Consider the following 72,089-nt stretch of genomic DNA (forward strand, 5'->3'; position numbering starts at 1 on the left):
GATCGAATCCCATGTCGGGCTCCCGGTGCATGGAGACTGCTTCTGCCTCTGCCTGTGTCTCTGCCTCTCTCTCATCTCTCTCTGTGTGACTATCATAAATAAATAAATAAAAATAAATTTTAAAAAAAAAACAAGGAAAAGATAATCGCTATTATTCTCCTTATTTAATTTATTGTACTAGAGGTATAAGCCAACACAATTAGACAAGGAGAGAGAGAGAGAGAGAGAGAGAGAGAAATTAAAAATTGTAAAAGAGGAGGCAAAACTATCATTATTCTAGAGACCACAAGTATTCACCCAGGAGACTCAACTAAAAACTAAGATTGCAGTGCAGAAAGTATATAGAAATCAGCTTTACTCATGATACAACAACCATTTAGAAGATGCATAGGAGTAAAAGATCCAATTTATGATAGGACAAAAAGAATACAAAATAATTACATGTAATCTATTTAATAAATGTGTAAGGCATCTATGACTATACCTGCAAACACTTCTGTAGATTGCAAAATAACACCTAAACATATGGAAAAGCCTATCTTGTTCTCGGGAAGAAAAAAATACATAAAGACATCATGTTTTCAAATAAATTTATAAGTTAAATCCCATCCTAGAAGAAAAAAATACATTTTTATTCAGAACTAGTAAGGGTGATTCTAAATTTAATTTGGAAAGTAAACAAAGAAGAACCAAGAAAATGCTTTGTCCAGTTGGAAAATGAAATTAAATAATTTGCAGAGAAAAAACTCCTATTTAAACTCTCAACTACATGGGATCCCTGGGTGGCTCAGTGGTTTAGCGCCTGCCTTTGGCCCAGGGCATGATCCTGGAGTCCCGGGATCAAGTCCCATATTAGGCTCCCAGCGTGGAATCTGCTGCTTCTCCCTCTGCCTGTGTCTCTGCCTCTCTCTCTCTCTCTCTCTCTCTCTCTCTCTCTCTCTCTCTCTCTCCCTTTCTGTGTGTGTGTGTGTGTGTGTCTCATGAACAAATAAATAAAATCTTTAAATAAATAAACTCTCAACTACATGCAACACGAAGAGACAGTCCACTGGAACAGAGTAGAAAGTTCTGAATTAATCCTTAGTTCCTAATGGGATTTTAGACTATGATAAAGACAGCATCTCATACAAAAGGAAGAAAAAGAACATTTAATAAATTAGAACATTTTTTTCAAAGGGAAACAAAGTTGCACCCACAAGGGATAGAATAACTTCATCTATATGTAATACAGATGTATCAATGCACAGATATAAAAAAGTGAAACCACAAAAACACTAAGAAAAATGTAAACATTATTTTATAATCTTAAAACTTTCCAAAGTAGTATAAAACCTTGAAATCATTTTAAAAAATAGCATAAAACTAAACACGTGTGGAAGAAAAACCACTGCAAACAAATGCAAAAGACACAATAAGCTGGAATAAATATTGCAACATTTCAAATCTGCTGGGCAGCCCAGGTGGCTCAGCGGTTTAGCGCCACCTTCAGCCCAGGGCGTGATCCTGGAGACCTGGGATTGAGTCCCACATTGGGCTCCCTGCATGGAGCCTGCTTCTCCCTCTGCCTGTGTCTCTGCCTCTCTCTCTCTCTCTCTCATGAATAAATAAATAAAATCTTTTTAAAAATTCCAAATCTGCTTTCCCTAGTTTATAAAGAACCATTACCAACTGATAAGAAAAAGATCAGTTACCTGATAGAAAAATGGGCAAAGAATGTGAACAGGAAATTCAGAGAAAGTGAAATACAAATGGCTCAGACATGTACATGATGTTTAAATGAACTCATCTGGGAAATGTTTGTCAAAGTACAATGAGATACCATTTTTCAGCTGGCAGACTAGAAACTAATCCAAAAGTGCTAATCCAATATGCTTGGTTCTTTGAGAATGGTTCAACAGACTGTCTCAAAGATGGTTGGTGGGAGTATATATTAGCTTCATTGCTGTGAAGAAAAACTCTGAACTCTCACAATTAAAAATGTGAATATCTTTCCACCTATAGATTTCTGTGGTTGAAATATACATCTCTGTGTACCGCCTGCCTTGGAAATGACTCACAGATGTTTTTAATTTCAGCAGTGTTTCTGAGGACAAAGGATTGGAAACTATTTAAATGAGTGGGGAAAATATATAATGGTGCGCCAGTATGTTCACTTGTATTAATATTAATTGGATAAAAAATGAGAAAAATCCTTATATAGTGATAAAGGGTTCTAAAATAAATTATTAAGTGGAGAGAAGGCAAGTGCCAAAATAATGAAAGCAGTAGCTCATCATCTGTGCAAAAGTAAACTGAAAAAATACGTGTATCAACTTAATACACATGCAACTTTTCTGAAAGGACAAACAAAACAAATAACAATGACCTGCTATGGAGTAATGAAGAATGGAGGGCGGGGGAAGATGGCATCTTTCCATGGCTTTTGATGTTTGCACCACATAAATTACTCATAACAAAATTGAAAAGCTAACTTTTAAAAAGTATTTAGCCTCTTGGGATGTAAATTAGCATCACAGAAAAAGGAGCTGGAGATTTTTATTTTTTACACGTAACCATTCTGTTTTTTACATTTTTGTAATATGCATGGATAATCTAAATGCACATCTATAATTAAAAAAGAACAAGCACAAAAGACAGAGTATTCTGAAAAGAAATTTTCTTATTTGGTGTCTCATTAAAGAGAAAGGGTTTTTTTTATATATTAAAACACAGATTTGCTTTGTAAGGTGTGGAGTTTCTTGACTGGTTAAGACACCTTATGGATAAGATAAATGCTTTCTTTTGTATGTAGAATGACTGGTGGGAACACCAGAAAAAAATTCATAAACAAATAATCAAAATAAGGGGATAGAAATAGCAAGAGAGTAACCACTTCTGAAAAGAAAAAAAGGTTATGTTTCTAGCTTGTTTCCACTTGCCCTTTGCCTATACTTAGGCCTCAATTTAGGTGAAATATTTAGATCTGGGTTTAGGAAGTTGTCACGTGAAGAGGCATGTGATGCACATTTGACAAATAAGCAGGATCACTATGTCTTTAGGGAAGAGGCACACACAGTGGTAGGTGTTGAAGTGATGGAGGGAAGTGTCTACCATGGAAAAGTGACAGGTGGCTAGGAGGGGTGGCCCATGGCCTGCCCTGCAACCCTGACTTTGCATTGCTGCCATGCACACTTACCATTCAGGTTGGCCAAGGTGAGAAAAACCCTCGGGTACACCCTGTTGCCATAGCACAATTTAAGCAGAATCACTTAGGGTTGTTTTCCACACTTTTTATTTATTTATTTTAACCCTTTACCCCCTTCACTTATTTCTCCCACCCACCACTACCTACCAGTTCCCTGTATCTATGATCTTGTTTTCTTTTAATCCCATGTATAAGAGAGATCACATGGTATTTATCTTTCTCTGACTTATTTCATTTAGCATAATGCCCTTTTGGTCTATTCATGTTGTCACAAATGGCAGGATTTCCTTCTTTTTTTTAAGATTTAATTTATTTATGAGAGAGAGAGAGGCACAGACACAGCAGAGGGAGAAGCAGGCTCCATTTCATGCAGGGAGCCTGACGTGGGACTCGATCCCAGGTCTTCAGGACCACACCCTGGGCTGAAAGTAGCACTAAACCGCTGACCACCCAGGCTGCCCTCCTTTTTTTTTTATGGCTGAATTATACACATACACACATAAACACACACACACACACACACACACACACACACACACACCACAATTTCTTGATCTATTCATCCAACAGATGTTTTCTGTGTTTTATTAAGAAATTTGGGCAATAGCTACATGGTGAATGGAAACAATAGTGATAGTAAAAAAACAGAGTAATAGTAATAAAAATAGTTTGCCTACTGGTGCAGAGCACGAGAAGTACCAAGTTGGGAGACCACATGAATACCTTTCAAATAGAATACTCAGAACGGTGATCACATTGGCTGGGCTCAGTGATCTTCAGGTGTGGGTTGGGTTTACGTCTTTGTCATGTCCATTTCCTGTTTAAGAGTTTTTTTTTTTTTCAAATAAAAAGCCTTGACACCATTGGGTTGAAAGAGAAGGGGATTGAGTTCATAAACCAGTGATATTGTTCAAGAAAGTAAATCCTGGTGCACCCAGGTGATAGCAAGTGGAGAGATCTGGGAGCAGTCGCACGAGCTACAGTCACAGGACAGGTGGCAGCAGCAGACCACGGGGACACTGCAGCAGCCCCCACAGAGCCACAGCAGCAGGGGCAACAGGACGAACAGCAGCCCACCCAGTAGTACCTGCAGGTGTTACAGCTGCTACAGCTGCCACAGCCACTGCAGCCACTGCTGCAGCCACCGCAACTTCCACAACCACAGCATCCCATGGTGTCAGTAGAGAGGACTCAGGACAGGTGAGCAGGGAGACTCAAGGGGTGGGAGCTCCTTATGTGGCATCTTGAAATGGATGGTGATAGAACAACCCAAGACACATGACAAATGGTTCCTTCCTTATTATTTATTCCAACATCCAGAAAAGAATCTAGAATTCTTTCTCATTTATATTCTTACTGGGAAACATTCAGAGTTTTTACCACATGGAAGAAAGATGGTCCCTCTACTGGACAGAATTCACTTGCATGGCTTTCCATAGAATTATCTCATGTCAGGCAGCCTGGGTGGCTCAGCGGTTTAGCACCGCCTTCAGCCCAGGGTGTGATCCTGGAGACCCGGGATCGAGTCCCATATCAGGCTCCCTGAATGGAACCTGCCTCTCCCTCTGCCTGTGTCTGTGCCCCTCTCTCTGTGTGTGTCTCTCATGAATAAATAAATAAAATCTTAAAAATAAAAAGAATTATCTCATGTTGCTTTTAGAGATCTACAATGTACATATCTGGAAAATAGCTCACCTGGCAATGAAAAGCCAGAACCAGGTAACCAGGGAAAAGGTGCTCTAGAGTCTAGACAGCATCTAGTCCTTTCCTGATGCATAGATTCTTCCTTACGTACCAAAACTTTTCATATGGAGTTTAAAAAGCAAGATGAAAACAACAGCATTCTGACCTGACCATTGGATGTCTCTTTACTCTTTCAGAGGCTAAAAAACATCACTTGTGGAGGCTGAGGGGGGAAAGGTGGTGAGAGGCTGCCCTGGGAGTCTTCCAAAAACCTGTGGATCTAGGGCTTCAAGCCACTGAGCACAACATTCTAAAGAAATTCTGAATTAAGTTCTTTCAATCAGGGACACCTGGGTGGCTCAGCAGTTGAGCATCTGCCTTCGACTCAGAGTGTGATCCTGGGGTGCTGGGATCAAGCCCCATGTCAGGCTCCCCACAAGAAGCCTGCTTCTCTCTCTGCCCATGTCTCTGCCTCTTTCTGTGTGTCTCTCATGAATAAATAAATATTTTTTAAATTCCTTTAATCATAGCCATCTGGGGAAGATATTGGCTTGGATTTCCCCCCCGTTCAGGCACCTATAATCCCCAAGAGATCAAGATCCAAAGATCAAGTCTCTGTTTGACTTTACAGAGGAATTTGGCTTTGGCAGTGTGTAGACCTCAGTGTCTGGACTCTGCCCTGACAGTTTGGCCAGGAGGGAGGTGGGTTAGAGGACTCCGAGCTGGGCAATCTCAGATACTGGCAGCAGGAGAGGCAGAGAGCAGGACTCTCATCCAGAAAGGACTAAAAACAAACCAAACTGAGAAAAAAATAGATTGTTGAATTTGCCAACCTCCTATCATCCCAACAACGGAAGAAGGAATGAGACTGTCTGATGTGGTATTTGATGGAGCTTCCAGGGGATTTGTTTTCTTCTGCTTTGTTGGTGCTGTCAACTTGTCCTGCTGAAAATATTCCTGCATGCTGCATGACTTGAGGAAGTTTCTTCATGTTTTTGTACCTGTTTTCTCATCTATAAAATGGGGACAAGAACAGTCTTACTTCATAGGATTTTTTTTGAGGATTAAATGATCTAGGACATGCACGTCAAGTACCCAGGAGTACTCATCACACAGTAAAGGCTTGGTAAGTCTTGGATGATATTACTATTAATAATCATTTTTCTAAATGTGAGATGTCCAGGCATACACAGTTTCTTGGGCTGCCTGAGTTTTTATTGAGAGACCATATTAGTAGCATCTTTCTAGGACACTCGCAATTCAAATATCTTATGGAACTGCCTAATTATAATGCAGAGCAGACGTATAAGTTTTGGAAACTACAACCATTGCTCTAATGGGAAAAAGAGAACAGACTGTCTGCATGAGGCTGAAAACTGAATTGCCCTAGTGGAAATTCCATCTAAAGTAGTAACACCTCTTATTAATAATTAATTCAGTGCTTGATGTGAACCAGGCATTGTTCTAGTTCCTGCAGTTTGCTTATTTTTAATCAAAAGTCTTCAAAAAAAAAAAAAAAAACCACACTACTTCATTTTCTATTTGCAGTGGAGAAATAGAAATTAAACAACTCTTCTGACTTCCTCTAGCGTCAGCTTCTGCTCCATCCGATCCTGGCCCAGATTAGAACAACATATGCTGGCTTTATCTAAATTTACCACAGTTTTCCTGCTTTAACATTAAAGAGTAAGTTACAATGTTATTGTATTTGAAGGTATGTGAAATTTAAGTGCTCATATTTCCATTTTAAGGTATCCAATTTTGATAGTCTGTAACTTTCTAGTCAGAGTTTATACTGGGGTCACTGTAGGAACTGGTGGGTTATCAAGAAGAGTGTAAAACATAGTTGCTAAAATAATTTAGGCATCTTGGGTAATGGGAAGCAAATTTTGCAAATTTATGTTCACCAGTTTAGCTCTTCCAGACCTTCAAAATTAAAAAAAAAAAAAAGTCTGGAATTAGGGGCAGAGCAATATTATGGAACTTAGCTGTGTCCACTCCACCGACCACTAGTAGAGATACCACATTTGAGTTTCTCCTCCACAGGCAAGGTGACTCAGAAAGCTGAGGGTATCTTAGAGGGTAGAGGGATCTACAATACCCACAGCAAATTCCTATTCAGGTCCCACACTCTGTTCCCTTCTAGTAAACACAAAATGTGGGGCTCCCTGGGTGGCTCAGCGGTTTAGCGCCTGCCTTTGTCCCAGGGTGTGATCCTGGAGTCCATGAATCAAATCCCAGATCGGGGTCCCTGTGTGGAGTCTGCTTCTCCCTCTGCCTGTGTCTCTGCCTCTCTCTGTGTGTTTCTCATAAATAAATAAAATCTTTAAAAAAATTAATAAACACAAATTTTGTAAACCTTGTCATTTCTTTTTATTTCTTTTCCTATCTTTTGAAATGATTATAAGGACAATTGACCTAATCTAAGAATGTACATGAGCTTCAAGGTTATTATATAAAATCCACAGTGCTGTCGGGCTAATGAATGCCAGCCCTGTGAGCTACACCCACACAGAGGGAGAAAAATGCTGTCCGGAAGCCAGCTGCAAACGTCTGGAAGGAGGTAGCTCAAAACCAGGTGTAAGTGATATGACAGGGAAAAGGAGGCAGCTCCATAACAATGGCCACAAAGGGATGCAGATGCCTCAATCTTCAACCCGAGAGACCAAGTTGCTTTGGGGATCCTAGAATGGGAGAATTTCTCAAAGGAAATGGAAGAGGGGGAGCAAAACGCATCCAGCTTTGGAGATAGGAATTAAACTAAAATGTCATGGAAATAAAAGGCAAGTGTGTGCACTCAAAAATTCAACCCGACTAGATGTTCCAGGGGAAAAAAAATGTGACTTTGATAAACCCCAGGGAGTGAGATTAAAACAGGAAGCTAGCAAAGTAATAGCAGGAATGTGTCTGACCGGGCTCCTGGCCACTCACAAAATGCGATGCTGAGAAAATCCAAAGACTTAGCTTCTCCAAGTAGTTGTTAATATGATAGCAGTGATTTATTTTTAACACAGGGAACGATCAATGCTCTGCCGATACAAAGGTGGAGGTGTCCTCACTCTGTGCTAATGAACTCTGGTCCTTCCTGTCTGCTGAGGATTGCAGTATGCCACGGCGTGCCACGGCATGCTTCATTGTTCAATCAAGATTTTCTGCAGCTGTTACAGATCTGCCCCACAAACCAGAACTTTGAGTTCGCAGCTGATGGCGGCTGGCCTTGTGTCCCCGTGGAGCAGAGGACAGAGCACCCCGCTCACCTTGTGAATCCTGTTTCCTCCTGTGTAAAGCCTCCTCTCCTCTCACTTTTCAGACCATAAAGGTAAGCCCAGACCAGCTTTATTTATCTGCTGGAGGAAGCAGCTGATCAAAGACACCTTTCTACTTTTTTGCTTCAGACACTGGTTTCACCAAATACAGGACCACTCTCGTTTCATCTTATAGGGCCAAAGTATGGAAAATGAGTCATTCCTGGAGGAGGGGAGGTTGTATCAGAACAGAGAGGGCAAGAGCAAAATAGTAATTTGTACAGCATTCTTACTTGCATTCCTTGCTATGGAGAAGATACATGAGTCAAATAATAACTACAATGTCACTGCTTCTTATAATTTGCCCAAGGCTAGAGGGGGGCTGCAACATTTAATCCAGATTGTATACTCTTAGGTGTAATAATAAAGGCAAGGCATCCTTGAAGCAACCTCCAAAGCTCTGCTAGTGGTGCCAGCAGCTGGAACGGGAAGTTCTGGAAGCAAGGACAAGAAGGGGTCTACACCTCCTCACATTCATGGGATAAAGGTGGCTTTCAGTGTGAATGCTCTTTCCCTCTGCTTCAGTTCCCCTGAACTTTCAATTCAGGAACCTTTACAGATGGGAATTAAGCACCATGTCACTGAAAGCCTGACACTGGAGATGTCACTAGCACCAAATAGTACAGGATCCCTTTCACCCAAGGAACAGCTTGTAGGGGCTTAAACTGTCCAAAGAAAACTTCTGTAAAAGTCCACTGAACTGATTTCAAGAGTGCATGCTGCATTATTCAGCCATGAAAAGAATGAAATCTTGCCATTTGTGACAACATGGATGGACCTTGATGGCATTATACTGAGGGAAATAAAACAAACACAGAAAAACAAATACTGTATGATTTCACTTATATATGCGGAATCTAAAAAACAAAATAAATAAAACAAAACAGAAACAGATCACTGATACCTAAGAGAAATAGAGGAGGAGGGGAAGGGGATGGGCAAAATAGGCAAAGGGATGAAGAGGCACAAACTTCCAGTTTTAAAATAAATAAGCCATGGAAATGTATTATACAGCATAGGAAATATAATTAATAATACTGCAATAAATTTGTATGGTGACAGATGGTAAGTACTCTTATTTTGAGGATCATTTCATGTATAAAAATATTAAATTGTTATAATGGACATCTGAAACTAATAGAATATTGAATGTCAATTATCCTTCAATAAGAAAAAGGGAATGCATGCTACATTTATTGTCAGTTGGAGTAATACATGGTATTTAATATGCTCATCATTTTTTTAAGATTTATTTATTTGTGTGAGAGAGAGAGTGTGCGGGCACAGGGGGCAGAGGGAGAAAGAGAGAATCTCAAGCAGACTCCCCACTAAGTGGGGAGCTCAACACGGAGCTCAACCTCACAACCCTGAGACCATGATTTGAGCTTAAATCAAGAGTCAAGACATGTAGCCAACTGTACCACCCATGCTCCCCAGTGTTCATCATTTTAGATGGTAACCATAAGTTCTACACCACACAATTCTGATTTGGGAAGTAGCCGGCAAAGACAGAGGAGAAAGTAAACAAGACCTGGGAACAACTCAAAAGGAATGAGAGATGGAAACAAGACTAGCATGCCCCACCCAACGGGTACAAGAAGAGTTCAAGCCTCGCATCCTTACAGAATTGGATTCTAAATGGCAAGACCATGGGCCAGCCGCGTTCTCTCTCCCAGAATGTCTGCTTTCTCATCTCCAAGTGGAGATAATATCTAATTTGTGAACTTTTCAGAGGATTAAAAATAAGACATAGAAAGCATGTCATATAAATGCCTGCCCAAGCAGGTGTCAGGGTAAATGGCACCTACCAGAGGTATTATTTTTACATGCTTGTTGACAGTACGGGTTAGGAAGAATTGATTTGGTTTTGATAGAGAATTGCATGCTTGGAGTACAGGCTGAGCACTCAGAACCTCAGGAAATGAGGATAGATAGGCATCGCCGGATTCAAGTAGGTCACTAGAAGTAATATTTATAGGTGGTTATCCAACCTAAGGAGGTATCACAAGAAGACAGGTGGTATTTCACTACCCAAGTCCAAGTGCTTCCAGAGGGTATGAAGGGGATGAGAGTCTTTGGTGGGCTGAAGAATTTCAGAGATCTATGTGCATATGTCTTTTAAACTGGGTAGCCCTGCCACACACACCCTTGTGCAACGCTAACCAGGCAGGGTGCACACCTGATACTCAAGTGGTCCCTTTTGGAGAAAGCAGTCTGAGCAGAGGTATCAGAGAAGTCCTCAGCTTGGAAGTGGGGTGCATCAGAATCCAGAGGATCCCTGAGTAACTGCTGAAAATTGCATACAGGAGATTTCAGTACCCCTTCTTTGAAGGGCGTTCCAGGAACTCCATGGAAGATGGGGAAAGCCTTACTGGAGAACTCAGCTTTTAGTCCAACAGACAAGATCAGGAATGCAAAATAACCAACTAAGAAATGTACTCTGAAGAGACCTTAGGATGAGGCTTTTTCCACAGAGAAGTGATCAAAACATGGAAAAGCAATAGAGTTTAGGGCATTGGCATGATTACTGTAGAAATTATAAAGGAGAGAAGGCTGGGATATTGGAAGCAAAACAGAGATATTCCAATGGCACAATCAAAGTTGATGACATAAGCAAGAAGAGGTCATTGTAGACAGAGCCCTTGACTGGATCCCTTTTTTAGAGGGAGAATAGGATGCGGCCATGAGAATGGGGAACTGAGGTAGAATGGGAAAAGGGATCCCTGGAAATGAGAAGACTGAGGAACTGGGAAGATAAGACACATTTCAGGTGGATATTGAATAACTGTAAGATAATATCGGGACTTGGGATGAAGAATTGATGCCAAGGATTTGGAAGATGGAGGAAAAGAGAAGAGGCAATCAGTGTCAGCAACTAGACCATGACAAAGTGGTCAAGTTAAGTGAATTCCAAAGAAATGAACATTTTTATTTTCTGCCACAAGATTGAGAATAATTGTCTGGAGGCAGCATGGAGGATCAAGGACAGCATCAACTACCACATGTAAACACCCAAAATCACAGCTAGAAAATGATGGGGTTGACATTTGAACTCAAGAACCTGGAAAATAATAGGAGCAGCCTTGCTCTGCTTAGTTGCGGGGTATAACTTCCATCTCCTTCTCCCTCAAAATCACCCCCTCCATGTCTATATATTCTTGCCCAATCCTGGCACTTTTGCCTAGTCTACTCCTCCTCTGTCCAAGGAGGCAGTGGTCTTCTCCCACCCCCATCAAGTGGAAGATTGTGTTTCTTCTATTAGGTTTATCTCTGATTTTCTCAACCCAAAATTCAGAGGGAAGAGGAATTTCAACCTCTCCAGGACAGTAGAAATAGCTGTAAGTCTGTGAAGGTCATGAAGAAAAAAGACCAGAATTTTAGGTCCAAGTCAATTATGGAGTTGTGCAAACAACCCATGGTCGGGCTAGACAGAAGCATAATGAATGAAAGAAGAGAGTGGGCTTCTTGGAGCACAGAAAACAGATGACTCCCAGTCAGGCTCATTGAGGGCTCCGCACATAGTCATTTCATCAGCTTCTTACACAAGAAAGACCTAGAAAACCCCAGAAGCACTCCATATGGAAGAGCAAATCCTTACTGTCTGTAAAGTAAATGGAAAGCAGTTAACTACTGGCAAATATTTTTCATTGTCATCATTCCTGCTTATTGATGTAATTCAGCTTCTGGTTTTTATTGCCACCTACTCTGTTTATGTAAGAGCTTTATTGATAGAAACTTGATACGTATTGGGATCCCTGGGTGGCGCAGCGGTTTGGCGCCTGCCTTTGGCCCAGGGCGCGATCCTGGAGACCCGGGATCAAATCCCATGTCGGGCTCCCTGCATGGAGCCTGCTTCTCCCTCTGCCTGTGTCTCTGCCTCTCTCTCTCTCTCTGTGACTATCATAAATAAATAAATTAATTAATTAAAAAAAAAAAGAAACTTGATACGTATTTACTTTACCTCGAGGAATAGGACTCCAAATAAGTCAATCTTCATGGGGACCCGTGTTGTGAAGGGACAGAGTGGTAAATAATATGACCTCATCTGGAAGGTCATCCCTCCCAAAGTTCTTCCACCAGGGAAGTCTGAGATTCTATCCAAGGTTGCTTACTCTTTTCCAGGGAGCATCATCTTCCATGGTGAACATTATCTCTAACCTCCTTTCAAAGTGAAATTACCAGAGGACTCATTGATTGTCACTAATAGTAAATGTGAATGTACTTGTGGAAATTTGTATCTCTTACTGTAGACAGCACCACTCCAGCTAAGCCAGGTGTTTAACACACGAATTCCTTAACACATCATATCTAGTGTCAGGCTTTCTTTTTTTTAATAAATTTATTTTTTATTGGTGTTCAATTTGTCAACATACAGAATAACACCCAGTGCTCATCCCGTCAAGTGCCCACCTCAGTGCCCACCACCCAGTCACCCCCACCCCCGTCCACCTCCCCTTCCACTGCCCCTAATTGGTTTCCCAGAGGTAGGAGTCTCTCATGTTCTGTCTCCCTTTCTGATATTTCCCACTTATTTTTTTTCCTTTCCCCTTTATTCCCTTTCACTATCTTTTATATTCCCCAAATGAATGAGACCATATAATGTCTGTCCTTCTCCGATTGACTCATTTCACTCAGCATAATACCCTCCAGTTCCATCCACATCGAAGCAAATGGTGGGTATTTGTCGTTTCTAATGGCTGAGGAATATTCCATCGTATACATAAACCACATCTTCTTTATCCATTCATCCTTTGATTGACACCGAGGCTCCTTCCACAGTTTGGCTATTGTGGACATTGCTGCTAGAAACATCGGGGTGCAGGTGTCCCGGCGTTTCATTGCATCTGTATCTTTGGGGTAAATCCCCAGCAGTGCAATTGCTGGGTCGTAGGGCAGGTCTATTTTTAACTCTTTGAGGAACCTCCACACAGTTTTCCAGAGTGGCTGCACCAGTTCACATTCCCACCAACAGTGTAAGAGGGTTCCCTTTTCTCCGCATCCTCTCCAACATTTGTGGTTTCCTGCCTTGTTAATTTTCCCCATTCTCACTGCTGTGAGGTGGTATCTCATTGTGGTTTTGATTTGTATTTCGCTGATGGCAAGTGATGCGGAGCATTTTCTCATGTGCATGTTGGCCATGTCCATGTCTTCCTCTGTGAGATTTCTCTTCATGTCTTTTGCCCATTTCATGATTGGATTGTTTGTTTCTTTGCTGTTGAGTTGAATAAGTTCTTTATAGATCTTGGAAACTAGCCCTTTATCTGATAGGTCATTTGCAAATATCTTCTCCCATTCTGTAGGTTGTCTTTTAGTTTTGTTGACTGTATCCTTCGCTGTGGAAAAGCTTCTTATCTTGATGAAGTCCCAATAGTTCATTTTTGCTTTTGTTTCTTTTGCCTTCGTGGATGTATCTTGCAAGAAGTTACTGTGGCTGAGTTCAAAAAGGGTGTTGCCTGTGTTCTCCTCTAGGATTTTGATGGAATCTTGTCTCACATTTAGATCTTTCATCCATTTTCTTTTCAGGCTTTCTTTTATATCTAAGACTATATGCATGCACGCACACACATGAGCGCACACACACACACACACACACACACACACACACACATAAGCACGCATGCACTCCCCACTGCCTTCTCCTTTTTCCTCAATGGTCCACAGGGCAGGACAGACCATGTGATTAGAGGAGAGAAGGTAAGCTCTGTGTGGCTCAGCAGGAGAGGTCTTCTCAGAGGGTGGATTTTATCTTAAGTTAGTTAATCTCCCAAATATCTGTGCTCCTCTGTCTGTTGGCAACTGCATATCACCACCAGCACCCCACCACCACCTTTCAGGGTCTCTTACTTTGTGCATCAAAGAAGCCTGAAACCATATCTACCTGACTCTGCCTCCTTGTATGGTTGCACCTCAGTCTGCACATGAGAAGCACTCCTGTGAGAATCAGAAGATGGAAAATAAAGAAGTGGCCAGTATTTTCCAAGGCAGTAACCTTAATTGCAGTAAAACCCAGTGTAGATGTCCTTCTCAGAGAGGCTTTTGAATAAATAAAAATCCCTATCACCTTAATGACATTTAAATCCAAACTTCCCAAAGCCTGTAAGAATGTTCTCTAACATACCGGGATATATACAAATAAATTACTGCTAAATTTAAATGATTATTGGAAATTATCAGATATTGTACTTTTAACCCCAGAAATGCAAGTGGAAATTTGTCTACACATTCATATTGTGCTTAGATTATCTGAGTCTTATTGGAGCCATTTTAGAAAACACACTAGTTTTTGGCATTTTAGCACATAACATATGCAACTCCTATTGGTCCTATTTCTCTGGAGAACTCTGATACAATAATCAATCTTAGCTTATATACTTTGCTGGCACTAGGTAATGTATCCAAAAAATGTTCATTGAGCACCTACTAAATATTAAGAATATAGTAGACACCAAGATGGCTCTGGCTCTTCTATTTCAAAGGGAACAAACGCACAAAAGCCATTAAGCATATTAATATTAGCAAGTAGTGACAAAGCAATAAGGATTGAGGGAAAAAAAACATTTTGGACAAGGTGTCCTGAGAAGTCCTGTCTGGACAGCAGCATTGGAGCACCATCTGTATAAAGGTATGGGGTGCAGCAGGCAGGCACCTGGAGGAAGAGGAGCCCAACAGGTAGACTATGAAGACTCCAGGCCCCAAACAGGAAGCACGTTTGACTCCGTGGGCATTGTCACTGCATGCAGGCCCACACATACTTCCCATGGAAATTACATTGAGCTGCACTCAGGAGACAGGCCCTGTCACTACCCAGCAGCCATGTTATCTTCCAGTCTCTATTTCCTTCTAGAAAAATGAAACATTAGGACCAGATTGGCATTCATTTCCAAAATACTCAGAGGCCCTGCGTTGGACATCCTCCTCACAAGGGTTTCCAATGTACAAGTAAACACTCTAAGGAAAAGTCCAGCAAAGAACTCATAGAACTATTTAATTGAATTCTTTTGAATTTATTTGGTCTCAAACTCTAGTTCTGTTACTAATAGAATTTGAGTTCCTTGAAAACACTTTAAGAAACACCAGACTCTAAGGAGCCAATTTATCTATGTACTGAAGCTGTCTGAATAATGGGATATAAAATCATATGTACCCCCTCCCCTCCATCGCTCCTGCTGTCCAGCTAGCAGGCCCTAGGATTTCTTTTTTTTTTAAGGGACTGGAGAGAGAGCAGCTTTTAAATTTATTTTTGGAATCTTTCTTACATATAAATTCCTATGTGAAAAAAAAATAATAAAAATAAATAAGTTCCTATGTGAACTGTCAATAAACAAAGCAAATAAAAATCAGCGATTCCTAGGCTGAAGCGAGGTCTGGATTTGAGGTGACCATCTGCTCTCTGTCCCCGTGTGCTGGGATCACACCGCCCTCTAGTGTCTCATCTTCAAAGAGAGCTACAGAAATCTTTCAAACTTCGAGCCTCAGAGTTGCTCCCAATTGCTGTTTGCTAAGCTGTGACTCTCAGAGTGAGGTCCCCAGCCAATAGACAGCGTCAGCACAGGAATTTGTTAGAAATGAATATTCAGTTTCAACCCTTCCCTGCAAAGACCTGCTGAATCAGTAAGTGGGGAAGAGACTCAAGGGTCGGTGTTTAGACATTTTCTCCGAATGAGGAACAAAACCACTCAGCCCATCACCCACAGGTGGGAGTAGCACTTTTTTTTGTATCCCGTTTCTTTCAATTAAGAAAACAAAGTTGAACTTGGAACAGCCTCCTGAAAACCAAAAATTCACAGAGGAGTTTCTATACCTAGGATTTGTTCAGCAATTTCCACTCTATGCTATCCTTTCACACTCAATATGTATTACATCCATTCCAATGGTACCACTGGACCCAATTTATCTGTAGCACTGTGATGAATAACCAAAGAAAGTTCTAGAATGGACCTGGCCATCCTTTCTTTAAAAGAAAATTTCTGTAGTGATAATGCCCATCATAAAACATAGGGTTTGGGGACAACTGGGTAGCTGAGTGGTTGAGCGTCTGCCTTTGGATCAGAGTGTGATCCTGGGGTCCTGGGATCGAGTCCCACATCGGGCTTCCTGCGTGGAGCCTGCTTCTCCCTCTGCCAATGTCTCTGCCTCTCTATCTCTCACTGTGTGTATGTGTCTCGTGAATAAATAAATAAAATCTTTACAAAAAATAGGGTTTGCATTGTGAAGTAGGGGTGAAAAGCTTGTAACTCTAGCTTATGTTTAATAGATACACAGGATGATATTCTATCATAAGTCTTTTTTCTGCCCAGCAATGCTTAATTTATGTTCTTTTCAGACCAGGCATAACAAATACGGGTGTACAAATGAATTACAGCAATTTTACTACAACTACAGGAAAACTGGCTTTCTTCTTCCTTTCTTTCCTTCCTTCCCCAGAGGCTTCCTGAGTACTTGAGGCGGATGAGGGCTCTCTTAGCTGAAAGCGCAAACTCTACCAAAGATGCCCTGAGAACATCAGCCTCCTGTACAAAAGACACCTTTATTGCTATCATGGCACACTTGTACTAAAATTTGATAACTTGATAAAGAAGAGAGACCCAGTAAAAAGGAGTGCAATCATTACAAACATCAGTATCTCAGTGGGAAAGTCAATATAAAATAAATTTATGAGTAATTGACTAAGCTCTAAGGAAATTTATAAATTTTTATTTAAAAATTGCAGTTTGCTTAGGCAGGTGACCTAAAAGGGTGGGGCAGTCCTCTACCATTTCTGCAATTCATGTAATGAGAACACTTCAGTTTTTTTGAACCACCACCATATGGGGTATAACCAATGTTTATTGCTTAGCTGTAGATATTTATAGGTAGCTACCAGAACAAACTGGCAAATTTTACCCAATATATAAATAAAGACTCATTTGTCCTATTTATAGTCAAATATAATGAAAGTATGGATGTAAGGAAATCCAGGATAGAATATATTTAATGAAAGGGTTTTAATGTGTAATACATTGTACGTTGTGTCCAAATTATCAAAAATTCAAATTAGGTGTTTCAGAATCGATATCAGCTTCCTCGGGTGGCTATAACAAAGTACAACGAAACGAGGTAGGTTTAAGACATCAGAAATGTATTGCCTCTCTCATAGTTCTGGAGATTAAAAGTCTAGAACTAAGGTGTCAATATTCCTAAAAGGATTATTTCTCCCCCTGAAAACTGTAGGGGAAGAGCTTTCTTTGCTTCTGCCAACCTACGGTGTTTACTGGCAATTCTTACTGTTACTTGGTTTGTAGATGCATCATTCCAATCTTCCTTTGTGGTCACATGGCCACCTTCTCCCTGTGGGTCTTTGTATCTGTGTCTCTCCTTATAAGCATCTCAGTCATATTAAAATAAAGGCCCGGGGATCCCTGAGTGGCTCAGCGGTTTGGCGCCTGCCTTTGGCCCAGGGCGCGATCCTGGAGTCCTGGGATCGAGTCCCATGTCGGGCTCCTGGCATGGAGCCTGCTTCTCCCTCCTCCTGTGTCTCTGCCTCTCTCTCTATGTCTATCATAAATAAATAAATAAATATTTTAAAAGTAAAATAAAATAAAATAAAATAAAATAAAATAAAATAAAATAAAATAAAGGCCCACTCTACTCTAGAATGACCTCATCTTAGCTAATTACATCTGTAACAAACTTGTTTCCAAGTAAATTCCATTTTGAGGTATAAGGGGTTAGGACTTCAATATATTTTTGAGCAGGGACACAATTCAACCCATAAGAGTCCACCTTCTGGCCTCCCAAAATTCACATCCTTCCCACATGCAAAATTATATTCACCCCATTCCCAACATTCTGAAATGTCTTAACCATCCCAGTGTCCACTCTAAATCCAGACTCTCATCGAAATATCATCAATTCAGAGTCCAGAAATTTCATCTTCTGAATTGTATAAATCACTAATGGGTGAGACCTAGGGTATGATTCATCCTTTGGTAAAATTCCCCTCCATCTGTGGAACCAGAAAAGAAGGCATCTGTTTACAAAATACAATATCACAGCATAGGGTAGAAAAATCTCATTCCAAATAGGAGACATTGGAAGTCAAAAAGGGAGTAATGAGGGGCAGCCTGGGTGGCTCAGTAGTTTAGTGCCACCTTCAGGCCAGGGCGTGATCCTGGAGACCCGGGATTGAGTCCCACATTGGGCTCCCTGCATGGAGCCTGCTTCTCCTTCTACCTGTGTCTCTGCCTCTCTCTCTGTGTGTGTCTCTATAAATAAATAAAATCTTTTTTAAAAAGCGGGGGGAGGAGTAATGAGTCCTAAAGAAGTCTTAAAAACTAGCAGGGCAAGTTCCATTAGATGTCAAGACCTGAGAATAATCCCCTGTGGCTCGATGCTCTGTCCTCTGGGCCTGCAGGATGGCAGCCTCACCCTGTTGGCCTGAGGGGGCCTCACCAGCCCAAACTTCTGCATCTGTGCCTCTGCCCTCAGAATCATCTTTTTTTTTTTTCTTTTCATTTCATGCCGCCTCTACCCCTGTTAGTCCAGGGTGGTAGTGATTATGCTGATATAAAATTCTCAAAGACCTGTCTTTGAGATTCCCATGCAATTCACCGAGGTCCAAATCATCAGACAAGTGGGTCTTCCACATAGCTTTCCAGGATAACCCCATCTCCATTTCTGGCTTCCACTAAGATGGTTGATTGGATCCATCAGCCACACACCTGAGTTCTTGAGCAAATGATTGTCCAGCCACACTGTTGGCGCTGTGGATCAAGTATGCTGTCTAGATGGGCTGAGAATCTTCCCAGTCATTGAGTGCTGGCTCCTTTTTGCTTTGGCATTCCTTCCTTGATTTCTTTCTTTTCTCTCACATTTTTTATAAACAGCAAGGAGAAGCCAGGCTGCATCTTCTAACACTGCTTGGAATTCTCCCCTCATAATGTCCAGATTCATTGCTTACAAGTTCTACTCTCCTTCCAACAATAGAACATAATTCAAGCATGTTCTCTGTGATTTTATAACAAAAAGCACCTTTCTTCCAGGGTTGAATAACGTGTTTTTCCTTCCCCTCTAGGACATCACCAGAAGCACCTTCAGCATTCATATTTCTAGCAACATTCTATTTCTGGTGATATATGTCTTCTCTAAGACAATAGACACCTTCTCTATAGCACTTCTCTCTTCTTTCTGAGCCCTCAACAGAATTGCCTTTAAAGGCAATATTTCTACCAACAATCTCTTCACGGCATTCTAAATTTTTTCTATCAAGTATCTCAAAATTCTTCCAGCCTCTACCCATCCCATTATTCAGTTCCAAAGCCACTTCCATATTTTTGCATGTTTGTTACAGCACCACATCACTTCCTAGTACCAACATTGGTATCAACAATCCATTAATCTTGTGATTTCCTGGGTGCAAGAGAAACACCCCATTGAAATGAGTCCCCAGTCATACCTGATAGCATCCAAATAGCAAGATGAGTGATGTGACCACTGAAAGTCAATAGAAAGAAAGCTATCTAATCGCCATTAAAAATGATGGAGCCATGTGGTCTGTGTGTGTATTAGCCAACACAGCTCGTTAGAATGGGAAGAGCTATGGATGCCTGGGTGGCTCAGCAGTTAAGCGTCTGCTTTCCGCTCAGGGCATGATCCTGGAGTCCTGGGATTAAGTCCCACATCGGGCTCCCTGCATGGAGTCTGCTTCTCTCTCTGCCTGTGTCTATGCCTCTCTGTGTGTGTGTCTCTCATGAATAAATAAACAGAATCTTTAAAAAAAAAGAAAGAAAAAGAAAAAGAAAAAAAGAAAGGAAGGAAGGAAGGAAGGAAGGAAGGAAGGAAGGAAGGAAGGAAGAAAGGAAGGAAGGGCAGAGCTAGGTCCGGATGGAAAATGTTGACCTGGAAAGCTGATTTAAATCATCTAGATTAAAAAATATATATATATATATATACTTTTGGTACAGAGTAATGGTGAGCTGGAATATAGAGATCACTTTCTCTTAATTATTTAAAAATTATAGTAAGTTTACATAAAATCTTTACATACAGTAAGTGTTCACTAATTTAGAGAAGACTCCAAATGAGTTTAGTAAAACATCTAGATGGAGAAGTATAGGTGTGGACAGCACGTATTATGAGCAGAACATAACTAAACTGATTAAGAGTTCCCTTTATGGCAGACCGTAAAGGTCTGATTAAAAGGCAAGTGAGTATGACTCATGATCTCTCCTATGTAAGTTAGTATTTATAAAGGGCTTTCAGACAATTTAATTCCTTAAAGAAACAGTTTTCCTTGCAATCTTAAACTGTGGATTGACTCTTTAAGTGTCTTCTTATTCTTTTAAATTCATTCTGAAGTCATTTCTACTTTGTGTACTGATGATCAGTGATTCTACTTAGCTGGGTCTATTATGAGCTGTTCCTCTATCAGTGATTTATTGGTGGTGTGATTTCCTGGGTCACTGGAACTAAACCAGATTCTCAAAGAAAGGCCAGGGAAAGACACTGGTGTTTACTATGCTGGGCAGTGCCCCGAGTCCTCTCCTGTTGACCTCATTTACTCCTCACAAATACTAAAGTAGATCACTGTTACCTTCTCTTAATTAGTGAGACTCAGAGAGGCAAAGGAATTTGAGTAAGTTCAGTCATCTATGTTAAGTACAACAGAAAAAAAAAATCTATCAGAAGGTCCACATCACAGCAATAGCTGGGATACTTATTCAATGCCCACCCACTCGTGGCAGTGCACCAGCCCCTCAAGCAGCGAGAGCCCTGACACTACAGACACCCCCCACCTGAAGCAGCTGGGATAGATCTGTGTCCTGAAACAGAAGACCCCTGCGTCAGTGCACCCAACAGCCTCAGGAAGACCAGAAGTTTGCATTTTGACATAACTAAGTGCAAATCGGATCGTTTGTTTGGTAACATTTTAACTGCTTTGCAATGACCTTTGAAGCAACAGGTTAAAAATCAACTAAGAATTATCACCTGCTTGAACTATTAGCAATCATACCACTAGGGTAACTGAGATTGTAAATTCGGTATTTGTCTCTTTTTAAAGCTATCACTCCACCACTCATTCCAAAAAGGGAAAAGATGGCTTGGAATTAGAAAAAGGGGTCTAAGGAAGGAAAGTTTGCATCTTTCACACTGGGTTCTTCACTCCCTTCGATCTCAGCGGAGAGCACATATCAGGGAACAGTGTACACCCGGGGTCTTCAAAGATCTTCCTAGGGAGCCACAAGTTGTCCGCAGGCCAAAAGGAATGCCAGTGGCTTCAGAGGGGCTATGCAGTCAGAGCACCCCTGAGAAAATAAACACACTGTCCTTTTGCAGTAAGTGAGGATACCAGCAGGGGGCAAACTTGGAGCCCATCCTGGCAGCCATAGTCCTGATTTCACAATCAAGAGGATTCTGTATGTTGGTAAATTGAACACCAATAAAAAATAAATTTATTATTAAAAACAAAAATAAGAGGATTCCTTGTAGCTATCTCTCCACATGATCCCTTGTGACGTGAATCTTCCCGCTGTGGTGGTAATGGCTTCCAGACCAACCAGTCCACCCATTTTGAATTCAACCTCCTTTAACAAACTGGCTGCCAACATCTGGTGGGGAATGAGAAGTTACCCACCTGCACAGGTGAAGACAACTGAGCCCTTGGCCCATTGAGAAACTTGTCCAGGGCTCACACAACTCAAAAGGTGCATTCAAGATTTGAATTTGCTCAACTACGAAGGCCTCGTGCTTTTCACCAGGGAATCCTCGTTTCATTATTCCAAAACTATTTTCAGAGCAACCTCCAGGGGCACCTGGATAGGGCTCACTTGGTTAAATGGCTGACTCTTGGTTTCAGCTCAGGTCATGGTCTCAGGGTCCTGGGATCGAGCCCCACATCAGGCTCCGCGTTCAGCAGGGTTGGGGTGGAAGTCTTCCTTGGGATTCTCTCCCTATCCCTTCCCCCCTCCCCTTCTCTCTCTCTCTCTCTCTCTGTCTCTCTCAAATAAATAAATCTTTAGGGGGAAAAAAAGAGTAACCTCCATATTCTTGAGAATCAAACAGTGGCTTGCTGTTCCCACTCCACAGAACAAATTTACGTAACCAGAACACTTAGAAAATATCTCCTCGCTATTGTTTGAATTGTTCTGGTCAATTAGAAAACCCCACTGGGGTACAGTCCAATGGCTATACTTTCAACAAACATTTCCAGGAGATCTTTGATGTGCAAGGTTGTATGCCAGACTCCATGATGACGATGAATCCCTGCCCCCACGGAGCTGCCAGGCTAACGAGCCGATGTGCATGTCCATACCTTAGTGCTTTCCAAAGCCATCCATTCTACAGAATGCATAGGGTATGCTTACTGACTGGCATCGTTCTAACGTGTGCTAATGCATGTAATCTTCAAAACAACATGAGGTAGGTAGTATCATTCCCATTTTACAGATGAGAAGTCTGAGGTATCAAAACGGTCCAGTAACTGGCCAAAGTTGACATGCTTGTAAGTAGCAGAGAAGAATTGGGACCCTATTGTCTCCAGAGCCCTGCCTCTGACTGTCACACCATACTGCCTCACCTGGGCGGTAACTGAAAGGAACCAGAGATTAAGGCGGGAGAGAAGATGGAGAGGGTCTGGAAGCTTCAGGGAAGAAATGGTCAATGACTGAGTGACTGAGTGGCTGAGCGATTGTGGTCCTCTCAGAGCAGGGGATTGCCTTTCTAAAGGCTGCCCATGTCTTCCCTCAGTCAGCTGACGGTAAGGCTTATCCTCCCAAAAAAATCTTCTCAGGTTTCAGTATTAGCAACAGGGGTGGGGAAAAGTAGGAACAGAGCAAGAGCTAAATATCAACTGAGAAAAGTACTTCTGAGTAGTGTTAAATTTCATCCATGACACCATATTGTCTAGATGTCATGTAATTCCTCTGAAGAGAGGTATTAAAAACAAATGAAACCGCTTGGGAAGATGACAATTCAAATCACTAGAAGCTTCTCATGTTAAACCAAGGTTCACTCTGAGTTTGGTTCTCAGAAAGAGCAAGGGGTCTATCTGCTTTATAAGTCTTCACTAACCAAAGGCTATTTTATTCACCAGTTAAAAGCACTCATTAAAATGGATTTCCAGTTCATCAACCACGACAAGGCTCATGATGGGGGGCATGAAGCAGATGTTTGCTTAGCAACTATGTTTATCAAAATTCCACCAATCTTATCTAATGCCCAAGATTTCTGCCTGAGGAGAAATTCTCTGACTTCTTTCTACTGTAAAAGATTACGGGAGGGCATGACCGACAGGCTTGCCGTACTGGGGAGTACTTTTTTCCTCAGTGACCCCGCCATTCCAGCTGGCATGAAACTTAACCTCCTTGCTTCAGTGTTTCTAAGTGACCATTACCATTCTCTTGAAACCAAGAAACCCAAAGACAAGACTCAAGTCCCTGTGTTTTGACCTGTGATATATATTTACTGTCCCCACGATTTTCCTGTTTTCATTTTTAAGACCAAAGGACAAATGGAGCATGGGGACATTTGATGAAAAGAAACCATCAATCTTCTGACTTGCTTTTTTCTTTTTCCTCCAGCAGGTTAACCATCCATGAATTGTTGCCGGACATCACCAAGCCATTCCTGGGTTTTTCCCACAGTAAACCTCTGCTGCTTTGGATTCTTCTCAATGATGAAACCATCAGAGCCATTTGTCATACCTTATTTAGCAGGACCAGATAAAAATATAAGCCTCAGCACAGTAAGTTTAGTAACATGCTTATCTTAGATTTATATCTTGTTAGAACAATGTCTAAAGCCTTGGGTAAGAGCAAAGTATCAGCACTCCTTACGGTCTCAAATGTGAAAAATAGGCCTTAATGATTTCTGTCTATTTGTCATGTAAAAATATAAAACTTCGCCACCACAGAAATGTGGTGGCTTCAAAACAATCTGTCAGCTGTACAAAAGCAATACTCCAGGATGTCATTGCTAATTATCATGAACCTAAAATAAAGCCATGCCTACTCATAACTACAAACCTTAGAGGATAGTATAAGATCGGGGGGGCGGGGGAGTTAGGAAAAAGTATATGCAAAAAATCCTCTGAAGCTTTTTTTTTCTCTTTATGTACTGATATTAAGGCTGTTGTTAGCTTTCAGTTAGGTCATAGGATCTAATCCTAAGGAGACTATGAGTCAGTGGTTCTCAAAGTGGGGTCCTCAGACCAGTGCAAGAGCATCATTTGGGAACTTGTTAGAAATGTTCATATATAGGCCCTGCCCTGGAACTACTGAGTCTGAAAATTTGATTGTTTTAACACACCCTCCAGGTGAATCTGACACATGCTAACATTAAAGAACCATCGCTTTAGTCACTGAACAATAATAAGATCACACGATTCGATTTATTTAGGGGAAAAAATGTCATTTTTTCCATTTTACGGGCTGGTTATTCAGCAAACGTGGCATCACAGTTGTATCTCCCATGGCCTTCCTCTCCCAGAAACCATCCTCATGTTCCACCCAAACTAAGGAAATTCCGACCTCTAAACCAATCCACCACTTTCTCTCCCAATTAAAAAAAAAAAAAAGCACATGCCAATCTTGAATGCCAGTAGGTGCAAAGAGGTTTGGCTGGGAGATAGCTCAGGGCTGGATTTATACTCCAGAGCCAGTCACAAAAAACAGATCTGGAAGGTAGCTTTTGCTGGGTTAGTGACTACACCTAAATGTCAGGAAGATCCAGAATAAAGTTCTACCAAACTCTAAGAACATTTAGGTAAAAGGTGACCTGAAAACTCAAGGAGTAAGGGCACAGAGTAGGTCAAAATGAAGGACACTCTCAGGCTTAGTAAACTGGTGGGTTTATGTCAGTGATCTGAGACCCTGGGATTTGAGAGGGTCAGCGAGACCCTGAAAGAACAGAGATTTAAGAGGGCCCACCCCAGCCTTCTTTACATGATCTTCCATCCACTATAGATCTCGCTTACAGAAGCGAAAATAATTATGTATTATTGGTGGGCTCAGATGATTTGCTGATACCACCAGTGTTTCCTGGAAAACCATGACCAAAGCTGACTTAAACCAGAGACATACTAAGGGGTTTCTCATGGCTCCTCCAAAGCAGCCCAAGAAAAAAAAAAGACCATGAATGCAGAAGAACAGAAGACAGACTAGTGTTCCTTCTTCTGATATTCAGTCTGGAACTGGTCATTTGGCCTATGTGTTTCTGGTCACCCAGATGATCTCTAGATAGTCTGCACGTTTTACATACTGATGTGAATCAAAGGTAAATATGGTCAGGTTCCGCCAGTACTGAAACATTCTTTTTAACCTTATTGAAGAAGGGTAAACTATTTTAAAAGGACAGGCAACAGCACGCGAGCAGCCCTACACGGCCCTCGGAAAGCTGGCAAGGCTAACATATGCATTATGGCCTCTTTCCCAGCCTCAGTGGCTTATGTAGATCACATTCCATTTTAAAAAATGAAAGAATCAGGGATGCCTGGGTGGCTCAGTGGTTGAGCATCTGCCTTTGGCTCAGGATGTCATCCTGGAGTCCTGGGGTCGAGTCCTGTGGCAGGTTCCCTGCCGGGAGCCTGCTTCTCCCTCTGCCTATGTCTCTGCCTCTCTCTCTCTCTCTCTCTCATGAATAAATAAATTTAAAAAATATTTAAATAAAAAAATGAAAGAAGCAGATAACTAAGAATAATAACTGTTCTTTCTTTATATCTGGAGGAAGGAACCCACATGTTTTGAAGATCTATGATTTTTGCACTTTGTTTCCTTGAATTTCAGCTCCCATAGCTTTCCACCATATTGTCAGAAACTCATGTGAAGTATCAAATTGATGTGGGGCCAAACAATATGTCCTAGGATGGATACATGTCATCTGGATAATATATATCTGTGAGATCTATGGTGTGTTTCACTGCTGGTGCTTTTGTCCTCACACCCTCCCCATTTACTCTTACAGATCACAAATGAGATCTTTCCAATTTGGACATACTCTTATCTGGTGCTGCTGCTCCCTGTGTTCATCCTCACCGACTACGTTCGCTACAAACCAGTCATTATCCTGCAAGGGATCAGCTTCATCATCACCTGGTTGTTGCTTGTATTTGGTCAAGGATTAAGAGCCATGCAGGTGCTAGAGTTCTTCTATGGGATGGTCTCTGCCACCGAGGTGGCCTACTATGCCTACATTTATAGCGTGGTCAGCCCAGAGCACTACCAGAAAGTGAGTGGCTACTGCAGGAGCATCACACTGGTGGCCTACACAGCGGCCTCGGTGCTGGCCCAGCTCCTGGTGTCCCTGGCCAACATATCATACTTTTACCTCAATGTCATATCCTTGGCCTCTGTCTGTGTGGCCTTTCTTTTCTCACTTTTCCTACCAATGCCTAAGAAGAGCATGTTTTTTCATGCAAAACCCAGCAAAGAAGCTCCTCCAAAGCCACCAGGACAAGATGCTTTCTTAGAGGAACCGCAAATGGATCACAAACCAGTCTATCAAGAACTATTCACCTTTTCAAGGAACCAAGATGATGGTCCGTTGAGCACTCCAAAGCCAGGAAATGTAACTTTGAGAGTTTTTGTGCAGTGGTTCCAAGATCTGAAAGGTTGTTACTCCTCAAAGCATCTTTTTTACTGGTCCCTGTGGTGGGCCTTCTCCACAGCAGGTTTTAACCAGGTTTTGAACTATGTCCAAATCCTGTGGGATTACAAGGCACCATCCCAAAGTTCTACAATCTATAATGGAGCAGTAGAAGCCCTGGCAACCTTTGGAGGTCAGTATACCAGACTATCTTTTCGATGTGCAGGAGAGATAGTCTTCCAAATCATAGTCTTAGGTCGATTGGTTGTAGTGATTTCAACACTGAATACCAAAAAAAAGAGTTTTTGCCACAAAATTTAAAAGAGGGAATGAACATAAGGGAAGATTGACATAGCTATCCATGGAAGATAAAGTTTTACCAATCCACAAAAACAGGGACTGCAAATTTGTGTCCCATTGGCTGAACCTGGTTTGGCCATAAAGATTTGAATGGTTTAAGGTTAAGCTATCTCATCACTTTCCTCTCTAACTGCTCTGTAACTCTGGTCTTTAGAAACTACAGTTGCAAACCATTAATAGAAGTGGGCAAACGATGGCTCATGCCCACCAGAGCTAAAAGGTTTTACATTTTAAGAGGTTGTAAGAGAAAAAATAATATATGACAAGGGCTTTAAGAATAACAAATCCAGGCAAGCAACCAAATAAAAACAAAGAAGGCTATGTGATCCACATGCCTAAAATATTTACTACCTAGCCCTTTATAGAGTGAAGATCTTGAAACCAATGTAGTGGATTTCTAACCAGCATTTTTAAATCAAAGAACAGAATAGGGACACCTGGGTGGTTCAGTAGTTTAGCACCTGCCTTCTGCCCAAGGTGTGATCCTGGAATCCTGGGATCAAGTCCCATATCAGGCTCCCTCATGGAGCCTGTCTCTCCCTCTGCCTGTGTCTCTGCCTCTCTCTTTCTGTGTCATAAATAAATAAAATCTTTTTTTAAATGTGGCTTTAAAAAAAGAAGAACAGAATAGAAAATTTAGAATAGAATAGAATGCATTGCAGCTTATAAGGATAAGTTCTATTTTGTGAAAATTCTGTTTACATACACATATGTATGTACTAGTGGACATATAAAATATATTCCTTTTTCAGACTGTGGCCAAAGATCTTTGAAATCTATTATTCTAGGAGCTAGTTTATCATTTCAAAAGTTCCCATTGAGGCAACTTAAATAATATATTTATATCTCTCCTTAACTCTACATGTAGGGATTTGGCAAAGCTTTCTGTCTTCTGATTAAGATTATTTTCCGGACTCAGCTTCCTCATTCCCTACCATATCCAGATATTTGTTAGAATAATAGTGACTCCAGACTGGATTCTTACAATCTTCCATCCCATCTCTTCTATACAGCCAGGTTATTGTATTATCTTGTATAATTTTCTCTCTGCCCTTTCCTACATTATATACTTTCATTCATTTGTCATCAGTATGAACCAGTAAGAACTGTGACCCTCCACGGTAGCCATTAACAAATAGTAATCCTTGACTGTGGAGAAAATGGCTGTAAAAGACAAAGTGTAATAGGAAAGGAGAAAGGCAGGCGGGCGGCGGGGGGTGACATGGTGGGTGAGACAGGCCCTCCAAGAGGATATGTATGTTCCTGAGCATTTACTGCTTCCTCTTGAGCTGACTGGTAAGCGTCTGCTTCAACCTCATTTACCTATAGGCGGATTTCTGATATTGCATTTTGACCAAGAGGTTGAGCAGCAAGACTGAGTGACCTTGAGTAGGTCTCTGGGGGAAGGAGGTTTTCTCGCTTCTGCTACAGGCTTCACCCTTCAACCTTGTCCTGGGCTTTCTACTTTCCAAAAACTTCCCTCCTGGCTGAGAAGCTATAGTGGTTTGGGGCTTCCTAGATTCTTGTCCCTGCATGCTTCGTTTCCCCCAGAACATAGTTTGTGAAGTTTGAAATCCTTTTCCAAAGAGAGTGAGGTGAAGAGGAGGGACAGCGGGCTGACACAGAGTTAATGCTCTAAAGTCCAAAGGGAGAGCCCAGAGCTAGCTTTGAAGTGAGCCCAACAATGCACATGGATTTTCCTGACATAACAAAGCTTTCACATCAAATAAGACTTTGAAGATAATATTTTTGAAGTTGGGGTGTTCCACACCCACATATTTGTTGAACATTTCAGGGTCCATTGTTGAGGTAATATTCTTCTGACTTCCCTTTCTAAAAATTCCATTTTGACTCCTAGAAACCTGTTCTAGGATTTATTTACCTTAAATCCACTTCCTCCCTAAGGACTTGCTCCTCAGGGGAGGGGAGAAAAAAAACCCTCTCTTCAGATAATGTGCCCTTACTGAGGGCATCTGTAGAAAAGGTAAAATGTTCATAAAATTAATTCTTTAAAAGATTTCTAAATGTAATATTTCTTTAGTCTCTTTGTGATAGGGAGGACCCTAATTAGTGTCAAATTTTTAGGCAGAACCAGGTGAAGAAGGACTGGTCTGCTGGCCTAAGCCTTCTTTCTTTAAGAAAGAAAGCTAAGGGTAGCAGGAAACCTGACAATTGATTACTTCATTCACAGCACAATGTATACATTATAAAGCATGTCTACATAATGAACATTATTAAATGAATTTGTCCTGGGATATGTCTTGTGACTACATATAGGGTTCGGGTCAATTTTCTCATCCTCAGCATTATTGACATTTTGGGCGGGGAAACTCTTTGTCCTGGGGCCTGTCCTATGCATTGTAAGATGTCCCACAACATCATTGGTCTCATCCCACTAGATCCCCTTAGCATACTACCACCAACACCAACACTGCCCCTGCCAAGTCATGGCAGCCAAAGTTGTCTTCAGATAGTGCCATCTGTCCCCTGAAGGGCAAAAATTCCCTTGGGAGAACCACTAGGTTATGGTTAGTTTAAATTTGAGTTGGGGTCAGCACTTTTACAATCCTTATCACACTATTAAAACTATAAATTGATATATCCAATTTCTCCAGTAGACTATATTATTTTCAAGAGCAAGGATCCAAAGTTGACCACCATATTTTCCCACAGAGAAGCTCAAAAATGTTTGATGGGTGTGTAGGTGAAGGAATGAGTCAGCAAATAAAGAGGGGAATGATTAAACTAACAAATGAGGGGAAATTGTAAGGAGAGAATTCTTGAAAAAAGGTTTGGTATCTTTCAGGGATTTGAGGACGTTTCCAAATCGATGTTATAGAGAAGATAGAGAAAACAGAGGTAAGGACAGAAAGAGAGAATCCCTCCTTGCTAGAGCATTCATAGCATGGCACAGAGAAGGACATGGTAGCAAGGACTGGCATTCAATTTGAAGAACTTGATGCCTCATTTGGTCACCAAGTATTCACAAATGACCATTCCTTACACTGTGCTTTGTCTTGACTGAACTTGAGTCAGGCTCCTCTCCTTATTACAGACGCCTCACATTTTGCTTGCCCCAACTCTGAGTAAACACAACATAGTATGGAATGTGCCCCAGCCCCCCATCAGCTTCTCCTGAAAATTGACTGACCACAGCAGGACACTTTCCTGTCCGTTTCCACTGATCATTTCCCCTTGCTTGTCCAGCTTCCTCTCCAGAGATCTTGCTTATGTCTACTTGCCCTACAGAAAAGTACCCTTACAAAAGAAAACCCTTTTTCTATTTGATTTCAAGATGCTTGCAGATTTTGGCAATCAGAGCGTTCTCCCTATTGCAAGTCTTTCTTCTGAATAAAGCCTCTTCCTATCAAAGTCTGGTTTGCTTTTTGTTTGACATCAGATTTCTGAACCCGAGTTTTATCTCCTCAAAGGTAAGAAGAAAGAAAAAAAATGGCCTCTATGGGGCCATTCCAGTCTGTGATTTATGGAAACCCAAATTCAGCTGGTCTATTTCAAACTTTAAGAGAAAAAGATATGTACACTTCACAGAACTAGATCAAATGATTTTCATTCAATCGAAGTTCACAATAAGTCAACATGTTTTACCATAGCCTGGAAATGCTTCAATGCCTATCCAATGTGAATTTTAACAAAATGGTGCCCTATTTTGTTACGTGTGGATGACAGGTTGTACTATATGTCGGTTCCTTTCTTTCCAGGGGCTCTGGCTGCCTTCACAGCAGGCTGTGTGAAAGTCAACTGGGATCTCCTGGGAGAGCTGGCCCTGGCGATATTCTCAGCTGCAGATGCAGGTTCTCTATTTCTCATGCATTACACGACTAATATTTGGGTGTGCTATGCTGGTTTTTTGATCTTCAAGTCAAGTTACATGCTTCTCATAACAATAGCAGCGTAAGTATTTATCATTTCTTGATCTAAATCTGAAGCAACGAGACAGATTTATTTATTTATTCTTCCAGTTCTTCTGAATAGCGTTTGCAATGTTATATTTAATGTTTAAAATAAGACACAACAGAACTATATTCTTATTTTAACTGACTTTCTCTTGGGACTCAATTAGGGTTATTAACCCAGTAAAAAAAATTCAAACTTCTCACAACTAATAAACAATGATATACTCTGAGGTTTTGATTTTTAATGTTTTTATACTGTACTTATTTAATGGAGTAATTTTATTAATTTTTTCTTTTGTAGTCTTTTTTTAAACACTTAGCATGAGATCTATGCCTCTTAGCAGATTTTTAAGTGGGTATTACAAGATTCTTATCTCTAGGCATGATGTTGTACTTCAGACTGCTAGAACTTATTTATGTTGCATGACTGAAAGATACATATTTATACACATTAAGTAGCAACTTAATTTTCCCCTCTACTCAGCCCCTGGAAACCACCACTCTATTATTTGCTTCTATGAATTTGATTATTTTAGGTACATCATATAAGTGGAATCATGCAACATTTGTCCTCCTATGACTGAAACATTTCATTTAGTGTTCCCAAGATTCATCCATGTTGTTGCATATGGCAGGATTTCCTTCTTTTTAAAGGCTAATAGTCAATTGCATGTATGTACTACATTTTCTTTATTAATTAATCCATCTATAGACATTTAGGTTGTTGTCACATCTTGGCTATTGTGAATAGCAGTATAACAAACATGGGGGTGCTCATATTTCTTCTAAGTTCTGGTTTCAACTGTTTTGGATAAATACTCAGAAGTGTGAATTTCTGGATTGTATGGTCATCCTATTTTTATTTTTTTTAAAATTTTATTTATTTATTCATGAGAGACACACACAGAGAGAGAGAGAGAGAGAGAGAGAGAGAGAGAGAGAGGCAGAGACACAGGCAGAGGGAGAAGCAGGCTCCTCGCAGGGAGACCGATGTGGGACTCGATCCTGGATCCTGGGTTCATGACCTGAGCCAAAGACAGATGCTCAACCACTGAGCTACCCAGGTGCCCTGGTCGTCCTATTTTTAATTTGTTCAGGAACATCCATACTGTTTTCCATAGCGGCTGCACCATTTTATATTCCCACCAACAGTGTACCATTGTTCCAATTTCTCTGCTTTGATTTTGTTTAATTTAATAATAAAATAAGATGTGATTGTATCTAATAGTGATTCAGGGTTTTTTTGTTTGTTTTTGTTTGTTTGTTTTTAGTTTTTTTTTTTTTTTTTTTTTTTTTTTTAGTGATTCAGTTTAGTTTTCACTCCCAATTTTCCCTACCTGCTTGAAAAATCACAGCACATCTGTTTCTTCAAATAGTTTCAGGGCAGTTGTAGAAGTGAAGCTGTTCTATAAAACAACATATAAAGATAATAAATGTTAAATCATTCAGCAGTTTAAACATAGAGAATATTTTATCTCAATTAATTAAAAAAGAAAGAAAAGGAGCTAAGAGAAGTGATGAATGCTTCCTAGAGAATATCTAAAAGGATTAGGTAGGTGTTACTCATCATTTCCTGTGTGGTAATATGTTTAATTTTAATTAGAAAGTGGATCATGGATAAAGCAAACATCTGAAAATATTTTTCCTCGACTTGACATTATCAGCTGCATAATTTTGGCATGCTCTTTGGACTTAAACTTTTCTTAGAAGCCTATGGAACACCATAAAATATATCAATATATGCATTATGGAGTCCCAGAAGAAGAGAACATAAACAGGAAGAAAAAACACCTGTGAAGAAGCAATGGCCAAAAAGTTCCCTAATTTGGTCAAAAGCATTAATTTAATTTACATATCCAAGAAACTCAAACATTCATTTAAAACATTAATTTACACATTAAAGAAACTCGCCTGTGAACTCCATGTAACTTACAATTGGGGTTAGGTCTACGAGTTTGTTATTTCTTTACTATTTGTCCCAACTGTTCATTTGTCTTTATCCCTCTTTTGAAGTTAAGTGAGCTTTCTTTTTGTTTGTTTGGTTTTTTTTTTTTTTGAGCTTTCTTTTTAATTCCATTTTTATTTCTTCTATTTGTTTTCCTTGGCTAAGTCTTCATGTTTTTAGTAGGATTAGGTTTTTAACTCATCAGTTTTTCTTAAATTAATATTTTACTACTTTGTGTATAAATACTTTACATAATTCCATTTACTCCCTGTCCCTTGTATTGTTTCATAGATTTCACTTCAGTTTCTGTTATAAATGCTACAGTACATTATTATTCTATTTGCTTTAAACAGAAAATTTTATTTTTAAAAATTAAGACAAGAAAAAATAATTTGCTCATAGATTTACCATTCTCAATACTTTTTTTTTTTTTTATAGATCCATGTTTCCTTTTACTGTTGATTCCCTTCAGCCTGAAAACTTCCTTTAACATTTCTTGTACTGTGAACCTCCTGGTGAATAATTTCTCTCAAATTTTATTTGAAAATACATTTTATTGTCATTTAAGTATATTTTTGCTGATTGGAATTCTAAATTAATAGTGGTGGGGTTTTTTTTCCATTCAGAATTTTAAAGATTTATTATTCCATTGTCTTCCAATTTGCATTAAGGAGTTCATTGTCATTCTCATTGTTGTTCCACTAAATGTGATGATAATTTTACTTTTGGCTACTTCTAAGATTTTCTGGTTTATTTGATTTTTGGCAATTTAACTATACTTATGTTTTCTTTATGGAACAGTATGATTTTTGGTTTATCCTGTTATTTTCTTATTGTTATTTCAGTCTTTTCTGATCTTCAGCATACTAACAAGGAGATCTCTACCTTCCCCCACTTTTATGTTAGAAATTATTCAAAATGTTTTGTTTTCTCTTAGCAATCTAACTCTCGATTAGGAAAAAGAACTCAAACCAAACCTAAATTAGTTTGGTGTACTGCTCCATGGCTACATTTAGGAAGATGGAGAACTTGAAAATTAGTAAAAATAATTTTTCAGAGTTATTTGTACTGACCACAGCTTCCACACAGTGAAAAAGTAAAAGTATATTATTCTTGAATATTTCAGAACATATTGGCTCACAGCCATCTGCATTTCTATTGCATACCATGAAGCAAGTCAATATTGTTCTTCTAAAGAACCAAATAGGAAAATCTGGAAAAAAAAATAGTAAGATTAACTGTCAGAATATAGATAGTTCAGGAAAACTCAATCAACCAAAATGTTTTGGTGTGTTAAGAAATTCTCAGAATGATTTATCACAGACATGAGGAAGTAGAGGGTTAAGCCACATGAATAATAAGAATGCTGAGATTCTGGGAGGCCGTGAAGATGGAATTCATAGGCTGATGGTCAAGCTTTTCCCAGACAATATGTACAGAACATTCTACATAAAGCTCAGTGATCGTCTTTCATCTAGTTTATCAATTCAGTCACATGATTGATCTTAGTGTCAGGATATACACTCATAGTGAGGCAAAGAAAAGAACTTGACCTCATAGATCTCTCAAATTTGGTGCTAAATGAAATTATCACTCCCATGTCCAGCTTCAGAATACTGATAGAATATCATCTGTAGGTGAATCCAGTCTCTGTAACTTAATTCACATCTTTTTACTATTCTAACTTCTAAGAAAATTTTAAAATAAATTTAGTACATGTAGGATAAATGTATTTCTAATGCAAAGCGTTAGTGTTCAGATTTGGAAGAAATTCTATGATCGACCATCCATGGTTTCAACCATCATGTGATACAAGAAGTTCATATTAAAAAAATACGATTAGTCTGTAAAAGAAGATATTTTTTCTACTTCTTTTTCATGATAAAAACTGATAAATTTAATTAAATAATAGTCAAAGCAGTTATCTGGGTTCAGTTACGTATTCCCTATTGAAGTGTAAGCTCTGTGAGGGGAAAAATCATGCTTATTCATTGGTATGCCCCAATGCTTGTTCTTGCTTCATGATAAACATTTGGTTAGCATTTCTTGAGAAAAAAAAAAAGAGCAATGAACAAATACAATAATACAACATAAAGAATAGTAACTTTGAGCTATTGATTTTTTTAATTTAACCATTCTATTTTTATATTGGCGCAAAATAATGTGTTTTTTAATGCTTTATAAATTGTTCCTATTACTTTCCTTTGAGTTCTAAGGTAAATTCGTAAACACAAATCCCATAATGTCATGATATATGGAACGTAAATGATCAAATAAAATTTCAAAGTGGTTCAATCTTTAAATTACAGACTATCCCAGAGGCTCATGTGTATTGAGTGCTAAAAAATGCCTAACAGAAGAACATGAATATAATTCTCTTTCCAAGAGTGTATTAGCCCTGAGCAGTGTACTCTGCATCATAGTTTTATGACTCAGTAAGAGCTTTGAAATAAAATTTTAGACAGTAGGATTCCTTGTCATTTCAGTTACCTGGAGAAATACTTTTTGGGCTTAGACTGAAAAATCTTAGGATTCAATGCCACCCTCAGCCTAATGTCAGCATTATGACTCCATCTGAACCCCCCAGATATAAAGAAAGGTCTTATCCAAAACCAAGTAATTGCTGATGCATTGTTTAAGCATCGGTACTGATTAAATCAAGATTCCAATCTGAAATAATTTGCATACTGAAAGGGAATCTGCCATTTGATGTAATCTAGGTTTCAAGAGCATCTATGTAGTGTAATATTTTTTTCCAGAGGAAAAAATTGTTAGCTGAGCAAGGAACCCCTGAAACTCTAAGGCCCATTTGGACCACATGTTATATTCACTTTGTAGAATCTAGGGTTATTTATAGGTTTTGTATGTTTAGTTGGTAATTTTTTGCACTGAAATAATACATTTTCATTGAATCACATGATTTTTAAATGCTTATATTTGTCTTTTAATATGATGATTTGGGGAAGGGATGTTAAAACCCATAGTTAAAACTTTCCATTTGCTTCCGTATTTTTTAAGATTTTATTTATTTATTTATTTAGTTATTTAGTTATTTATTTACTTGAGAGAATAGGGAGAGAGAGCATGAGTAGTGTGGGAAGGCAGGGGGAGAGGGAGAAGTAGACTCCACACTGAGCAGGGGACCCCACACAAGGCTGGATCCAAGGACCCTGGGCCGAAGGCAGATGCTTCACTGACTGAGCCACCCAGGTGCCTCTGTTTTCTTATTTTTGAATAAATTAGAGTTTTAAGTATTTTAGCTGAATTAAATGGAAGAATTCAAATGTATATATGTCAGTCTTGCCTAAATTTTAAAAACCAACCAATTTAAAATGAACTAATTGCCAGATTGACTTGACTGTGAAAGAAAATAATTTGTGAGTTTTCTAGAAAAAAAATTTACCTATTAGACTCTGAAACTGCTAATGTAGACAGTCAACGATCCGGTGAACAGCCTACAAATAAGTAAAAACTCATCAGATTAACTTTTGATTTATTCATTGATATGTCTAGGTTAAAAAGTGACTCCTACACCATATCCACGTCCAATAATGTTCAGTGTTCCCTTATTGCAGAACATTTGGAATATTTGGTTTAATTTTAGAAAAGGATAATTAGTTTTAAATTCTCATAATATATCACATCTCATGGAATGTTAAAATATAACACTTCACTACGCCACTTACCCTTGTTCCTTTTTCTCTGGTAGAAGAGCTTTTTAGCAGGAGACTGCCAACAGAGGCCTGGGCTTCCTGAGGGGAGCCAAATCTTGGGAACAACACAATTCCCTTCTCTGTATTTAAAAGCCTACCTATGAGGACTCCTGGGTGGCTCAGTGGGTTAAGCGTCTGCCTTCAGCTCGAGTCATGATCCCAGGGTCCTGGATCCTGGAATTGAGTCCTGCGTAGGGTTCCCTGGTGAGCAAGGATATGTGTCTCCCTCTCCCTCTGCCACCCCCTCGCTCATATGTTCTCTCTCTGCTTTCTCTCTCTCTCTCTCTCTCTCTCTCTCAAATGAATAAAGAATCTTTAAAAAAATAAAATAAAAACCCACATATGTGTGCTTTCAAAACTCTTTCCATTTGTACACTGTTAGATTTCAGATTGCTGTTAATCTCAGTGTGGAACGCTATGCCCTGGTGTTCGGAATCAACACCTTCATTGCCCTGGTGATCCAGACTGTCATTACTGTAGCTGTGGTTGACAACCAGGGACTGGGGCTTCCGGTCAGCATACAGGTAAGTGCATACCTGGGTGCCTTCATTGACACAGAGGCATATTTTGAAAACTACACACACACACACACACACACACACACACACACATTTATATTATTAGACATAGTAATTGGACTTGCTGAGATATAATTTTCATACAATAAATTGACATATAAATAAATTTATATACAGTTCTATTAATTTGGGGAAAAAAAAGCTGTGTAGCCACCAACACATGAAAATCAAATACAGCGCCTTCACCCAGACAGTGCCCCTTTGCCATCAGCTGCCTTTCTCCACAGTACCCCCCAGCAACCCACAGATTGGTTTTCTATCCCTAAAGCTTTTTCATTTTAGAAAGTCATATAAATGAAATTATAGAACCGATAGCCTTTTGTTTCTGCCTTGTTTTCATTTAGCATGGTGTCTTCAATGGAATAATTTTATAATTTTTATAAATTTATTTTTATAAATAATATATTAATTTATATATTTATATATTTATATATTTATATAATTTATAAATTTTTTATAAAATTTTATAATTTTATATAAATATGATGTAGTTCAGATACATTCTATTTCTTAGAAAACTTTTTCATTAAACAGGTGACCTTTTCATTAAGCAGATGAAAGAATGAAAGCACTACCTAAAATAGACCCAAAAAGTCATTCCAGCTGAAATGGCTCTCGTTACCCACAGCTCCACATGTTTTTCTTGCCATAGCTAAAATTCAACCTTATTAATGCTTAGCTCACAAATTTCATAAGCCTACTCAATCTCATGGACAAAATGTTCAATCTTACAAGTCCCTACACATATCTAATGCAAATGTTTAGAATATTGAAATGTCTTCTTTAAAAACAAAAAGAGAAAAAAGAAATTATTTCAGGAAACACAATTGAATGAGTAACACCAGGATATTTAAGAAATCTATTTAAATCTCACAGTAGTTCAGTAGAAGGAAAGAGATCTTCATTGAGTAAATATTAAAATTAAGATTACTATAAACTCAATTCTTTTTGAGAACATAAAGGGATCAATTGTTACTTTCTAAAATAAAATTTAAATTCCTGGTTTATTATCTAGCTTGAAATTTGCTCTCCAGCTTTTTAGAAATCACTAGGTGTATGATGTGATGTGATCAAGAGAGCACAAGCTTGAAATCCACAAAATATGTATTTGAATCTTGATTTTTTATTAGTGATTTCTTAAGAATTTTTTTATTTGGGAACATTTCAAATATATCTTAAAAATAGAAAGAATAGTGGCATGATGTCCCAGGCATCCATTACTCAAATATATGGCCAATCTTATTTCACTTGTACCTGCCACCCACTTGCTCATCCTTCCCCGAGAGATGTAGTTTTTTTTTAAGGTCTCAGTTTTCTCTTCAGTAACATGGAGAATATAATACCTACTTCATGAGGTCTTATACAGATTAGATGCTTGCCTGTAAAATTCACCATTCCTGGCCTGTAGTGTACTCAATACATGGTGCATTTTTCTTTAGTGGGAAAATCAATACACTTTGACCTTTCTGGGCAGTTCACACAAACATCCAAAGCAGAAGGTGAAAATTAAATTTGGCAGAAAAAGTCAAGCTTCACCTTTGTTTCCCCTGATAATTCAAGATTTTCAAATTGTTTTATCTTCTCAACCAAGGCATATCTAGATTCAGGGCATTCCTCTAAAATCTTTCTTTGTCTTTCTACCTACCTTCTCTTATCGTCTCTGCCAATATCCTTAATGCTAGAACAATTTTCATTGAGATTATTCTATGTATGTTATTTAATCTAAAATTCAGCTCCTAAATAAAGGACTGGTTTACCCAAGGGCCAGAGCAGGGTAAGCACAAAATATACAGTCCAAAGGCATAACAGAAGACAAATCCTATTTCTATAAAATATTTCCCAGATTAAAAAAGTATTACTGTAGATTTCTGGTTTTGAAAAGCAGGCTTCTTGGGATGCCTGGGTGGCTCAGAGATTGAGCATCTGCCTTCAGCTCAGGGCATGATCCCGGGATCTGGAATCAAGTCCTGCATCGGCTCCCTGCAGGAGCCTGCTTCTCCCTCTGCTTGTGACTCTGCCTCTCTCTGTGTGTGTCTCTCATGAATAAATAAATAAAATCTTTTTTTAAAAAAAAAGAAGAAAAGCAGCCTTCTTAAAGTTGATTTGGGGTAGGAATCTAATTAAATACACTTGAATTAAACTTCAAGAGAGCCAAGAGTATAGAGGTATATTGATTAATAATTCCCAAATCTCAACCATAAATATTCATTTATCATTGATTATGCACTTGTTCATGAGCTTTTTAATATAATTTCAAGGGCCATTTTAAAATATTGGAATCTAAGAAACATAAACTACAACCTAAGTCAGCATTTTCGTAGGACATCGAGATTAAGTGGAAAGAAATCTGCTTTGAGACATCCTGAACTAATTCGTCCATTTTCTCATTACTTCTCAACCTGTTGTCACAACACAGGTTTTTTTATATATTTTTCAATTTAAAAGACCATAGAGATTTTAAAAAGAGGTTCCATATACATCTTTGAATATTACTTAAAGTCTAGGGAGAAAAGACCCATAAGGAAAGCTAAAAAAAATCTTTTTACCTCATCTAGAAAAAAAGCTAAGGAGTAATTTAGCTAGTCATATAAGAAGCAATAACTTGAAAGTGTATCTTTAGTGAAAGCAGATGAACATACTGTTGTATACTGATGATATAAAATAATTTCTGGAGGAATTTTGTTTTTTAAAAATAGGTGAAATTCATACTTGTAAATATGAGGGACTTTTAGAGAGAGTGGCTGAATAATCACACAATTCAAAAAAGATTATTTTTATAAAAAATAATCCTTTTGTGGGGTGCCTGGGCGGCTCAGTTGGTTAAATGTCCAACTCTTGGTTTTAGCTCAGGCCACAATCTCAGGGTCTTGAGGTCGACCCCCACATTGGACTCTGTGCTCACTGGGGAGTCTGCTGGAAATTATATCTCTCTCCCTCTCCCTCTGCTCCTCTCCCTGCATTCACTTGGGCTCTCGCTCTCTCTCATGAATTAATTAATTAATTAAATCTTTAAAAAATAATCCCTTTATTAGATAAAAAAAAAATGTAATAACAAGTTTCACACTAAAATGCCCAACTATTCACAAGTTGGTTACCTGTTATATCCCTCCACCCCTCTCACTGTCTGCCTGGTTCTACCCCTCAATTTGCAGAGATACCCCTTGGAAGGAGGAACACCTTGGTAACCATAGATTTCTTATTGATTGAGGGAGTTGACATTCATTCAACTCCCATTCGTGAATCTCATTACGTTCACCCACCTCCTCCCTGGAGGGTCTTGAAGCTTAAGATAGGAAAAGCAACTGTTGATACTGTCAGGGAGGAAAAATACTGTTTCCTCTCACCCTATTTGGCTCTGAGCTGAGTCTCCGTAACAATGACAAATTAACAATAGCACACAAATGTATTTGATACAAGTTTTATGTAACACAGGAACCTTCATAAGGAAATGAAGACCTGAAGAAATAGTCAAACCTGAGTGTTTTTATGCTAGATTTGATAAAGAGTGGAAAGTTGTGGGAAAAAAAATATGATAGAACAAAAAGGAAATGAGCTAAGAATAGTAAATTGGGGAAACTTCACATGGCCTGTTCATTCAGATTCCTCTCTGTGTCCCTTTATCTTTGGAGATAAGGTTGTTCTTTCCTCCGGGTATAGACACTAGGGTCTTATGACTTGCTCCAAGGGAAGGTCTGGAAGTCCTTCCTGCACCTGCCATGTCTCAAATTCCTTTAGTTAAAAAATATTCACCATGCCAAAGTGTCATATTTGGGGGTAGATTGTCCTGAATGCCATCACCAGCAAGTCAAACAAGGACACATGAAAAAGAAAAAAGAAAGGCCATTGGTGTAAAGTGACCCCTCGATGTCATGAAAACCACAGCTGCTGCCCTGCTCTGTCTTTCATGTCCTCATTGAGAAATGCAAAATGATCCTCCCGAGCTCTCTTGGCAGGAAGCCACTGCACTCAGCCACTTTGGGACCAGATGGACCCCTGATTACACACTCCATTAGATTATCTAGCTAGGATAACTGGTACTTTGGTTTGCCTTAAATTAAATAAAAATTAGAATCATGAAAATGGATTTTTAGTTTTAACCCCAAAGGGCTTCATAAGAGAAGGGGCACTCTAAACAGAAAGATTACTTCACAAAAAGTAGAACAGTGATGCTATTATTTTAAGTGCATGAAATGGGGATTTGTTCAGATTTCAGGCAGCCTCCCATATATCAAATCTGAAATTTCTCAGATGTGTTTAAAGCGTGGACTATTTGCCAATCCAGATAGCTTAGATGAGTGTTTTCAGTTCACATTCATTAACTCAAACATGGGAGATGTGTGATCTGTTGGATTTTGGTCCTACGATTTCATCAACTATTTTGGAATCTTAAAGAATAGCTTAACAGGGGGTCAGATTTTCATTATCAAACAAAATAACTACTTATTAAGATTTTCAGTGAGTTTGGGTCCTGACCCTCAGATATTGTCTTGTTTTCTCACTTGTCTATTCTAGTGGAAATGGTCCAGAGGCAAGTACCTTCAGAGGAATGTGGTTGAGGGATTGCATTTGAAGAAGGAGAAGAAGGGCAGGTGTCCACATTCAAACCCAAGTTTTGCACTGAGGGGAGCACTTGACAGGATGAGCACTGGGTACTCTATGTTGGCAAATAGAACTCTAATAAAAAAATATATATAAAAGAAACCCCAAGATTGAAGTCAACAAGGGTTTTTAAAAATATTAAATTAAGAAAGACTTACTTCCATTAAACGTTATAGACTTTTAACAATATTAAAATAAGAAAGGCTTATTTCCATTATAGCATAAATAAACTAGGTATCAGAAAAAAATTCTTAACACTACAAAGCACCTAAAACTCCTGGATATAAATTTAAGATTTTTTTAATAAGTGGCTGAATTGGTAAGAAATAAGAACACTCCTCAGAGGTCAAAGCAGGAACAGGAAACCAGATAGACAAGGAAGCACTAAATCTATCATGTGCTCGAGCATCTGCTAATTCTCCCAGTGACCTCGAATTTTGGTTTTAGTGGCAACCCCAAGGGCTACATCCTCAGTGAGCAGAAAAACAGAACAAAACATGAAGTTATTGGGGAAACTCCAACAAAGAAGATGAATCTGGGTGGTATCAGGGAATTTACCCTGGAAATTTGCTTTCATAAGCAGCACTTACATAATTCTGGGTTCCAATGTCTATAGGCTAAACATTTTTTTTCTATTTTTTTTAAAGATTTTATTTATTTATTCATGACAGGCATGCAGAGAGAGGCAGAGACACAGGCAGAGGGAGAAGCAGGCTCCTTACTGGGAGCCCAGTGCGGAACTTGATCCCAGGACCCCAGGATCAAACCAGAGCCAAAGCCAGATGCTCAACCACTGAACCACTCAGGTGCCCTAAATATTTTTTTCTAAAGCTGAGTATGTAGTTAAAAGAGGCTCTGGTTGGTAATGGCCCCAGGCACCTGTATGTATCAAAACAAATGGTCTCTGGAAGACTGTTCCTCAATATAGAAACCAAAAAAAAAAAAATGCCTCAGATAAAATTCCACCAAATATAAGATTACGATTTTTTAAAACATCCAAAATCATGAATGGATATAAAGTACTATGAGCAAGCCAACTGAAATAATAAATAAAGAATCAAACAGCAAGGATTTGAGATGGAGGAATTATCAGCATTAGAATATAAAGTAAGATGTTTGTACACAAAGGAAAATAATAACATAAGAATGGGACAAGATATATCTTGAATGATTGTGAATATTTGGGAAAAATAGAATTCATGAGAATTAGGACCTTAAATATGTAGGAAAAATTATTGAATGTGAAGAAATCACCAAGAATGCAGCACAGAGAAAGAGAAGTGGAAAAATTAAGACATGTGGAAATGAAAGTGAGAAAATTAAACAAATATCTATTTGGAGTTCTTTGAGGAGATAATAAAGGTAGTAGAGAGAAGCTGATAAATATTCTCTGAGAATTTTCCAAAAGTAATCAATAGCATGTATTCTCAAAATTAAGAAAGAAGCCCCCAAAATCTCAAAAAAAAAGTAACATTATATGTTCTCATTCATTTGGGGAATATAAATAATAGTGAAAGGGAATATAAGGGAAGTGAGAAGAAATGTGTGGGAAATATCAGAAAGGGAGACAGAACATGAAGACTCCTAACTCTGCGAAACGAACTAGGGGTGGAGGAAGGGGAGGAGGGCGGGGGGGTGGGGGGTGAATGGGTGATGGACACTGAGGGGGGCACTTGACGGGATGAGCACTGGGTGTTATTCTGTATGTTGGCAAATTGAACACCAATAAAAAATAAATTTATTGTTAAAAAATGAAAGGGAACAAAGGGAAAGGAGAGAAAATGAGTGAAAATATCAGTGAGGGTGACAAAACATGAGAGACACCTAACTCTGGGAAATGAACAAGGGGTAGTGGAAGGGGAAGTGGATGGGGGTTTGGGGTGACTGGGTGATGGGCACTGAGGGGGGCACTTGGCAGGATGAGCACTGGGTGTTATGCTATATGTTGGCAAATTGAACTCCAATAAAAATTTTCTTAATTGTAAGAAAAAAAAAAGAAATTCATATCTAAACACACTGTGGCAAATGCAGAAAACCAAAGAAAAATAAATCTTAAAAATAGAGAAACAGAACTTCAGCTACGGAGAAATGATAATAGACAATTGACTTGTTGGTAGCTCACAATGGAAGCCAGCAGAGCAATGGCTTTAAGTGTTGCCGAGAATACTGGCCAGCCTAGCGCTGTAGACAAAGAGAAACTACGTTTTAAAAATGAGAGCAAAACATTTTCAGACAAATAGAATGAGTGCATTATCAACAAAAATCTTTACAAAAGCCATTTCTAAAGGATGCACTTGAGGAAGAAGGAAAATTATCCCAAACGGAAGGTATTCCCAAAAGAAGGAATGTGAAAAAAAGAAGTAAATGTGTGAGTAAATCTGAACAAACACTAATCATTTAAAATAGTAATAGTATGGTTTTTCAAGTCAAGAATACCACTGAGGTAATTGGTGGAAAATTGAAAAACCATTCTTAGTTCAGCCACAATGCATGCAGAATTTATCAGTTCAGGAAAACTTTAAAAGGAAGTCTGGTACTGTTTAACTCCTGAAACAAGATATAATAAAAATAAAGATCTGCTATTTATTGAAATACAAATAAGCATGTGTTTAAAGCTAAACTTATCTAATAAAGGTCTTATATGTTTTTCTACAACAGAAAAAATATAAATAAATAAAAGAATAATAGTTAGGGGCGCCTGGGTGGCTCATTCGGTTAAGCATCCAACTCTTGATTTCACCTCCGGGTCCTGGGATCAAGCCCCCTGTTGGGGGAGTCTGCTTGAGACTCTCTCCCCTCTCTTCCCTCTGCCCCTCCCCCACCTCTAAAATCAATAAATAAAATCTTTAAAAATAGAAAATAGGGGCACCTGGGTGGCTCAGTGGTTGAGCGTCTGCCTTTGGCTCAGGTCATGATCCTGGAGACCAGGGATCGAGTCCCACATTGGGCTCCTTGAGAGGAGCCTGCTTCTCCTTCTACCTGTGTCTCTGCCTCTCTCTCCATGTCTCTCATGCATAAATGAATAGAATCTTTAAAAAATAAATAAATAAAAATAACACTTATATTCTATATCTTGAGGAGTCTTTAAAAAGATGCCTCAAGTACCAGGCAACAATAGTATATATCAATAGAAAATGTTCAAAACTAAGGATCTTCATGCTGTTGATTATTGATTAGACTCCTAAGGTGGCACAGCAAGGAGGGTGGCAGCCCATCTGGCAGGGAGGCGGATTTCATCACAGCATTGTTTAAATTGCTGCAGCCTAACAATAATGAGATGCCACAGGCTTTTAATCAGTTTTATTATAGTCTTAAAACTCTCTACATGTAGGTCTCTCTACTTCCTGCCTGTGTCCAAGGCAGACAATTCCCACCACCATCACCTTTATACACCATTGCTTTGCTTATTTAAAAGTCAATATTTCAAGTGGAACCATGAAAAAAATTAGAAATAGATTATGCAATTTTTATGCAGAAGAGAGGAATAAAACATGGTATATGGAAAAATAGTTACATGAAGGAGCTCAAGAAAGGAGGAGAAAATTAAGGAACATAAAAAATAAGGAAAATATGGTGGCAAAAAATACAAATATGTGAGTTGTCACTAAAATAACAAATTAGCTCATAGGTTGAACTGCCAATTTACAGGAAATAGGGGAAGCAGAACTCATTACATGACATCCAGGATTACCACCAAAAAACACCTGCCTCTGGGAAATTACACTTTTTCAACAAATAACATTTTTTAAAAGATCGATAGTGTCCTGAGAAATTCAGCAATCAATCACAATGTGTGGATCTTATTTGAATCCTGATTCATACCCAGAAGCTAAAAATATTATGAGACAAGCAGAGAAACTTGAGTACTGACTAGACGATACTAAGCAATTGTTAATTTTTTAGGTGTCTTCATGATGTGTGGTTATGCTTTTGCACATCCTTCTTTTTTAAAGATACAAACTGAAATATTTATTACAATCCTGTGATACTGGATTCAAATTAATCTGTGAGGGGGAAGGGAAAGCGATTGGGGCCTTAGGGAACCAAGAGTGGCTGCTGCTGGTGATTGATGAAACCAGGTCATGGGATTAGTGGGCGTTTGGATACTGTCCTATCCACTTTTGTGAATGTTTATAATTTTCCAAAAATAAAAATTAAGCAATTCAAAGCTAAATAAACCAGGACAAAAATAAAAATAACAAAAAAATATTTTCAGGCTAGATTCTTAAAGGGTTGCAACCATAGTCTATTTACAGAAGACACATTTAAAATTATGAAGACATGTGAAGTTTGGAGGGGGGAGGGAAAATTCATACCATGCAAATGAAAAATTTAAAAGTTACTGTAAATTTTTTAAAGATAAAGCATAATCAAGACCTCTTGATATGTATGTCTAAGGAAAATCATTAAAATGGTTGAATGTTCAACTTACTCATTAAGAACATATATGAGTTCTAATTTCCATTATTAATATCATTTCAATATTTTGGATAGAAATACTGTATTCTTTCTTTTTATTACTGTTATTTTTGGATAGAAATTCCATCAAGCATGTCAGATTCTAAGAAAAAAACTCTCAATTTCATATACTAAATGCAAATATGAAAAAAGAAGGAAAGCAAGAAGGAAGTCTATATATAGTCTATATTAATGGAGAGTTTCAAAACTACAAACACAGTTAACATTGATTGAATTCTACTATGTAGGTACTCTTCTATATACCTTATGTGTAATAACACATTTAATCCTCACAACAAATGTGTAAATATTGTTATTATCCTCATTTTACAATTGAGAAAATGCGGCTGAAAGAGAATCCGTGACCTCTTTAAGATCTCCCAGCTAGCAGTAAAGCGTCCCTACCGACCTTTATTGTTAAATGTCCATTTTAATGTCATTCACTGATTTCTTTTTCTTTTTCTTTTTCAGTTTTTAATTTATGGGAGTTATTTTTCCGTTATTGCTGGAATTTTCCTAATGAGAAGCATTTACATAATCTGTTCAGCCAAATGCGGAAAGGAACATTGTAGGTCTACTACTGGTCGGAATCCAAGCAAACGAGAAGACTCAATTTCTAATACAAACACAGTAACAACACAGTTTTAGCCTGATCTCTCCTACTTACCATGGACTCAAAGGATGGATGATTCTAAAAATATATGGTGCTACACTTCATAGCATTTTAATTGTTTGTCCTAGATTAAGATACCATAAAAGAGAAGGATTATCATTAACCTCATCGACACCACATCAAAACCTCAGCTACGGGCTGGTAAACTGAGAACAACCAAAAACCGAAGTCAACAAGTTGAGACCAGCCATCTCTATGGCCTCAAGGAGCAACTGGGATCCTAAATACTGTTTTAACACTTTCAAGTCCACCGCAAAACGACATGGAAATCAGACAAATGGGACCATCCAAGAACAAAAACATGAAATATCATAGAGTGAATGATATATATATTGGCTGTCTGTCCCCAACCTCATAAAAGTGTGATTTGTTTTGACTTGGGGAGTAGATAAAGAAATTTCTAGTGCAGGCCTGATGCATAGTAAGTGATCAACATGTGATGACCATTATTATTAAACTCGTATTGTATACTACCAAAAAAAAGTTAGAATCTTTTAATTCCTACAAAATGAGGCCAAAAAATTAAGGAAAAAAATTATTAAATTTACGATGATCCTACACGAAAAGACTGGATAATGTAAAGATTTCAATTCTTTTCAAACTAATTTATGTTTGTTGCAATTTGTGAGTCTTCTGTATCAATGTGACTAAGCCAAGTCCCTTATTTATTCAAACAAGTACTAATCGAGGTATTGCTGTGATGTATTTTGCAGATATGATCAAAGTTCACAGTTGACTTTAAGAGCGATTACCCTTGGGATGCCTGGGTACCTCAGTGGTTGAGCATCTGCCTTTGGCTCAGGGCGTGATTCCAGAGTCCCGGGATCGAGTCCCACATCAGGCTCCCTGCATGGAGCCTGCTTCTCCCTCTGCCTATGTCTCTGCCTCTCTCTCTCTCTCTGTGTCTCTCATGAATTAAAAAAAAAAAAAAAGACAGGGAGAGAGAGATTACCCGAGATAATCTGGATGAGTACATGCCTAATAGTTCTAGCCTACCCATTCTGATAACATGCCCTATGAATTTTGGATTTGCCCGCCCCAGCCCCCACAATCAAGTAAGCCAACTCCTTGAAATGTTTTTTTTTTTAATATATTTCTCCACTGGTTCTGTTTCTCAGGTTGAATCTTGATTGATACAGATTTCAGTACCAAGTTAGTGGTTGTAGAGGACAGATTTATAAGAGCAAAGAAACTTTTCTGAAGTTTCTGGAACTGGTTATCTGATCTAGTTAGATTTAAAGCCATTATGAATCTGTTTCCAGTCATAAGGAAGGCACTAGTAATCATGGCATGATGTGGTTTTAGACACACAAGTATCACGATTGGACACTCTTAATCAAATACTATATTAGTTCCTTAATGTTCTTATAACAAATTACCACAAACTGAGTCACTTTAAACAACTTCTTTTTTCACAGTTCTGGAGGCTAGAAGTCTGAGATCAAGGTGTTGTGAGGGCCATAGTTTCTCTCTGAAAACTTGGTCCAGGGTAGATCCTTCCTTGCCTTTTCCTAGCTTTTAGCAGTTGCTGGCAATTCTTACCATTTGGCTTGTAGACACATCACTCCAATCTGTTCCTCTATTGTCACATGATATTCTCCTTATGTGTCTGTGTCTCTATGTCCAAAGTCCCCTCTTAGCATAAGGAGATCAATCATATTGGATTTAGGGTCAACCCTAATAAGGTCATATTTATAAGTTCTAGATTAATACAAATTTACGTAGTGGGGAGATATAATATTCAACCTAGGACAAATACCTATAGAAAGTAAGGTTCAAAATTGCTGTGTATTTGTCAACTTAGACTATTTTAGTTAAACTAAAGAGAACAATGGAATTGACTGGTTGCTCCTGACAGCACTGAAGACAATAAGGGAGAAAAGAGAATGAGCTCAGGATTTCAAATTCCCAGCTCAAGTGCTGCATTCATGACCTGAAAGCTCTAATATCTTCCCTGAAATAAACCCTTATCTCCTACAGCCACAGAGCTGAGATTTATGATAACCAAACCCAATGTCTCACTCTTCGATTGGCTGATTTACAAAGCAAAATGAACTCCTAACCTTGCAAGGTGTCTTCTGATAAAGTAAGGACATTCACTGGAAATGAATGGAATCCTGAAAACTGGAATGAAAGAGACATATGGTCCTATTTCAATAAAGCTGGGAACATCTAAGCCCTAGATCTGCCAAGTCTTTGCCATTAGAAGCAGCCCTTCCACCCTAGCCTAATAAGGAAGTCCTGTAATGGCATCCACTGAGGTAGCAAGGCATTGCTCAGTCTCATCAGACCCACTCCTACCACCATCTTTGCTTCTAAACCTATAACTAGACCAAAAGATAAACTACAAAATGTGTGAAGACGCATTAAACTCCAAAAGAGCTACATGATTCTCCCAGTTTTTATAGACAGAAATCTAGATAATATGTGTGGGAGTGGATCTTAAGATCGTTGGGATCATGATAGAAGGAACATAAAGTTGGATCAAGCAAAATTTGTTGATATGGGCTGCCAGTTTGGTTGGTTAGCTGAAACACCAAGCCACAGTTGGTCTACACTAAATAACTTGAAATGCCAGAAGTGCCTTGGTATGCTACAGAGGAAAGTATTCAAAAAGGGAAATTACAATGTTAGAGTAGATTTATCATGTGTATTTGTTCACTCAGCTTGGGAGGATCCAGAAGATGCATCTTTTAACATAACTGTGAGAATACATTTGTGAGAGCAGCCCAGCATTCTAGAAGAATGCTGTGGTTGCTTTGCTCTGTAGGTCAATAATTTAAGTGGGAATTGTTACCAATGAACTGAGATACTTAAACACAATGGAGATCTTGGGATCCTAGTGTGGCAGGGGCCACCAGAAGGCACTTAGTTGCTAAAGACAAGATGGGTATGGTTACCATAATGGACAATGGAGCTAAAGCAGTGGTCAGAATAGTCTAACTCACAGAGACATGTGGTGTTGGCTACTTGGTATCCCTAGAAAAGAAATAAATAAACTGTTTACTAAACTCTTACTTGATCTGTATGAGAAACGCATTCTAATTAATTGAAGCAACTTGATATTCAGGAACAGTCATAGTGGAACACGCTACCATTGTTTCATGATAATTTGGAGTCCAGTGTTTCCTGTAGAGTAAAGGTTGCCTGAAGTTTAATCCATCTGGAGATATCTGGAATTTAAGTCCAAAGTGAATAATAAGTTTGACGGTAGTAGAAAGAAATCCTTGGGCATATGAGGCAGCCCCATTGGGAAATCTTCAAAAAAATTTTTTCAGATTAGATATCATGTCAAGACAAACTACTTCAGCTTCTATTCTGGGACTCTGTCTCTCTCTGTTGTGTGCTAAGTGAACACCTGATATCTATCTTTCAATCCACATATTCTCTCTTTGATGGTGTTTCATTTTGTTGCTTGAGTTTTTATTTCAATTTATATATTTTTTTTATTCCCAGGATTTTTATATCAAACTATTCTTATTTTGTCTTTACCTGCAGTTTCACTATAAATCCTTCTTTTTTTAATGGAAGTCATTCTCTTATTTGTTGTTTTAAGGATGCAAAAAAATATTATTTGAAAGATACTGTTAGTTCTATAAAGTCAACTTCATCTGAAGTGAATTTATGTTCCAAGTTTATTTTGCTGCCCTTTCATAACATTCGATGTTTTCAAATATGTGTTAGTTATTTAGTATTGTATAACAAATTACCCCAACCCTTGTTCCTTAAAACGCCACACATTTATTATCCCACAGTTTCTGAGTCAGAAATCTGGACACACCTTAGCTCTTACAGGCATTCAAGGTGTTGACTGCACTGTTACCATCTCAAGGAGGCAGGGCATTGACTGGGGCATGATGCATTCCCAATTTCATGTAATTGTTGGAAGGATTCAGTTCCTCATGGCTACTGAGCAGAAGGCTTCAAGTCCTTGCTAGCTGTTGATTGGAGACTGCTCTCGGTTCCTGGCCACGTGGGCCCCTCCAAAGTGTCAGCTTGCTTCATCAAAGTGCACAAGCCAAGAAAACAAAAACTGGCTTAAAAATGGAAGTCACAGATTTTTGTAACCTAATCAAGAATGTGGCATCCTGTCACCTTTGTGGTATTCTCTTCATTAGTCACTAGATCTAGCGCATACTCCAGAGAAGGTGATTTCACCAGAGCGTGAGCACCAGGAGGGAGGGATTTGGGGAGCCATGTTAGAGGCTTCCTACTACAAAGAGTTTTTGAAACTTTGCTAACTTGCTTTAAGTGAGAGGTGTTTTATTTTCATATTCATTTCTCTCACTCCCTCTTCTTACCTCAGCCCTCACCTTGGCCTCTACCTGTCTAGAAGTTTTGCAGTTATGTATTCCTGCCCCACACCCATGCCCCATCCCATAGTGTAATTGGATATCATAGATCATTCTCATGCCTATAGATGGTTTAAGTCAATTTGTGATCTTGAGACTATGTGCATGTGTCTCTGGTAGGCTCCAATGTATAGGCCAGAGCTCCAGGCAAGAGAGAGTCATAGAATTTTTCAAGACAAAGGCCCCATCCGGATACCAAATCTCAAAAGTGAGCCTGGCTATATCATCCCCTCTCTGCATGGAATCTCTGATCTCCGGGATCATATTCCCACTCTCCACATGCCTATAGCCCACTTCTGGACCCAGACCCCAGCAAGGCCACTGCTACTGCCTTGCATTCTGCATTTCTGTTCTGTGTTTTGGTCCACAGAGATATTTATCTTGTTTTTGAGCCCAGCTATGTGGTTAATTTATTTTATTGGGACATGTTATGTGCCATACCTTCCTCCCCCCACTTTTTGCACAAATGCATCCATGTGTAAAAATATTGAACTGTTGTGATCCCAAATCTCCTCGGCCTAAGGTCTCTACCGCTAATAAAACAGCAGAATCTCCACAGTGGGAAAAAGCTGTAGAAAATAATTAGAAAAAGAAAAAAGGAAACAAAAGGACAAGGAGGGGAGAGGAAGGGAAAGAAAAAAAAAGAAACTGGAAAAGAAGGAATAAGGAAGGAAGAAGAAAAGAAGAGATTATCCCTTTTGTGAATAAAATTGAAGCAGCAGAAGAAACGACATCCTCCCTTAAAGAAGCATCGAAAACTGCCTTTCCCCTGGGCTTCTTCGTATTTATTACTTCTGCTGAAGGTAGTTGAGAAGACAGAGGCACTGGCAAAATTTATGGCAACCTAATGCATTTTATGTAGAAACATTTCAAATGCCTGTTATTGAACGTCACGGTGTACTGAAACAGGTGTAAGAAGAAAACTGCATACACCAAAAAACAGAAAGAGGAGAAGAAAGAGAATGAATATGTCAGCAAAGGAGACCCCGTGGAAAGCCCAAAGGGTCTCAGACCCACCATTAAATTCTGTATTTTGGGTCCCGATGGGAATGTCCGTGGAGAGCTTGAGGGGCTGCCGCTGAAGGGCCCTGTCCTTACATCAATACACAGGGACTGTGTCTCCCAGGGAGTCGGCACACTGGGCTGAAAGGGGGGACGGGGCTGGGAGGAGAGTGACGTTTCACTGTGTGTGTGGGGAGGGTGATCCCCAGAGTCCTGGCCAGGCCTATTATACCACCTGGAACCCGCTGCGGCTGCTGCTGCTGCTGCAAGGATTTTTTTAAAAACTTCGTACAAAGAAAAATTCACTCTCAAGTTTCAGAACAAACCAGGATTCCATGCACTCAAACACAACAAAGACAAAAAGAACACTTTTCATGGACTTGTAGTTTTTATTTTATTAGGAAATCTAGGCAGTATTATATAATAACGAGGAAGGAAAAGGGGGGAAAAACTATGCATGATGACAAGGAAAGGTGGGAAAAGGCAGAAGTGAAGGAAAGGCAGGGGATATTTCCATCAAAGTATTCAGAATCATGATTTCATCAGTAATTGGCACAATTACCCTGGTGCTCGGCTGCATAAGTATTTTTTCCACTAGATGGTTTCTATTAGTTCAGGGAGTCTTCTGATGGAAGGACTTTGGGCAGGAGATAAAGACAGGAAAGGGGTGTTTTCCGGACCATCAGGTGGAGGAAGAGCTATGGGAAGGAGGAAGTCTTACCATCTGAATGGGCATCAGCACACCTGCACACCGGCCACCTAGGAGCAGCACTGCTTCTTGCAGCAGCACTTCTGCTGGCAGCACTTCTGCTGGCAGCACTTCCCGCAGCCGCAGCCGCAGGAGCTGCACCCGCACGAGCTGCACCCGCAGGAGCGGCGGCAGCAGCAGACCACGGGGGTACTGCAGCAGCAGCCACAGCAGCCAGAACAGCAGGGGCAGCAGTTGACACGGTAGCACCTGCAGGTGGTACAGCTGCCACAGCCTCCACAGCCTCCGCAGCTACCACAGCCTCCGCAGCTACTGCAGCCTCCACAGCCTCCACAGCCACTGCTGCAGCCACCGCAGCCTCCACAGCCACAGCACCCCATGGTGTCAGTAGAGAGGACTCAGGACAGGTGAGGAGGGCGATCAGGAGAGGTCGAGGGGGGTCTGATGCCGCCTTCCACTGGGGGACCCCTTATATACCACCTTGAGGAGGATGGTGATGGAGCGAGGGACCCAGGACACATGACCTGAGCTCTTCCTCATTGCTGCCACAGTGCACTTTCCACAATTAGCTCAGCCAGGGCTATTCCTTGTTTACAGTCTCATGGGTGATATTTAACCCAATACATTTGCTAATTTTAGCTTCCCTTCTTAAAGCCATTTTGGAGGCAAGCCAAGAGATGCTAACATTTTGGAGGGGTCTTCATTTCCCCCAGAAGCGTAGATGACCTTTGAGAGTCAGAGCTAAGAAAGCACTTGATGACCGCCGGCAACTTTTCTGCTTCTCCTCAGTGGGTTTCTGTCCACAGATTCAGCTAAAAGCACCCTGCTTCCAACAGAAACTTCTCAGAGGTAGAGTCCATAGGAATAATCGAATTGAACAAACCATTTCTTTCCAATTGTTTTCGCATCTATTACTGTCACGTAGCTTCCACCTCTTAAATGGGCCATTTTCGTTCTTGCGAGGTTGCATGTTCACAGCTGTACTTCCAAAGAGATGTGGACTATTTTTAAACCAAATGACCCTCTTTTCCTCCACCCTGAAAGTTGTCTGTTGAAAATCTTGACCTGATTCTCCGCTCTCGCCCGCCACCCCCTCTCCCTTGGTAGCTCACATCCACACCCAGGGCTTCAGTCCTCATGTGCGTTTCCTGGATTCCTTCCTCCAGTTTAGACCCTCCTCTACACTCCAAATCCAAGACAGCCAACTCGCCCTCCATCCTCTTCCCACAGCCGTCCCAAGGCACCTGCCATGTCCCAGGCCCCAGGCTCAGCGCATAATCTCTCCAGCCCAATCACCAACCCCACATTCCTCCACTGTGCCTTCTCCATCCAGTTGACAATCCATTAAGATGTCAGCTTTGAATCCTGTTTCTCTCAGCCGCATAGCTGATGTCCACTGAATTCTGTTGACTGTGCCTCTTTGAAACCTCTCAAACCTATTCTCTATCTCTCGCTCCACTGCACCCCCAACCCCAGTCCAAGCACCCCCAGGGTGGTTGAAACGTATGCTTTGGTCCAAACACCACAAAAATAGTTTGGGATCATGAATAACAATGCCAACATGCCTCCAGGGACCTTAGAGCATTTCCCCTCACTCAGATTCCTGAAGAACAACCTCGCCAGATTGGGAAAATAGGCTCTGGGCAGCAAGCCAGTTATAAGTTGTAGTTTGGGGAATCTGTTGGCCACCAATGATCTCCATGAAGATCAGAGCTCCCTGAGAGCCCAGAGTGCTCTTCCCACAGCTACACGTGATGAAGAGCCCACCTGTGCTCTTGTTTTGCTTGTCTTAGGTTTACATAGCCTCCTTGTTGGTCAGTCACTAGCCCTCAAATCCCACCAGGACCACAGCTGCACACCTCACCACATTTCACACTGTTTTTCTCCTGACGTGGGGCCTCTCCTTGCATCTCTGGCCTCAGCACCTGCACTTCTCGAGAATCCCACCCTGCTCTCAGGATTGCCTAGGTCAGGCTACTTAGCAAGAGGGTATCTCTCAGACATCAACCGATATTATTTACTCAAAGACAAAATTAATTCCTCATCCAAAGCAAAATATAGCAAGAATTACATCATGAAAACGAAGACTCTTATGAGGATTTATTTCTGTTTTTAAAATAGTCATTATGACCTGGAGGTGGGAAAGAACAATGGTATGCTTCACATGAAGAGGTAGGGAGTAGAACTTTCCAGCTTGGTCAACAATTGCAATGATGGCATCTGGCCTTCAAGGTGACCTTTGAGCCTGTTGCCAATTTCACATCCCCAGCTCCCAGTGTTACTTCCTTTTGCATCTCTTTGAGGTCAGGGACTATACCTCAGCCTTCACTGTGCCAACCCCCTGAGAGCGCACAAATCATCTGGCCCAGGGTATAGTCTGCAAGCCGCACAGACACAGGCATCCTGGAAAGATGGATTGTCTGCCCATTCCTGTCCAAAGCCTCACCATGCTCCCAGTTCCCAGAATGATTCCCTAGAACTTTCAGTTTTTTCAAAGTTAAACTAGAATATAGGTTTTATTCAAAAAATAAACATGTGATGAAGACAAAGATATCTAAAAGGGAGGCAAATAAGAGACAATGTGATTCTCTCCCATAAATAGAGCCGAATACCAACAAGGAAATGGTCATGTGTCTTCCTGCTGCTACCCCCAGAGCTGGTATATAAGGGGCCCCCAGCAGAAGGTGGCATCAGACCTCTCTCACTCCCTGAGTCTCCCTTCTCTCTACTCCTTCCTGAGTCCTCTCTACTGACACCATGGGGTGCTGTGGCTGTGGAGGCTGCGGAGGCTGCAGCAGTGGCTGCGGTGGGTGCAGCAGTGGCTGCGGAGGCTGCGGTAGCTGCGGAGGCTGCGGAGGCTGCGGAGGCTGCGGGGGCTGCGGGGGCAGCTGTACCACCTGCAGGTGCTACCGGGTGGGCTGCTGCTCGTCCTGCTGCCCCTGCTGCTGCGGCTGCTGTGGGGGCTGCTGCAGTACCCCCGTGGTCTGCTGCTGCCACCGCTCCTGCGGGTGCAGCTCCTGTGGCTGCGGCTGCGGAAAGTGCTGCCAGCAGAAGTGCTGCCAGAAGTGCTGCTGCAAGAAGCAGTGCTGCTCCTAGGCAAGGGGCTTGGCCTCTGGGGAGGTGCTGCAGGTAACCATGCTGTAGGTTAATACTTCCTCCTCCCTTCCTATCTGTTCCTTTCTGACTTTAAAGTCTCAAGCATGACCTGAGCCTTGTCACCAACCCATAGCAATCCCACATTTCTGTGGTTTCCGTCATCCTGCCTGCATTGAATAAATACCAACCAAAGTAATAAATGTTCAGTCTCCTCTGTCAATTACCATTCAAACCTTGTCCTTGATAAAAGTGAATCGAGGCAGCTAATGTCTTACCTTCCTGAGTTGCCTTTAACTTTGTGTTTATTTATGTCCCACTGTTACCACTGTATTGTCATCTCTGTAAATGCAAAGCAACTGTTATCTTAATAAATTATGCTAAATCAGCCACAAAGACCCATTTCTTTTTTTTTTTTTTTTTTTTTTGAAGTTGTGCAATTCTTTTATTAGTTTCTAATTTATAGGCCTCATCAGTGCCTCTGGTGGTACTGTTGAGACCATTTTACCTAGTTTAGAACTAAATGGAGATATTCCCATTGCAGTCACTTTCTACAGAAGTTGGTAAGACATTTCACTTAGCATTATCATAAATTACAAAGTGTCCTGTATGCATTCTGCCACACTTCAAAGCAGCTTGAGAAACGGATTTCCCTTTCATAAAGCAGAAGTTTTAAGACCCATTTCTTTTTTTCTTGCCAGTCTCTAAACTGTCTATCCCTGGGGAACAATACATTTCAATCTCAACAGATGAAGCAGATAGTATATATGTGATGACAGCAATGAATTGAAAGCCAGATACATTGTTTACGATAGATATAGATGGATTAGCAAGTGGTTAATCCACTGTGGGTATATCAAGAAGCAAAGAATTCAGGGGCACATCCTCAATCCTAGCAGCTAAATGTCATAAACTAAACTCTTCCCAAACCTCTCCCTTGATGGACTCTTAGCAACAGAAATCTGAGTGTGCAAATATTCATACAGGTCCTACATAGCCACTTGACCACTTAAGGTCATGGTCCCTTTTGAGGCTTATCATTTACGATGGCCACTTTTTTGTCTACTCCTAGGGTCTTTTTCTACTGCATGTTGAGCTTCACTGTCATGGCCTCATTGCTGAGAATTACTCCAAAAGGCAATGGAAGCCCTCGGTCTCTCACATCTCTTTTCCCATTAGCTCTGTAGTCCGTGAGTGTTTTCCATTCAACCCTCACCTCACGAAGCATCCATACCCTCCTCTGCAGCTCTTCCAGAAGTGCTACTGGAGTCATGGTAGACACCATGGAAGTCTGTCTGTCAGCCACTACAAACTACGTAATAGGCTTTCAGATGTAGTGTCAGAAAATGAGCATTAGATTTAAAATAATCAAACTGGGCAACCTTTTTTTTTCTGGGCAACTTTCATACCACTCCCTCAGCATTGCCCAAAGGAGTTAACTCCACACACAGGGTAAAATGTGTTCCTGAACACCTCTTCTGCTAATTTCCCATAATGCTCTCTGGTCTTTTTCTGTGTAACTTCCAGATTCTTGATCCATCATAGTTGGTTTAGCAGTGAGCTGAGAGAGAAGGGAAACAGGGGCTCCCAGATGAGTCTGGTGGAAGCTGAGCCTAAGGGAAGCGAAACCCCTGGGATCTGTCTCCCAGGAGAAGGATATTCTTGCTCCAACACAAGTCCACATAGGGTACTTCCTTGTCACTCTGACAAACTAGATGCTTCCATAGATTTAAGTGACCAAATGCAATAAAATCACCAAAGGAAACATGAGTTGAGTAGCCATGTCAATTAAGACCCCCAAAGGGAGCCCCTGCAAGTTGCGGAGGGGTTCTGAGATGAGCATCCTCAAAAAAGATGTGATACACACACATCTTTGTTTCTGTTTCCTTTTCCACATCCAAAAGTGCTGAGTCTCTAGTGTCCTCTGGCTACCCAGAACCCCTTAATTATTCTCAGCTTCTAGGATGGTCTCCAATCTCTGACTCACACTTCTCCTGCCAGGCTTCACATTTAGAACCACTTCCTATTACATAGCTATTCTCAGCAGGGGAGAGTCCCATCCTTCTATCTTACCCAACTTTTCCTCACTAAGGACTCCCTGAGGCAGGTTTTCCACAAGACAAGGTTGACAGGTAGAATTCTGGGATGCCTGGCCTTCCTAGCATCAAAAATGTAACACTTCTTAGGCTCCTGATCTCTCCATCCCACTCAGTAGAAATGTGAGTGTGTTTTCAGGCAGTGTAGGTGGAAGATGGAGGCTGTCAGTATTGGCTGAGTTGTTGTTACTCAGTATTGACATCAATTTGTGAAAGAAGGACCCAGGCAACAGTGTGAAACAGTGACAGTTACTGAATGTTTATTTGCTAAACATTGTGCTGGGTCCTATGAGGGACAGTGAGACACGATTCCTTTGTTAGGTGACAATTTGATATAGAAAAGAAAGTAAGACAAATGTTGGAGAGGATGTGGAGAAAGGGGAACCCTCCTGCACTGTTGGTGGGAATGTGAACTGGTGCAGTCACTCTGGAAAACTGTGGGGAGGTTCCTCAAAGAGTTAAAAATAGACCTGCCCTATGACCCAGCAATTGCACTGCTGGGGATTTACCCCAAAGATACAGATGCAGTGAAATGCCGGGACACCTGCACCCCGATGTTTCTAGCAGCAATGTCCACAATAGCCAAACTGTGGAAGGAGCCTCAGTGTCCATTGAAAGATGAATGGATAAAGAAGATGTGGTTTATGTATACAATGGAATATTCCTCAGCCATTAGAAACGACAAATACCCACCATTTGCTTCGATGTGGATGGACCTGGAGGATATTATGCTGAGTGAAGTAAGTCAGTCGGAGAAGGACAAACGTTATATGGTCTCATTCATTTGGGGAATATAAAAATTAGTGAAAGGGAATAAAGGGAAAGGAGAGAAAATGAGTGAAAATATCAGTGAAGGTGACAAAACATGAGAGACACCTAACTCTGGGAAATGAACAAGGGGTAATGGAAGGGGAAGTGGGCGGGGGGTTGGGGTGACTTGGTAATGGGCAATGAGGAGGGCAATTGGTGGGATGAGCCCTGGGTGTTATGCTATATGTTGGCAAATTGAACTTCAATAAAAAAAATTTTTAAATAAATAAACTGATGAAATACTTGAAAAAAAAAAAGAAGGTAAGTATAAATCAGTTATGGCTACTGTCCAAAAAAAAAAAAAAAGCAAAGACTATATTATATTAAACATAAGTCACTAGCAAACCACATAAATGAAAGACAAAGCATAAGACTTCTCTATGTTTTGTTACCCTTTTATTATGGACTGAATTGCATCTCCCCAAAATCCAGATGTTCAAGTCTTAACTCCCAGTACCTCAAAATGTGACTGTATTTGGAGATAGGATCTTTAAAGAGGTAATTAAGTTAAAGGTCCTTAAGTTGGGTCCTAAACAAATAGGACTGGTCTTCGTATAAAAAGAGAAAATTACGACACAGACATATAGAGAGGGAAGACCAGGTGAAGACAGAGCAAGACGGCGGTCAGTCATCTGCAAGCCAAAGAGAAAGGCTGCAAACCAAACCTGTTGCCACTTTCATCTTGGACTTTAAGCCAAGGAACTTGGACCTAATCTTGGACTTGGCAGGCTCCAGAATTGTGAGAAAATAAGTTCCCGTTGGTTAATCCACCCAGTCTATGGTACTTCGTTATGGCAGCCCTGGCAAATGAATACACTCTTTGGGGCATACCCGATGAGCGTCAACAATACACGTGTTTATGAGGATCCTGAGCCACAAGCCTAAAGGGTTGCTGTGTCTTAGGTGAATCTGTGTGACGAGTCATCCCTGATGCTTAAATGAAAGAAACGTGCTGCTGTTGTATCCATGATGTGGCACATGCATGCAATGTGGTTCCTGGTTTTCCTTGACACACTCAGCTCTCTCTTCTTCCTCCTGAGCATGGCCCACTCTAATATCCACTGCATGAAGCTATCACAAAGTTCACAAGGAAAGAGGACAGGATCCACGCATGAGGGCTTGGTACCAGGGACTGGAAAGCATGGGAAGAGCACTCTGCATGCACACATTCTGCATCTTATCTCAGTTCTTGAATGTTCCCCTCTGTACTCTGAGTGTCAATATGGGTCTTCATCTAGGTTATCTGGATAATTGGGAAATATATAGGCGGGGCCTATCAGGATTTGAAAACAGAGTGAGAAAAATATCAGATTGAGAAATGAAAATATTTCCTGAGCCCAACCGAACTACAGAAATCTTTTCTTTAAAGTGTGACCCATCTTGTTGTTTTCAGTACTTCGTCCATCTGAGAAACATGTGCCTTGTGGCAAAAGATGAGGGAAGTTAATACAAAGACCATAATTGCCGAGCTTCCCATTGCAGTGACAATAACCTCTGCAACCCTCTGGCCCTGGTTCAAAATAGACTAAACGTGACAATGTACACTGAGGAGTCCACAGGGAACAAGAAGCCGTAAGATTCAGTGGCTATTACGGATCTTTTCAAGAACTACCTCCCCACCTCTGATGGAAACCCCTGCAGCAAGTGTCATACTTGGCCTTGGATTATAATTCTTTGTCCATGACCTGCCCCACCCAAAGACTCTCCAAGGCAAAATCTACTCCATCTTTGAACTGGCTTCAGCACTTTAGACCTGTCTTTATATCTAGAGATTTCTCAGGGAACATTTGTCAACAGAAAATAGACTCTTCTGGAATATTAAAATCTTTATAAATACTACGCATGATCTGAATCATAAAATATCATTTGTATTTCCATTTGTATCTTCCAAGTGAATGATGGCTATCAAGGATTAACTGAATTCTAGTTTCCTCTAGATGCCAAAGAAACATACCTTGCTCACAAAACTGTTTTCCTATCAAGAACAGACTACCACAGTCTAGCAAACGGGCACAGATTAGATGACCACTCAGGGCCCCCTCTAAGCTCACGAGTCTAAAAAACTGGAAATAAAATTGAAAACCATATATCACAGTTCAAGTTATTAAGGAAGATTTGAGGGGCATGTGGGTGGTTCAGTTGGTTAAGCATCCAACTGTTGATTGGGTTCAGGTCATGATCCCAGGGTTGTGAGATGGAGCCCCATGTGGAATCTGCTTGAGATTCTCTCTCTCTTTCTCTTGCCCTGACCCTCCCTGCCTTAAAAAAAACAAATCTGAAGTGAAATCAAAAGAAAGCTTGAGCTTCAACAATACCTCCACTGAGGTCAAATTAATATAGAGAGAAGAGAATGAAGATGGACCCAATGCCCACCAATGCCAACCCACTTAGCACAACCTGATTGCCTTGCTTTTTGTAGTTAGGGAGATAGAAAGCTAAACTAATAATACCAAAAGTCTAAATGTACACTTCTGGCTGAGTTTATAGGGGAAAAAATGAAAGAGCTTGCACTGCAGGGGTGGAACTCTGCCCCTGATGCAAAGAGTAATTGGCCTCGATAGATGGGAATCTAAAGCAAACGTTAGCCATCCATATTTTGGTAGCAGATGTATTTCTGAAAATTTGTTTGAATTGGCTCTTTGTGAATAAGACAGAATTTTTAATGAATTAGGGACACTTGTTTCTCTGTAACTGAAACTGTCATTTCAAAATAGAATTCAAGTTGTAGATAAAGCATTCTTTCAAGTGTCCCAGTGGTGTTGGGAGCTGGAGCACATGGACAACAGTGGCAGGAAAGCTCTATTCTCATGGTCCTTGCCTTGTTCTGCTCTCACTGCCCATCTTCCAAGGGATGTTTAAGTGAGATTAAGATGTTCCAGGAGGTGGGATATGATAAAAATCAAAATAAAGGCAAAGAGAGACTTTTAATGATAAATGTTTTTATTTTAGTAGAAAATTTAGAAAAGAGCTATGGACAAATAGGAATACAAGATGAAAAAGGAGCAGACATAAAAGCACGTACATGGGAAGGATATAATCACACATATCAAAAGAATAATAATTGTGATCCTATCTGATAGAGCTTTGTGATGTCAGGTCTTCTTTGAGAACGAGGTGGTATTCATGGCTTTATTTTTGCTGTTTCCTATTTGATTGGAAAGTTTTCAGATACTAAAATTGAGAACACCCAAAGCAGAAAAAAAGAGGAGCCTAAACCAGGAGCCAAGTCGGCCCAAGAGGCTAAGTCTCAGAATACCAGAGGATGACAGGTAGGGCAGGTGAATGGAGTAGAGGAAATTCCCAGTATCTCCTGTGCAGGGACAGAGGACAGGTGGCCCACCTAGGAGCAGCACTGCTTCTTGCAGCAGCACTTCTGCTGGCAGCACTTCTGCTGGCAGCACTTCCCGCAGCCGCACCCACAGGAGCTGCACCCGCACGAGCTGCACCCGCAGGAGCGGCGGCAGCAGCAGACCACGGGGGTACTGCAGCAGCCCCCACAGCAGCCGCAGCAGCAGGGGCAGCAGGACGAGCAGCAGCCCACCCGGTAGCACCTGCAGGTGGTACAGCTGCCCCCGCAGCCTCCGCAGCCTCCGCAGCCTCCGCAGCCTCCGCAGCCTCCGCAGCCTCCGCAGCTACCGCAGCCACCGCAGCCACTGCTGCAGCCACCGCAGCCTCCACAGCCACAGCACCCCATGGTGTCAGTAGAGAGGACTCAGGACAGGTGAGGAGGGCGATCAGGAGAGGTCGAGGGGGGTATGATGCCACCTTCTGCTGGGGGACCCCCTTATATACCAACTCTAGGGAAGAGTATTAACCCAGGACTCAAGGCCACTTCCCTGTTGTTGTTGATGCAAATATCCACAGTTGAATCTCACATGGCCTTTTGTGCACTTCCTTAATGGGTCCTTCTGACTTGTAAACTTAGCTAAATTTATCTTTTACTTGTCTTTTTAAGGCCATTTTAAAAATAGGACAGGAAGTAACTATGAAATCCCAATTTTTTGTTTGTTTTCTGTGGGGTTTTTTTTTTTTTTTTTTGGAGAGTTTTTTGATAACTTTTTTTTCAGTAGATGTCTGAATGGGTCAAAATTCCACTTGGATACTTTACATTCTTGGTCATATCATCTCAGGACAATATTTTTTCATTCCTACTCCATTTATATCCTTTTACTAAGTGGTGAAGCATCCTTTTTAGACAGAAGGGAATATTTGGAGAATTAACAGGAAAGGTGATCTCAGGTCATACTGTTTCATCATCCCAAGGCAGAGTTCCTTGGGTGTTTCTTCATCCTGGAACATCAGTTAGGAGGAGACTCTGATTCAGAGGAGAAGGGATCTAGTGTTATCAGGGGTTATTACAAGATGATAGAAGCATATCCTGAGCACAACATTCCCAAGCCATGTGCCAAACTCAAGGAGGCTTCTGCTCTCATCAGCCCATTTAAAAAGAAAGACAAACCTAGGGTGCCTGGGTGGCTTAGCCAGTTAAGCATCTGCCTTCAGCTCAGGTCATGATCCCAGAGTCCTGGGATGGAGCCCCACCATCGGGCTCCCTGCTTAGCAGGGAGTCTGCTTCTCCCTCTCCCTTCACTCCTCCCCTGCATTTGTGCTCTTGCTCTGGCTCTCTCTCCCAAATAAATAAATAAAATATTTTTAAAAAACAAAGAAAGGCAAACCTAAAGGCATATTTTCAACAGTTGCTCGGTCCCTAGTGATCATGGATCAGTCTGCCATGGAATGCTGATTTGAAATGGTTGCTTCTAATTGGCCATTCCTGTTCCGATCACTCTTTCCTGTTAAGAGTAAATAGTAAAGGCAATCAGTGCAGGCCGCTGGTCAGGTTCTGTTGGCTGTTGTGGAATATGAAAGTGCTTTTATCAGCCATCCTAGGACAGTTCAAGTGGCATACAAATGAGTCAAGCTTGGGTGTCCTCTCAGACCCTTGCATGACCCTGAGTTGAAGGAGTCTGGAATAATGTTATGGCCCAGGTCTTTAACACAGGGCTCTCTTCTGGTTACTTTTCAGTTATTGTTAAAGAAGTCTTAAAATGTAACCAAAGAAGTAAAGACCTGTACTCTGAACACTATAAAACTGGTGAAAGAAACTGAAGATGATACAAGCAAATGGAAAGATATTTCATGTTCATGAGTTGGAAGGGCCAACACTGTTAAGATGTCCATCCTACCCAAAGCAGTCAACAGATTCGATGCAATCCCTACCAAAATACCAACAGTATTTTTTACAGAACTAGAAGAAAAAATCTTAAAATTTCTACAGAACCAAAAAAGACACTAAGTGGACAAACCAATCTTGAAAAAAAGGGAGCAAAACTTGATGTATCACAATCCTAGGTTTCAAGATATACTACAAAGCTATAGTAATCAAAACAGTATGGTCCTGGCACAAAACAAACCTATAGATCAATAGAACAGAATAGACTCCAGGAAAAAATGAACACTTTAATGGCCAGTTAGTCTATAACAAAAGAGACAAGAATATACAATTGAAAAAAACAGTCTCTTCAACAAATAGTGTTGGGAAAACTGGACATTTACATGCAAAAGAATGAAATTGGACCACTTCCTATACCATATACAACAGAAAATTCAAAATGAATTAAAGACCTAAATGTGAGACATGAAACCATAAAAGTCCTGGAAAAAAAAATAGGCTGAAATCTCTTTGATGTCAGCCATAGGAGTATTTTTCCAGGTATGTCTCTTTTCACAAAGGAAACAAAAACAAAATTAAGCTATCAGGACTACAGTAAGATAAAAAGCTTCTGCACAGAGAAAGAAACTATCCATAAAACAAAAGAACAACCTGCTGAATGGAAGAAGATATTTGCAAATGATGTATCCAATACGAGGTTAATATTTAAAATATATAAAGAACTTACACAACTCAATCCCCCAAAAAGCAAATAATCCAGTTTTTTAAAAAATGGGCAGATAATATGAATAGACAATTTTCCAAAGAAGACTTACAGACACAGGCAAAGATGCTCAACATCACCCATCATCAGGGAAGTGCAAATCAAAACTACAATGAGATACCACCTGTCAGAATGGCTAAAGTCAAGAACACAAGAAATAATAAGTGTTGACAAGGATGTGGAGAAAAAGGAACCTTTGTGCACTGTTGGTGGGGATGCACTGATGCAGCCACTGTGGACAATAGTATGAACATTCCTTAAAAAATTAAAAATAGGATTACCATATGACAGTAATTCCACTACTGAGTATTTACCCAAATAGTTACAAAAACACTAATTTAAAAAAAATATGTGCACCCCCTATGCTTATTGCAGCATTTTTTAATAGTAGCCAAGATATGAAAGCAACCCGAGGGTCCATCGACAGAATGGATAAGGAAGATGTGGTATATACATGCAATGGAATATTACTCAGCCATAAAAAATGAACTCTTGCCATTTGCAACAACATGGTTGGATCTAGAGTGTATAGCGCTAAGTGAAATAAGTCAGAAGAAAACAAATACCATATGATTTCACTCATATGTGTAATTTAAGAAACAAAGCAAACAAATAAAAAAAGAGACAAGCCAAAAAACCTACTCCCAACTTTAGAGAACAAACTGATGGTTACTGGGGGGAAGGGAGTAGGGGGGTGGGGGAAATAGGTGAAGAGGATCAAGAGGACATTTATTATGATGAGCACTGAGTAATGAATCAGTATATTATACACCTGAAATTAACATAACACTGTACATGAATTATAGTTGGATTTTAAAAAGTCTTAAAGATGAGTTCTTTATGAATGCGACTTGTCCTACTTTTCAGAGCAGAAAGATAATGGAGGGGGATCTGTGTGGCTCAGTTAGGTACCTGCCTTCAGCTCAGGTCATGATCTCAGAGTCCCAGGATCAAGTTCCGCATCGGGCTACCTGCTTAGTGGGGGTGTCTGCTTCTCCCTCTCCTTCTGCTCCTCCCCTGATCATTCTCTCTCTTTCTCTCTCTCTCTCTCTCTCTTTTTCTCTCTTGCTCACTTACTCTCAAATAAAATTGAAAGAAAGAAAGAATGAAAGAAAGAAAGAAAGAAAGAAAGAAAGAAAGAAAGAAAGAAAAGAAAAAAAGAAAGAAAGAAAAAGAATGAAGAAAAGAGAAAGAAGAAAGAAAGAAAGAAAGAAAGAAAGAAAGAAAGAAAGAAAGAAAGAAAGAAAGAAATAGAAAATGGAGTGGTGTGGCACCGTGCCTCAGTTGTACAAACTTCTAAATCATTCCTGCATCTATCACTCCAGTTCTAGGAAAAACTCTGTATAAAATAGCCTATTCAGGGGCACCTGGGTGGCTCAGCGGTTGAGTGTCTGTCTTTGGCTCAGAGCGTGACCCCGGGGTCCTGGGATTGAGTCCCGCCTCGGGCTCCCCACAAGAAGCCTGCTTCTCTCTCTGCCTATGTCTCTGCCTCTCTGTGTGCCTCTCATGAATAAATAAAAATCTTTTTTAAAAAATAAATAAAATAGCCTATTCACTTCCGGTTGATACTTTATTTTGGAACGTATTCATGTCCTGTAAATTTTTGGTAGCTTTTCTTTCTTGTGCCAGAGTGAAGATAGAACAATAAAAGTGCTTAAATAACTGTCCTGGGAAATATATAAGAGCAAGCATTTCCTCCGTGCCTTCAGCTCATACACATTTCTCCCCAATTCTCTAACCTCCAAAGTCCACCTGTTGTTGTTTAAAAGGGTTCATGAACTCCTGCTTTAAAGCACATTAATATTTTCCATCCAATAAACTTGGGGGGAGCAGCATATGCAATTTAACAAATGGTGGTTGAATGATCCTTGTCTTAGGCAGTAACTCTGAGGACATCACAAGACCAACCCACAGGCTCTCAATCTGGTGAGAAATGCATGCAAAGAATTCGAAGACGCAGTGTGAGAACCAGAATAACTTTTATCAGTCGATTTCCTTAGAGGTATGAGAATAAAAAAAGTTGATTCGGAGTTAATGTGGGAGAAGGAGAATTGGGAAAACTGAGAGGGACCATCTATCACAGGAAAGGCTTCTCTCCCATCTAAGGGCTTGGGTAAGGACTGGAGACGGCAACATGTGAGGGCCAATCCAGGCAGCACCCCCTCTAGGCCCACAGCTGGGGGACCCAGGGGAAGCAGGGACAGCTGAGAACTGAGTGCCCAGCCTGGGAGCAGAGTTGAGGGCAGAAATCCTTGGGCACAGGTATCCCAGCTTTTTGTACGTTCATGTTAAGCTTTGCTTTTACAAAGACCTGTGTTAGTACCTGGTTTTGCTAATGGAAGGAAATCTGAAGAGGGTTTTCACTTCCTGAGCATGGGGAGCCACCCTGTCCATTCCTTCCCTAGGAGCCACCCTCAGCATCCCAGCATCAGGCCGCCAGAGCTTTGAGCAGCGTCCGTGGGCATCTGTGCCTTATCTCCACTGACTTTGTGCACCTGTTAGCAAGATGTGTCCTCAGGTTGCAGAAAAACCTAAGAAAGGTGCTTTGGGGGTCTAGGAACCCTCAAAAATTTTTCCGTGTAAATTAATGGTAATTGCTTCTTGAGCTTTGTGCCACTTTGATTTTTGAAAGCGTTCATAGGAACGCTCTGCTTCCAGCCAGATTGCAAGGGAAACCTGGTGCAGAAGCCCTGGAGGTGTGGAGTCAGTCAGCGGGACCTGGGATTCACTTTTCTGGAAGGTGACTGACCACAGAACCAAGACTTGGGAAGCTGAGTCCACAAGTAGAGACCAGTTAAAAGGCTTTTGCAACAGTCTTGGACAGATAGCCTCGGTGGGCTAGAGAGAGGGACAGAGAGGCAAGGAACAACCAGTACGAACAGCATAGAATATTCCCCAGGGGACCACCGTCACAGTAGAGAAAACGGCATCACACTAAGAGTAACAAATTGTGTTTTACTAGATCAGCTACTTAATCCCTTAGCAAGTGGTCAGTAAATATTGTTGAATGTTTCGATCAATTAACTGATTGACTGAATTTCGCTCATCATTTTGTGCCGTGTAGGTCCTTTCACCCTCTTCAGAGTCCTCCTGCCCCAACACCACAATCCTGGGGTTCCCCATGACATGGCAGTGTGCTCAGGGATGTAGCACACTCAGTAGCCCTGTGGAGTGCCCCTTTCTCCCCTGGCCAGCCCCCCAGGGCCAGGAGTGGCACAACTCTGAGGACTTATAAGCATGAAGAACCATGAAGGCACATAGTGGATGCCCCACCACTACAGGTACTGCCTAAGGGTGAATGTCCTAAGCCAAAGCCATACCGTAATGGAACCTACACTGTCACCAGCCACCACCCTGTGCTGTAGCTGCTATCAGTGCTAACCTTCCTGGCCTTATCCCGCTAACCACCCTGGCCTCACCCCCCGGCCTACGAACATCCCCCTGCCTGGATGCCGCTCTGCTGCAATGGAAAGAACGTCCTCCCCTACCTGGTACCATGCCCTGGACTCTCCATGTCTCCCAGGGAATGTTTCTCATTGCCTTCTTCTCACATGCCTCAGGCCCAAGTCCATAGTGAGATCCAGTTGCTCTAGGTCCATGACATGGACCACTCAAAAGACTCAAAAAGTCACTCATCTGTCATAGAACTGAACACCATTGCATGACTCTTTTCCCTTACAATGACTCCACTTGCTTTCGGATTTGTTAAGAGGCCCCTCAGCCTTCAGCCCAAGAGACCCCTGGCAAGCCCATGTCACCATTTCTGGAGCCCTAACCAGACACATCAGAATCCCAAGACCAGTAGAGTTGAGATTCAGATGGGCCAGTCACAGCCTGAGTGTACGTGACATCTCAGAAGCAGAACTGATAAATATCTGTGGTCATCCATATGGCTTCCCAACTACTTTGTTCCAGCTGCATAAGCTGGTCAACGTTATCCCTTCTCTTTACCTACTTGCTATTGCCCCCTGTTTTTGAACCAATCTTCCTTACATTTAGGTTAAAATGTAAATTCCCGCATATAGTACATGTGTTCAAAGTGTATTTGTGGAATGTCAAGGTGAAAAAGTATAGAGAAATTCTTCATTGGTGCCTCCTGTTCTTCAAGCTATCCTCCAAGCCAGATCTTCAAATAATGTGTAAGAGAGTAACAGGATCATGGTAGAGTTGAAATCGTCATTCAGAGGCTCTGCTGAATTGAACTGATATGGAATGGATTAGCAACAGATAAAGTACTTCTTGTCTGTAAAGGAAATTGAATTATTTGTTTTGATCTTGAATATTTAACTGTGTTTCCCTTATTTTTTTTTTTTTTTTGTTAGTGAAAGGATGGGAGAACCCTTACATATTTTTCTTTCTTTTTGTTTTTTTAGAAGGGGATTTGGGAGGAGGGACAGAGAGAGAGAGGAAGAGAGAGAATCCCAAGCAGGCTCCATGCCCAGGGTGGAGTCTGACTCGGGGCTTGATCTTACCACCCTGAGGTCATGATCTGAGCCAAAATCAAGAGTCAAACATTTACCTGACTGAGCCACCCAGGCACCCCAAGAACACTTACATTTTTAAAAAAATAGTCTGAACCTCTTTCCTTCTTAAAGGACAGAAAGGTTCTGCACACTACCATAGAGGGAAAAATAGATGTCAATGATGTGGCAAAAGGATGTCTTAGAAATACTTCACAGAGCCAAAGAGATGATAGAAACAATGGGTTAAACTGAGAAAAGAGAGTCAGGGACTGAAGAAATAAGGACTCAGAGCACTCCAAGATTATCTATAGATCCTAAACCATAATATTTAATCTTAACAATAACACCTTCCATTGAAAACAGTGCAGAAATCCCTACAATTACCCAAAGATGAAACTAGACTCCTACACACATACCATCTAATGAGTTCTTCACTTCTCTTGAAATTTTACCAAAACCTGAAAAAGTAACATTGGACAATGATCAGATTTCATTCAAAGAGTGACTGCATTCAGATTATGCCACATATGGGACTGTCAGCTCTGTTCCATCCTGTTGGGATAGACAACAATCCCAACTCCCAACCTGTACAACTAGGTCATTGGAGGTCATAGAGCATTCAAATATGTGGCCCATGAGTCAGTAGCACAAATTCCTACCTAAAGCATGGGTCAAATGCATAAGCATGCCAGTTAAAAATAACCAGGTGTGGCTGTTCTAAATAGAGGATACTCTTCAGGGCACCTATCAATTAACTTCCTGCTTATCGTTCTACTTGGAATGATAAACACTTGAGCAAAGGCAAACCAAATTAATCAATATTTTTGAACCCATTTCACATGCCAGACTACATGGGTGATGCAAAGAAATGTACTTCTAAGTAACTCCAACTGAACAGAGATATGAGAAGAAATAATTGGGTAAATTGAGGAGAAAAAAAGCTTTAGATTTAGTCAAATAAAATAAGAGTTGACTCCAAGTATGGGCTGCTTAAGTTCCAAGTGAATATTAAGATTTGCAAGAGTTCCAAGGAGGGGATAATTAATTCCGATTACATAGTGATAGGAATGTTTTATGAAGCAGGCAGAGCTCAAGCTGGGTCTTGAATGGGAAACCAGATGGAAACAGGTAGAGAGGAGGAAGGAGCAGGGGTGGGTGCAGTCTGGGATCATCCTGCATGAGCTGCTTCCTTCCTCCACCCCCAGGGGTGTGATCTGATCCGTCTTCACCTCCATTTTGTGATGAAAATAATAATACCTATAGCAGAGGGTTGTTGTGGAATGTGAGTGTGATGACACCTATAGACACCTAAAATAGAGTTCGGGACCTACTCAGTAAAAGCTATTGTTAGTATTTCAAGGGAGGCTACATGTTGTAAGGGAAAATACAGGACTTAAGACAGGAAAGAAAGCACATGTGCATATAGTAGAAAGTTTTTTCAAGGGAATTAGTAGGTATTGAGGCCAGGAATAAAAGTTGGGATTAATTCTGAACCTTAGGTCATGGAGACTTTGACGTTTCTTTTGCAAGTGAATTAAACAGCACATAGAAATGGAAATATTTTAGGAGCACATACCTGGCAGCAGCTTGTAGGGTGAGTTAAAGATGAAAACCTAGAAAGAGACCAGTGAGAGGACAACAGGTAGGAAATTCATTCCCTGTTAGATAACTATAGGTAGGAAACTCCATCCCTGTTAAAAATTTGAGGTTTTCAAATGCAAACCTCTTATTAAAATTCGTGTTCACCATAACACATTCACTAATGAATACAATGGAGGTATTTCTTAGAAGCCACTAGAGTTCAGCAGAAATACAAGCGGGATGTATCCCGTTATTCCCAGCTGACAGACAACCAAACTGGGTTGCATCCTCTTTGCCATACATTGTGCTGGACACTGGGCTCGGGTGGGAGTGACAGGGTCATCCTCCAAGGTGAGTGAGACAGCATTCCTGTCCTGTGCTTTGATCATCTCAGAATCTAAGGGGAGGCTAAGCAGATGCTCTTGGTCCAATGTCAAAGGACATGGTTAAAGATCTGAGAAGGGGTCGTGGGTTCCAGGAAAGAGCAGTCACAGGACGCCCTCTCCGGGGAGAGGGGAGATCTGACTCAAACCCTGAGGAATGAGGAGAGAGTCCACTCCCTGAAGAGGTTCAGCGTCCCCTGAGTCCCACCAAGATCAGAGTCTACCATCACATTCAAGCACAAAGAATGTGTCTTTTTCCCTGATTGGGAAAGTCAAATCTGTGTTACAAGTACTTCCTCCATAACGCTTAACTCTTTTCTGGTTCTCTGCATCAATATTTTTTCTCTCTAATGTTCCAAGAATAATTCAGATTATTTCACATGCATTATTTGACTTAATTCTTGCAATAGCCTTCCAAGGATATACTGTTCGTGCTCTCATTTTACAGATGAAGAAAAAAGTAAGATACCGGAGCATTAATTGTCTAAGGTCACAAAAACATCGGAGTCTGGAAACAGGCATAGGCAGGCTGATCTCAGAGTCACCCCTCTTAACCACTAGGCAACGTTGTGCATCCTGTCTCCAAAGTCCAACGGCTAGATCAGGGGAAGGCCTGTGTTTGGCCTGCCACCTATTTTTGTAAATAAGGTTTTATTGGAACAAGGCCACTCACACATTTAAGTGCTGTCTCTGG

At 40.4% G+C, this 72,089-nt stretch overlaps 1 protein-coding gene across 12 annotated transcripts; it reads left to right on the forward strand.

Annotated features, from left to right (window-relative positions):
• Window positions 1-5,588: 5,588 nt before the first annotated feature.
• Window positions 5,589-48,076, forward strand: LOC121497906 (thiamine transporter 2-like). Of its 12 annotated transcripts, none has more exons than XM_041767677.1 (8): window positions 5,589-5,993; window positions 6,416-6,553; window positions 7,075-8,186; window positions 23,730-23,893; window positions 26,110-26,923; window positions 30,810-31,002; window positions 37,045-37,186; window positions 46,769-48,076. In XM_041767677.1, exons 4-8 carry the CDS (start codon window positions 23,744-23,746, stop codon window positions 46,943-46,945), a joined length of 1,476 nt encoding a protein of 491 aa, XP_041623611.1. In that variant the 5' UTR covers window positions 5,589-5,993; window positions 6,416-6,553; window positions 7,075-8,186; window positions 23,730-23,743; the 3' UTR covers window positions 46,946-48,076. The 12 variants fall into 12 exon arrangements, with proteins under 12 accessions (XP_041623611.1, XP_041623608.1, XP_041623615.1 ...); XM_041767674.1 differs by having other exon boundaries at window positions 7,882-8,186; XM_041767681.1 differs by having other exon boundaries at window positions 8,026-8,186.
• The last annotated feature ends 24,013 nt before the right edge of the window (window positions 48,077-72,089 follow it).

The sequence above is a fragment of the Vulpes lagopus genome, chromosome 8 (assembly GCF_018345385.1).
Source record: "Vulpes lagopus strain Blue_001 chromosome 8, ASM1834538v1, whole genome shotgun sequence".
Classification (NCBI taxonomy): Eukaryota; Metazoa; Chordata; class Mammalia; order Carnivora; family Canidae; genus Vulpes; species Vulpes lagopus.

Coding starts and splice junctions, on each gene's coding strand:
- LOC121497906 (XM_041767675.1), top strand. CDS start 23,744: ATGAATTGTTGCCGGACATCACCAAGCCATTCCTGGGTTTTTCCCACA. Junction 26,924..30,809: donor AGCCCTGGCAACCTTTGGAG/GTCAGTATACCA, acceptor CTTTCTTTCCAG/GGGCTCTGGCTGCCTTCACA. Junction 37,187..46,768: donor GGCTTCCGGTCAGCATACAG/GTAAGTGCATAC, acceptor TTTCTTTTTCAG/TTTTTAATTTATGGGAGTTA.